General features: G+C 40.6%; 2 protein-coding genes across 3 annotated transcripts in view; one reads left to right on the forward strand and one right to left on the reverse strand.

Moving 5' to 3' along the window:
• Positions 1 to 266, reverse strand: part of CA12 (carbonic anhydrase 12) — a 23,812-nt gene extending 23,546 nt beyond the window's left edge. The window contains exon 1 of the mRNA XM_009897406.2: positions 44 to 266. Coding sequence (XP_009895708.2) covers positions 44 to 233 — 190 coding nt within the window. The 5' untranslated portion in view covers positions 234 to 266. The remainder of the gene's footprint in view (positions 1 to 43) is intronic.
• Positions 267 to 19,184: 18,918 nt separating this feature from the next.
• USP3 (ubiquitin specific peptidase 3) lies at positions 19,185 to 60,238 on the forward strand. Of its 2 annotated transcripts, XM_054168751.1 has the most exons (16): positions 19,188 to 19,433; positions 24,573 to 24,669; positions 34,788 to 34,848; positions 37,214 to 37,345; positions 43,912 to 43,995; positions 45,537 to 45,618; positions 48,100 to 48,182; positions 49,007 to 49,120; positions 49,751 to 49,864; positions 53,404 to 53,550; positions 55,494 to 55,600; positions 55,761 to 55,841; positions 56,767 to 56,885; positions 57,015 to 57,128; positions 57,241 to 57,308; positions 58,775 to 60,238. In XM_054168751.1, exons 4-16 carry the CDS (start codon positions 37,263 to 37,265, stop codon positions 58,938 to 58,940), a joined length of 1,362 nt encoding a protein of 453 aa, XP_054024726.1. In that variant the 5' UTR covers positions 19,188 to 19,433; positions 24,573 to 24,669; positions 34,788 to 34,848; positions 37,214 to 37,262; the 3' UTR covers positions 58,941 to 60,238. The 2 variants fall into 2 exon arrangements, with proteins under 2 accessions (XP_009909274.1, XP_054024726.1); XM_009910972.2 differs by lacking the exon at positions 24,573 to 24,669 and having other exon boundaries at positions 19,185 to 19,433.
• Positions 60,239 to 60,948: the final 710 nt, after the last annotated feature.

Here is a 60,948-nt window from a genome sequence, read left to right on the forward strand (position 1 = left end):
CTCAGTTACAGTGAGAATAAAATAGAAAGCTGGAAGACTTTACCATTCAACGGCGCTTGCACTGAGAGTTGTGTCTTTAAGCAGAAAATAAGCACAGCAGTGGCTGTGGCTATACTGAAGCTCTTGGCTGACATCTCAAGGAAAGACTTAAAATATTCCAAGAGTTCACGGGTTTCTCTGCCCTCTGAAGAAGCTCCCTTGTGTGTATGTGGCAAATAGCAGAATGGACACATATAGAGCTTCTGCTAATGAGTTACTGCCCTTCTCTCCCCTTGCCTCTCTCTTTCCTCTTAGGACTCCTTTTTATAAAGCTCCTGAGACTCAACCCAAAACAAATGATGTAATCAGACCTGCCTCTAGGTCACAGCACCCTCAGAAAACTGATCATATCCTCCTTTACCTCAGTTTTAGTGAGCTACTCACAGAGCAGACTGCAGCATGTAGAGAGGGAATTTAAATGTGGAGCTTCAGAAATTGTTTCATAGAGACAAAGATGCTTAAAAAAGCTGCCCTCTTAAAGGCCATGCCACAGTAGAGTTTTTCTAGCCTGTTTCAGAGTTTCTCCCTCAACTCCCTTTTGTGGATTGGTGTGATTTAGCATAATGGTCCACTGTGAGGACTGGAAGGAGGCAGGGGAAGAGAAATGAGTTTATGTGTGAAACTGTCAATAACTTTGCATGGGCATGTCCCAGGCAAACCATCCAACTTGTTAGGAAGGGATTTTTTGTAAGCTGAGAGCTGTTGGAAGTGGGAGAACAATGAAGATTCATGAAGAAACCACTCTAAAAGTCTAATGTTATGTTCAGGGTGTGTAGGGAAAGGGGGCTAAAGAGGAACACAGGTTATGAGTTAAAGTCCTCTTCTGAAGGTGACTAAGGAATAACCTCTTAAACTGAGAGCACCATGGATAACTGAGGAGCAAAAAGTGGAATTGGAGAGGCTATTACTTTAGTTGACTGCATTATTATTTATTATTGCTGTTAACTGCTTACTGCATCTCAGTTACAGCTCTGTAGCATGTATTAGTTTTGACTGGTCAAACTATTTTCAGCATCTTTATCAAGTGTTGTTTAAATGCTCAGTGTTACTAGACTTGCTTATTTTTTCCTGCTGTTATTTATGGGGCTGACAAAAGGAACAGAAAGTTCACTGGAGCATGGCTCACTTGTCTCTAGATCCCAGGTAAGGGCCTATTCTAGGGTATGATTCTGGCCTATTGCTGTTGCTTCTCTCAATCTAGGCAGAGGCAGGCTAGCATTCCTGGCTTGTAGCCTTTCAAAGGGAGCTGTCATTGAGTGTCGTTCTTCTCTCATGCTTTCCCTTAGTATTTTGTAAATCTAGGCTGTAATTCTGCTTGTTTTGGTTCAGCCAGATATAATCTAGAGGGGGAGGGCATGAGCTACAGTGAAAATGTTTTTAACATGGCTTTGTAAGTGTCGTTGTACAAAAAGAGGGACACCGTTTACCGTATCTGCACAGAGGGGCATGCTGAGTGTGTAGAAGCATGTGGGTTATCGTTATCACCACACTGTTGCTGCATGCAGGACCTTCCCTTACTTGCCTGAAATTCAGAGGTATGATCTTATAGGTTTCTGTAGAAGAAACTGTTTTGTCATCAGCCTTCATGTAACTGGCAACCTGTCTGACAAGCTACTAAGCTGGTGTCAATAACAGTTGAAAACTACCTCCTCTACAAAAAGACTGTTGTGTAGGAGAGTGTGGACTGAGCTATCTGACAAACTGTTGTTTATATGTCCTTCCTTCCACTTTTCTGCCAGTGTTCTTGAGAAGTTCACCATGCTGAAGTATGCTCTGACTCCGCTAACTTTTTCATTTTCACATTCTACATATACCTCTTCTTTCCCAGTTTCTGCTATAGTTTGGCTTCACATCCCCAGGAGGAATTCCAGGCAGTGCTTGTGCTTTCAAGGCTAGCTGGATAGAAAGCTCTTTGCTTGCAAGTTACAAACCACAGAAAAAGCAAAAAAGAGTTCTCTTGACACAGGTAGCTGCCTGTATTCTGCACAAACCACACAGGGCTTGCCATTTTATTCTAGCTCTAAGAAATTTATGTTGCTAGCAGTTGATTTTCATTTTGGCCTAAGTCCAAGATGGAGACACAGCAAGGTTTTCATAGTTTGATGTGGCTTATGAGAAGCAGTATATTTGGATCCCCATTGTGAAAGGTTAGGTTGATTTTAGTTGGTGTGTGTTTATTACAGTTTAACTTGCACTGTCTAATAATTGTAGTGGTGTTTGTCAAGGTAGTAGTGACATAAAGACTAATGTCATAGCCCTCCTAGAAAGTGCATAGGATGAGTTTAAAGCAATTCATTATGCTGAAAAATGTCTTCTCTGAATGTGTTTGCCACATTGAAATATATATTTACAATGCAATGTGCAATAAATAGGTAGAGCTAAGAACAGGGAGGATGATAGGGGATATGAATAATGGAGAAAAAAAACCAAAATGCAAACACCCAGCAGGGCCATGGGCTTCAGAGGAGACTCAGCACTGAATTTGCAGTATAGGCTGATTTTTTTGTCCAAGTTACACTGAAACTTTGGCTTCTATGGCATCACAATGTGACAAACACAATCAGGTATTAGATACTACCTCAGTCTCACCATGTACCACAGAGCTACTTTAAAAACAGATAATTCCTTCTGCTGAAGTACATTTCACAGTGCCACATCCAGTCCCTTTTCGAACACCACCAGGGATGGTGTCTCCACCACCTCCCTGGGCAGCCCATTCCAATGGCCAGCAACTCTTTCTGTGAACAACTTTCTCCTCACCTCGAGCCTAAACTTCCCCTGAAGATGCAATGTGAGCAGCATAATTGTTTTCAGTCAAATTCCTCTGTACTGATTTTTCCTCCCAGTATTGCCATGTATAATTTGAAACAGAAAGGGGACATTGCTTCCCAGGGCAGAGTGCTGTAGAAATTAGACAACAACAAAATAAATGGCAATTAAGTAACATGAACTAGAGATTAACATGCATTAATAATTAGACCAGGGCAGTGTCACAGGCAAGTCTGCAACCAAGTCAAGCCTTCTATTACATCAGGATTTCTCCTGTGCCTCAGGGCATATGAATTGATCTCACTTCAGACCATCTTCCTGAGCAACTTAGATTAGCAAAACGGTAATTTGATTTGAAAATTCACTCTCTTGTTATTTTCTATGATGCATCTAAGCATGTGCTGCCCTTCAAGAGATCCATAGGTGAGCTCTGTTGAATGTGGTAGACTGAGACTGCTATGATCACCAGCCAAGATTATTCCTGTTGCTTTCTGCAGAGCTTAGGCTTATGTGTGCTAAAAAGAGCAGCTCCTTGAGGTTCATCAGCAAAGGAAATTTTGCTAACCTGGTTACAAAAGCAAAGACTTCTTGGGTCCCCAATGCTTCTATCCTCAAAACCAGCCCACACCCATGTATTCATTTTGTCCACCCTGTAACACACCACCTGCAGAACAAACTCCAAGTACAGATTGACAGGCACAGCAATGACACTTGGCTCCTGTATTGGGAAACTGCTTTCTATTATCTCATGTTTTCTAATTTGTCCTTCATTTTTAGGATTACTAAATATTCTGTTTGTATTTGTTATTCCAAGAATTACTTCATCATGAGAGTGCCCTTTACTGTGATCACAGCAGGTATGAGAATGAGACACAGGAAAAAGGAATGAAAAATTTAGATAAGAAATGATGCTGTCACTATTTGCAGTGAGTCAAGAGACCTTCAAAGGCTGCACAATCTATGATTGTGTAGGTCTTTTTATGAAATCGTTTTGTGTTATAAATGAGCCAGAATAGGCATTTCCCCAAACTTTATGGGAGAAGTTAAATTAGCTCTGCAGTCGAGATTCAAGGCTGCCAGGAAGAGCCATGTATCTGACGTGCGAATTGCCAGATTTATTTATGAAATCAAACTCTTGCCATTGTCAAGCAGCCACATTTTACAATGGTGGACTCAAGAAGTGGGGAAAAGGAAATGAAACCCATATACTTCCAGCAATTTCAAATTGCAAGACATTAGAAATATTTCTGATACGGTGATGATTGCTTTGGCCTTGCTTCCACAGTTTGGACAGCATCATCCAACATACACCCAGATAAAATTTCTTTTTTTTTTTTTGTCCTGTCTTCACTGTGCTTTGCCCTGTTGGGTTTTAGAATAGAATAGAATAGAATAAACCAGGTTGGAAGAGACCTTCAAGATCATGGTGTCCAACCTGTCATCCAACACCACCTAATCAACTAAACCATGTAACCAAGCACCCTATCAAGTCTCCTCCTGAACACCTCCAGGGATGGTGACTCCACCACCTCCTCAGGCAGCCCGTCCCAATAGGCAATCACTCTCTCTGTGTAGAATTTCTTCCTAACCTCCAGCCTAAACCTCCCCTGGTGCAGCCTGAGACTGTGTCCTCTTGTTCTGGTGCTGGTTGCCTGGGAGAAGAGACCAACATCCGCCTGTCTACAACCTCCCTTAAGGTAGTTGTAGAGAGCAGTAAGGTCACCCCTGAGTCTCCTCTTCTCCAGGCTAAGCAACCCCAGCTCCCTCAGTCTTTCCTCATAGGGCTTGTGTTCCAAACCCCTCACCAACTTTGTTGCCCTTCTCTGGACTCGTTCCAGCAAGTCAACATCCTTCCTAAACTGAGGGGCCCAGAACTGGACACAGTACTCGAGGTGCAGACTAACCAGTGCAGTGTACAGGGGCAGAATGACCTCCCTGCTCCTGCTGGCCACACTGTTCCTGATGCAGGCCAGGATGCCATTTGCCCTCCTGCTTTTCACCATGGAATAAATGTTGTACAGCCATAACTGCATATAACTTGTTGTAAGATGTGGAATTTTTTTTGCAATTTAATTCCTGAAGTGTTTCCCATGCTGGAGCATGGGAAAGGGTCATATCATCCTAGCATGCAAGAACAAGTGAAGAGTCATGTATTTTAGCAGGAAATCAGATTGGAAGTGTGGGCTTTCAGATGTTCTTCAAGGAGTGTCAACACATGAGTTGACAAGCAGATATATGAGAGTTAATTTTTAGTGCCTATTAGTTAATAGAAATGTTTTCTATTTATCTTATTGCAAGCTGGTTAGTCTGGATGTGATGCTACTAAATATTTGATACTCCATGCCCATTAAATGGATGACAGGAGGTCTTCTTGTCAGAGAGTACATTTTGAATTTTCACTTGCAGATTTTATGGTAATTTACTGACCTCCCTCACTCCCTGTTCTTAGTGTGTTTGGCTTCAGAGATGAAGCTGAATTAAAATGGAAAAGGCAGCTTTGAAGTGAGCAGTATCAAAGGTCAGGGGTGCTGCTGATACTGCATGGGTACTTTTCTTAAAAAAGACATTTTATAATACATGTGAGTGGGTGGTCATAACAAACAGACTCTTTATGGAGCACCTTGCATACTGTAAACAGAAAGCAAATGAGAATGTGACTTGTGTCCAAAATAAGAAATTAACTCAATGGTTGCAATAACTGAAATCAGGCTGGCTCATAGTGCCATCTAGTGGGGTCTCACCCAGTCCACCCCCCAGGTTTGTGAGGCTGGGGGGTGGGGTGACTGCTGGCAATGAGGCCCAGTGAGAGTGGGTGGGTGCAAGGTTGATTTACTGGTAACCTGCTGTGCCTGAGTGAAAAGTCTAACTCCAGGACTGTCTGAAGAATCTTGGAAACCAAAGCACAGCATTGACAGACAGATGTTTCAGATACCCTAACAATGCTTGAGGAGTCTCGGGTACCAGACAGTTTGCGTCAGTGACCCAGGATACAATTCTTTAAACTGGGTCCTATTTTCATGTTTGAGCTGTGCTGGAATATAAACCTTGATGTCTGTGTCTTAAATGTTAGTGCACTCTGCCTTTAAGTCCACCCTCTCAGCATCTCTAGTTGTGTAGGTAAAGCAAATTGTTCAGAGCTTCAATATTTGTTGTCTTCTTTTTGACACTGGCTCGCCTAGAAAGGTCACTGTTGTTAAACCAGCTGTTTCTTGGTTATGGGATTTTGAGTGATATTTTTATTTCAGGTTAGTTCCTTGTTTCCTTGACATCATCTTCCTTCAGGCCTTTCAGTCTTTTAAAACTATTTCTAAATCACTATGCAATACAGGAGGTTGTTCAGTATCTTTGCTATGTACCCTACTTAAAGTTCACAAACCCTCAGTTAGTTGTTTGACAGGCAGATGAAGCTGAGAATAGTTCACACTACTAGGTACTACCTGACTGCCTTTCATAGCCAAACCCTAGTGCTAGGACAGCCTTCTTGCAACGTTGTGCAAGGTGAAAATCATAGGACTATCCTGCACCAGCTGGCTTCAGTCACAGAGCTGGTTACAGAAGCTTCCTACAGGTGATCCAAGACTGACAGAAGTAATATATGATAGCCAATTCCTTTTTTTGAAAACACAGACAACTGCTGAACTCCTTGTTACTCTTTAATGATCATTTTAGATGCACAAAATAATATGCTGAGGGTGACCAAAGAGTGAGGGAAGGTGGGAGAGCAGCAGAAATGGTAGATGCAATAGTAAGTGGAAATGCTGGACTGCATATTGTCAATCATCATGTGTGGCCATCGCAGTTCTGCCTTCCATCCTAGTGTGAAGGTCTGAAATTTACTTCTATTTGGCCATTGGATCATATCTAAGAGAGCTGGAGAGGTTCATGATCTGTTAAATTCAGAACTGACTAACCCAAAGCCTTGGATCTGCGTGTCTTCAGGAGCTGAACTCTGGTCTTGGCTGGTAAAGCACAACCAGCCAATCACACAGAAGCTGGAAACAGAGGAGCAGCCATGGGATAGCTCTTGTGGAAACCCACAGCTTACTCTGATTAGATCATAGGGCTTTTCAGCCCTTGAAGCTTAAGTGCTAGAAGTTTCTACTGCTGCACTTTTGTGGTTTGAGTCCTGTGGTGCAGTGTTGCAGATATGCATATGCCTGTATGCACTTCAGCATGACTCTTACAAGCAGTATGCATGAAACCCACAAGCAGTCCCTTGAGGACAAAAAGGAATTTTAGTTGAAGTACCAGAATTTAATTTTAAGTCTTTCATTTGGTTTCCAGTAACAAAACTCTAGCCTGCAGAAACAGAACATATTTTGCTCTGTTTGAAAACTTAGGTTTTGCTGGCATCAGATGACTCTTCTAAGGGTATTTGGACAGTTGGAATTAGGGATAGCTCTAATTTACCCTTGGAAATTAGTGTTTATTCTTTTTGGGTGTGTGTTCACTAGATGAGAATAAAGAGATCCCAGAAAACTTGTACATTAGAGGGAGCCTTTGAGTGTTTCAAAATAAGAATATATAAATAAATATGTAATAAAACCACTAGAAGATTAACATATCCATATATTTTTAAAGGCATATATCAAGATATAATTACTAGGCAGCTAGCTGTTAAATGCATATTAACTTCTTCCTGGCACACAGCAGTCTTTGAAGTGAACCTTACATGATCAGTTAAACTTTGGGGACAGTAGATAACCTTCTCTTCCTTGGCAAAGTCACTGAATGTGGATCCTGAGGCACAATGCATAATGGTAAACTTGTTTTGTCTGTGTTTTCATTTTGTTCTTGCTTCCTTTATATAAGCAAGTTTTAAAGGTAAGGACTACTTCTTGAAAAATGCTTCATATTGAGGATAATGCACAAAACCAAGATACTGATCAGTGGTCCTTACAAGCCACAGACTTAGAGCAGGAATTCATAAATCCTGTGCCCTTCCCTCCAAATTATATTCTACCTGTCTGAAATTCCCTCAAATGATTTTCCCTCTCTCCTTATGGAATAAATTTCTGCTGTGGCAAAATAGTCCAGTGAAGTAAAATTCAAGAGTTCTTGTGTATTCTGAAGTATATGCTAAGTGGGCAGGGAACTGGTGGCCTGAGCAGAGCAGCACTCCAGGACTTCTGGTATGAAAAGGCCAGTTGTGTGTAGCCATTTGGAGTAGGTTATGCAGCACCTGTAAAAGAAGCAGACTGAATGCTGTATTTACAGTGGCTGTAACTATAACCAGTTAGAAATATTTCTAATCTTGGCTTCCATGTGAGTCAAAAGTCCAAACATATTGCCAGCTAATTTCAAGGTATTACATTTGGTTTCTAAGAAAAAGACCTGTCAAATGTCTACTTAGTTGCATGTGGGCAATCTGTAGAATGAACAACAAACTGAGTATTTACAAGCTAAACATTAACCTCTTTGGTACTAACAGATAATATGACTTAAAAGAGGTTCTCAGTCACAGGGATAAGGAGATACACTGCTTTATAATGGACTGTTGTTGTAGGGAGTGGCCATCATTGCTGCCTGCTCTGCTCCGATGTAACTTTCAGCACATGAGGATCACTTCATATGTGAGAAGGGTCCCAGACCCCGTTCAGGGGAGTGACTGACTGGGTTCCCGGGTTCTGCAAGGGGGGCTGTGGAATGCTTTCCAAAGATTGTGGGAGATTGCTCTCTGGCTGTCTTCAGTAAACAATATTTGGTATAATTTATTTGCTTGAGAATAGGAAATAATTACATTAGCCTCTCTAGCCTTTCCAAAAGTATTCCTTTTCAAATTGACTATTGGTTCCTAAACCCTTTCAACCTTCTAGGAACTGTGAACTGCAGAGGAGAGAGCTAGCAGGAGGAAAATGAGCTCTGCAGATAGGATGTTAAGCCTGAGTGATTACTGTTGAAAATCTGTGGTTTAATACTATACTACCGTGCAATGTTGCAATGTTTGCCTTTTCAGGGCATGGCAAGGAGAACAGGAAGATGTGAGATTTGCTGAAGGCTTAGATGTAGATGGGAATACTGAGGACAGAGCTTGTCAGCTTATACCAAATGCAGGTCATGATGAATAGGGCAGTCAGCCTGGTGAAGATGCTAGGCTTTGAAAACATGGCCAGGGAATCAGGACTCTGCACAGCAGAATGCTTCCCTGCTTTTCTGACAGTAGTCCAACAGGAAGCTCCTTTAATGATCATGAGCCAGTTATTACAATGCCAAGTGTTGGTAACTCATGGGCTGGGGCACCATGTGTCCACCTTTGTTTTTCCCATTTTGTGCATCAGTACCTTCTCCAGGCTGCCCTTTCCCCTCTACAGCACACCTCCAGATTCTTTGCTCAATTTTCAGAAAATAATATGAAAATTGTTTCCTTTTTGTAAAAAAAAAAATGGAGATGTTCTTTTTACATTATACATCTCATCCTTGCCTCACAGCTAAGGCAGAAGGGAGGGGAGCTCACTCAGAAATACCTTTCCACTTTTCCAGCCTGATGTGTGGAGCTGCATGAATTTGCAGAGCCCTCTGTAAAGCAGAGGCATCTTGTTTTGGTCTTTGGCTCAGAGCACTGGCTCTTCTGTGGTACTGACTGAGCAATAGTGATGGGGCATGAAGTTGAGAATGTTTCTATGATTGTGTTCTAAGGCATCTTAAAATGGGGTTTGTAAGGCAAATAGAGGAGAAGATATATTCATCTCTTGTGCTTTTCAAAATAAAGGCATTTCCCCTCTAGAGACAGGTCCCTCACATTTTTTCATTGCAGTCCTTGATTTCTCAGCCTGCCCTAGGTTCCACTTGATCAGGGACTGATCTTTCCTTGTTACAGTAGAGCAGAGAACCTAAGTCTTTGAATGGGGGAATGCAGTAGAAGTGATGACCGTGTGAATGATATGCAGCAAGAACTGGTATCTAAAATGGGCTCCAGCAAATTTCCTTTTCACCTGCCAGGTGACACCCCTGCCACCACATGAAAAGCACAAATGGTATCCTATGTTATGAAAGGTTGCCTAGTAAAGCTGTATGAAGTAATAAAGGAATCTCAAGGGCAAAATGTTTTCTGTGGTCACTGCTGTGACTAACAAGGTTTCTCTGTACTCATTTAAAAACATGTTGATGATTTGTTTGTGTGGGGGGATGAGAAAGGATCCCTGCAAGGTGGCAATAGACCAAACCAAATTTCCAGCAGAAGTTTCCAGCAAATATAAAATGTGAATTCATGATGCTCTCAGGTGGGCTTTATATAACAACTAAATAATAGGTATATACTTGTGACTCACTATATTTGTCCCGTCTACACGCTATGGAAAGCCCAAAAGTGGTTAAAAAAAGGCTCAAGCAAACAAGTCAAGAAGCAGAGTACAGCAAAGTGAGGCATTTTACTAAAGATGGAACACAGCTTTCTCCTCATTGCTTTGCACTTGTGGATTCTGCCAGAAATACTACTCAGAATAACAGGATCCTTTTTCTTGCTGTCCTCTGCTCTGTCTGCTTCATTCACCACACATGGTCATGGTGTTGATTCAAGAACTTAAATATGAAACACTGAAGGAGTAGCCAGACAGAAGTCCTGCTATAGGGAAGACAGAGGCATTCAGGTACTTACATCATCAGTTCCACCTTGTCTAGGTTCTAAACTGACATGATAGAAGGGAGAGGTCTAGAAAGGATAGTATGAATTCCTATGCTGGATTTCACTTCCTGACTTTGTGACTATTTTCCATTGGCTTAATTTCTGTCTTTGCACCTTTGTAAATACCTGTAGATGCTGCATGCTTTCCACATTGCAGCCAGCCAGACCCATAATGCAGTATCAACTGGAGAAGTTTGTTTCTTCCTTCCACTGGTGCAATTGTGCTCTTTGCTCTGAGCATAAGATGGTCACTGCAGTTGATGTTGTTGCAAAGATGAATGCGAAGTCCCTTTATCATAACTCCACTAGCATCATCAATGCAGGATAACTGGCTAGAGCCAGACCAGAAGTCCCTCTGAGTGTCTGCATGGCTGAGGGATGTTACATGCTCATTAATTCTGAGTAATTCTAGTTCTATTACAAAACAAAACCAAATAACTAAGCCAAATCTGTGTGTGACTGGAAAAACAAAACAAAACAAAACCCCAAAAACCAAACAAACCCCAAAAAACCCAAACCTAAAAACTAATTTTACAGCTTTTTCCAAAATATCTTTAAGCTGTCTGGAGTGACTCACTGACGTCTGCTACACATCAAGAGATCTAAAGGTATATTTTAAAATAAAACTGGAGGGATGAATATTAACTCTTTTTCAGCCTTGGCTTAGTGTTCTGGGTTGAGACTCTTCTAAATCAACAGGAGAATCTATGCTCAAGAGACTACAGGATGATTAAAATAGCCTTCTCCTCATGCTGGCCTTGCAGAATAAGCTCTGCTCATGCAGAAACTCAAATCAAGATGTGCTCCAAGCAGTATTTTATTAGCTCTGGAGACATAGAAAGCTTGCTTGATTTGTCTTGCTGGTGAACACTGTGCCAATAATATGCTGGCTTTAAAAGCCAATGTGAAAGACATTAGTGTTGTAGTTTTCTGGATATGTAAATCTCTTAATAGTGACTGCAAAAGCCAGGAGTGGGGGAAGAGGGAGAGAGAGATGGGAGCTAGTTCTTTGCATGAGGGCCTGAAAATTTGATATGTTTTAAATTAAATGTATTCTGCTTATATTTTAATAATACAATGCAAAAATCTTTTAAAACATTAACTGTCATCCAGAAATGCAGAGCATCCACATCGTCTGCCCTGTGCTCCCTTTGGGATGGCAGTGCATCAGTGGTGCAGCTTCTGGTTTGAAACCCCATGATGAGGGGATATTTCATGCAGCCCCTGGAACACAGACCTGTTGGAGTTTTCCAATCTGCTTGTCTACTGCAGCAGTCTTGTGTGCAGAAATGCAGCATAACATATGTAGTGGTAACTACATTATCATAACAAAAAGGGTAAAAGGGGATGAGTATAACCTGGCACTGTAGAGTGTAAGCATTTCTGAATAACCTCTCTTAGTACTGCAAACCACTTGCTTATGGAGATGCTGATGGCAAATAGGAAGGATTTCTTCACCAGTAGGCAATGCATGAAGAATTTTTTCCACATTAGCTACACAGATCTGTCCAGGTGATAGTGAATCAAATGGATTTTTAAGTTAACTTTTAATTTCATCACTTAATTTGAGCTCTTAGTGATGCATCTGCACAATCCCTGATGACTTGCGGCCAAGCTAAGTAAACAGAGCCTCAAACTGCTAAAGCTCTGAAATGTTTGTAGGTCTCTGTAAGAGCAGAATAATTTGCAAACAATATAAGCAACACATGCAAACAACACATACAAAAAGCCCATTTGCAGGAAAAGTCTGCAAGTAATCCTAAGTTTTCCTTTCCTTGTGTGTAGATACATTGTGGGTTTGCATTGCCTATGGTTTTACAGCATTAACAATATCTGCTCATTTTCCCACAAGACAAGGTGCCATACCAGTTCTCCCTCTATAGTTAACAGCCATAGTTAACTCTAGGCATCAGCAAAAGAGCTTCCTGGAAGAGCAGCCTGCTGGCAGCAGAAATGCCTATGCCACAACCTTAGACAACCAGTCTGATTGTGGCTGTGGTTGGTGTTCAGGCAGGAGACAGGATGGGTATGGCAAAGTTTGGAGTCAGACCGATCAGCATCTCAGCAACTGAAGTTGCTGTTTACAGGGGGTTTTCTATCTTTCCTGCCTTTTATCCTAGAAATGGCAAAATGTAGTGCAGTCTATGCAGACGAGAAGAGAGGTTTGTTAACCTCTCTTTCCTTAGAGAAGTTTTGCCTTCATGCAGAAATACTGGTAGCAATAGTGTAAACCCTGAATCTGGGAAAAAGATTTATGATTACAGGCCATGCTTAGGAATGCCTAAATGTTCTGGTTATTTAGCTCAGCCTTTTGATCTACTACAGTTGTTACATTTACCCATCAAAAGAAAATTATCCTATGTTCAGCAGGCATATCTTGGTTAACCTGTACTTCAAAGTCTTTGCCCTTATGAACCTGAAACATGCTGAGCCTTTTGTTTTCCCCTAGGCTTGCATGAAGTGGCACTAAATGAGACAAAGTGAACTGGGTGTTCTGAATTAAAAGCTCTTTTTTTAAAACTACACTACACAAGTTTAATAATTTCTTGAGTTTGGATATTCAGTCATGTTTACAAGAGCAAAATCTCGTTATGCTCTAAATGCAGGCCTGGAAATCTGCCTACTTTAAATACCATGCTTAGGACAGAGACAGCACAGCAATGAAGTCTCACATTGCTTAAGTGTTAGTAATTTTTAGGACACAATGGAACCTTCAAAGTGTTCTACAGAAGCAATTATAGTTTAATGAAAAGATCACTATGATGAGTTTTCTGTATAATTTTTTCAGCTGTTTGCTACTTTCCAGAACTGTGCTAACATGCAATAGGGATAGATGATGGTTAGTCGTATGGGTTTTGGCTCTTTTACATTGCTTGTATGCTTGAACCATGGGAAGCAGTTCTCATGAAGTATGGAATGATGATGACAGGAATATGTGAATCAGTGAAGACATCAGGATGTAGTTATGCAGCTGCTGCTTAACTATCTTTAAGTGACTAGTGACAGGGCAAGGAAGGACCACAAAAATGCAGCAGGTCTTACCAAGCTTATTCATTTACTGACTGGAACATCTATTCTGGTCCCTGCTATTAAAGCACACTTTTAACAAAAGGGAATCATACTAATGAAAGGTTTTACTGCAGTTGTGTGTCACCTTAGATTCTTTTAGACACATGGACCTCAGGACATACAGAAATGCATGTTAACGTGGTAGTGTCGTAGTCAGTTAGGGACAGCTGCATTATGGGAATGTCACAAAGCACTTCCTGAGGGAATGCCACTAAATCATTTTTCACAGTGCGCCATAAATTCCTGCCCACTCAGTCATTAAGGAAATCAGTCTGGGTAGGTTCTAGGGTCTAGCAGGTAAAGAAGTGGTAATGTAGACGTGTAGATATCTTTTAATAGTTGCCTCAGTTATATTGAGTCTGATGGTAGAAGGATCTGAGTGAAAGAAATTATATGAACTATCTTCAGATAGTTTTCTTGAATGTGAATTGTGTCATGCTATTGTACTAATTTCCTGAGCCTCCCTGGGGTAGTTAGCTACCCACCACACTCCCCACCTACAAAATGCCATGTATTTACGTGATTAAAACCACATTTGAGCATTTATCTTTATTTTGAAGCAAGTCAGAATGCAAAAAACCTCATCTACATCTCTGTTCTTCAAAATTCAGAGCTATCTGTGAGAGCAGGAGGTCATAGAAGCTCTTTGATTATGGCACCAAATAGCTGTTGGCACATTTGGCTGTAATGAGTTATTCAGTTTGGAGCTTAGCAAGACTGCTTTGAAAGGTCTAATACTTCTCATAGGGTGTCCCAGTGATTTCTTATTTCAGAACAAGCTGAATATCTCTTCACTTTATTTTACCATCTCAGTTTCAAGTTCCAGGTAGAGAAGAAAAATTTCAGAAGGTCTTATTCAGTCCATGAATTAGATCTTAAGCCAAGGAACCAAGGAAAGAAAATCTGAACCAATGGACTCCTTTATTGACAACTCAGCTACTCAACTTTGTGAATAACTGAGTCTGACAGTTACATAAACCAAAGAATATAATACTAGTGCTGTGGCAAGAAGATCCCTATTTCCCTGGTAATGAGCTGATCTCCAAACAGGATAAACTGCTGCTATTAGTGACCTAAGATAAGCCTTATTCAACTCAGCTATGGGTGAAGTGTATGTACTGTCTTGCTGTACTATGGCAAGGTTTTTCCCAGGGATACTTTGCTTTGGAGTAAAAAAATGTCAGAATCAAAATGCTCTGATACATTGTCAGCTTTTGTGTTAATATTTACAGTTCTTTGTGGTCAGTAAAGTAGAACCAGGATCTAGTATGTGCAGTACAGTACAAAGTTCTTTGTACAAAACTAGAAGTAAGTACGTGCAGCGAAGAGACAGCTGGCATGCCTTTGTAGCTTACAGCAAACAAAGAAGGAAAAACAGCTTTGTAGAGTATTTTGGCTATCAACATTCTTGTTTAATGTAGAAAGAAAAGTTATATTGTTTGTGTGCAGTTACAGTTCATAGATACATATGATACTTTTACTGTAGTAATATTCTACAGATAAAATACATATACATAGACAGAGACAATAACAGATATTAGAGGTGAAAAAAGTGTCCTTCGGCACTACCTGGTGTCCTTGCCCTTGTGTCACACTGCCCCCTCAAGGCACGTGTACAGAAGTGTCGTGGCCGTGCTTTGAAGAAAGCCATACCTACTTACACTCTTCAATCTTCTGTCCTAAATATTGTCACAGATGCTTGCTCTAGACATTTGTCTAGTTTAAAAGTTTTGTCCTTCATCTTGGGCCTCTTGCCTTTTAGAGAAGATTCTTGAACCTGGTAAAGGGTGTTTTGATCACACTGAAAACATGTGTGACCTTTATTTTCCGATGACATGCAGGAAATGAAAACAGATTGTTAATGAGACAACATGCTGCCAGAAATGTGCTTGTGGCAATTAAAGTGCTGTCGTGGACTTCCATACACAGATGCATGCAGCTAAGCTGTCTGCTGTAGAGGTGGCATATAACTCACAGAGTTGCTATGCCAACCTCTAGTAAAGGTTTTATTAAGCCTTTATTCTTGCCTATATTCTTATGCTTTCTGTTGATATTTTCCATGTCAGTTGTTTGCCTCAGAGCTGTATCCATACTGAGTTAAGAATTCATTTCCTCGTGGTGTATTTCTGTGTAGCCTCTCTTAATATCACAGTCATATCTGAATGTTTTACATTTCCACTTTTGTGAAATAGGCAGTGGAAGCCAAATCTATCAAGTTTATACTAGGTCTGGATTGGAACATAGTGTTTTCAGAATGTTTACTTCTTTATGTGTTTAAAGCAAAGGGCTTGCTAATATCCTTTTCAGTTAAGTGCTCAGGGCCTCTGCCAATCTCATTCCACACATTCTGAGTTTACCGCTTAGGAAAGAAGAAACATGCCATCCTATCTTTATTAATTTAATCAAAAAATGGAGGATGACTGTTTAGCCATAGACTGCAACATGTGAGCTCTGAACAGAGCTGTCCCCTTTTCCTGAGCTGTAGTTGAGAAGGTTAGCCTTCTACTTAAGCAAACAGGTCTACTTAGTGTAAAAGAAAAAAAAAAAGAAAAAAAGTTCTTCAGGTTAGCATTCAACATAGATGGATGACTACATGTATCCCACAAGAGGATATTGTGTGGAATATCTCTGTTGTAGTAGAGATAGTGATGTGCTAAATAGAAATTTCTAATTTATAATGGTAATTCACAGGCTTCTGTTCTGCAGTGGTTGAACCCATTATGAGCATTCCTGAAGGGTTTGTCTTAGTCAACATCTAAATTACTCTGATCTGAGAAAGGATGGGAGCAAGAGATGGGACTCTAGTTCCAAATCAAGTGATTTGTACTCAAGAAGCCTTACTGAAAAAGCAAACTGAAAAATAAAATTATACCTGGAGCTCTTGCTCCAGTTTTCCTCCACATTCAACACATGTGCCTCACTGAAAGCCACTTTAAACTACCCTTGTTGTAGTAGTGCTTTAAAGATCTGAGTGATCATAGAATTGCTTTATTGATCAATTGTTTTTCAGTAGGCAAAAAGGCTGCATTACAAATATATTTATTGCTCTTCTAAATTGCCCTTATGCATCCTCACATAAGTGATAACTGCTATGCATCATGACTCCCTAACAGATTGAGTCACCTTTACTTAAGTATTTATCTTGGCAACCAAAGATAAAAGATTTAAAGGCTACCATATTTGCTGTGGACATGGCAACTAAAGCAAAGAAACATACAAACATTTGGGTAAAATTACACTGTTTAAACAGTTTCTCTGAATGAATGTCAGTCCACAAATGAAAAGAGGAAGGAAACTCCATTATTATCTTGCAAGGGAATGAGGTGTCACGGTGTGGATGGGTTTGGCTCCTAAACATGAAACATCAGGGATGGAAGATGCAGGGCCTGTCTCGGTAAACTGACACTTTTTGTTTAGCAGTTTTTCAAGGATAAATGCTGTGCCACTCCCAGCCTCCTTACAATTCCAAGCACCTTTTGGTGTGGTTTTCTTTTGTTTGTTATTGTTGTGCAAAACTGAGGAGAAAGATTATTTTTCTTTGTGTATAATATTGCAAGTTGAATAGATCTTAAAATAAAGGTACTAGATGGTGATTAAAGGCTTCTTAAATGAAAAGAGTCATGTGGGAGAAGTCCACATGTTTGCAGCCTTCTGGACTAGGAATAGGAACCTAAAAGAAAGCAGTACATAGGCCATATATCTCTAGTTATATCTTACGTCTTTGCTGCAATGGATCATGCCTTTTCATCTTCTCTTAAAGAAACTTCTAGCCTTCACCCCTGCTCCCAATTGTAACACTTCCTATCTGTGACCCCATTCAGACTGTTACTAAGTTCATGAGGCGTTTAGGGGAAACAAGGTCCTTATCTCCGATTGATTCTTACCTCATAGTTGGATCTATTAGTATCTTGCCAGAAGATACTCTTCCAACATGGCTGTGTATCACAGCTCTGCAATTGGTTTATACTGGTAGGGGTTCAACTCCAGTGCAAGGCCGTACTGTTCTTTTGAGACAGACCTTGCTTATGCTTACTTAGGAAACAAATTGGTTCTCCTTTCTAGGCATATCAACTGTAAAGCCAAGAATGGCAGTGTTAAAATGAAAGTAGATTATTGAAAGTATTTAAGCATGTTTGTTTTGCCATATTAAATCCTTGTTAATCAGTTCTTTGCTTCTCAAAGGCTGGCTATACTGCTAACAAAATCCACACTGGGAGATAAGAACTGACTGTTTTGGTTAAACTCTGATTGCAAAATACTACGGAAATGAGAAAGGCAGATTAAACTGTGGTTTCTTTTTCATGGGTGGAGCATGACAGGATAATTAAACATATGAATTTGTTATAAAAGACAGAAAGCAACCACAGTAAAACTGCTGCTTTATTTCAACGTGCATACATTATACATTATGGCAGAGTGGAGAGGAAACAAAAGGACCACTTTCTCTGATTCCCCCCGCCTCGTGTAAACAGGGTGAAAACAAAGGAGGTAAAGAACAATGTTCTGCTAAGGAGATTTGTGACCAAGACGTATTTGATATAAATATTTTTTTAAAAGCATCTCGATCTGAAAATGGAGCTGTCAGTTTCTAAAATCTTCTATGCTATATTGATGTGCCAAACACATAGAGATAAATGCAGGTCACACAACGGGCAAAACCAGTAGCAAAACTGCATTTCTCACATTAGTTATGGTAAGAGGGCTAAAACTCCTAATATGCAGGGGCCACAGTTGCTTAGATAAAAACAAAACCCACCACTTTTTCAGGTATTACAGTGGTGGACTTTACTTGCAACATTTGAAAAGGAACCGAGTAGTTTCATCAGAACATTTGTATTGATTCAAGCATGTTAACTGCTAAGCCATAAAATCGTTATTCTGCATTTGTCTGGAGAAGCTGTCGTTCAACAGCTCTACTTTCATTGCCACTAACTTAAGAGGTTATAGTCACTGAGTGGGAAATTCAGTAACGAGATAACGAGTCCAGGTCACTCTGTAACACAAGAGTGAGGCAAAGATATTTGTAAATAGTCAGCAGAAACACAAGGTGACTACTTCTTCAGTCCAGAAAGCTGCAAACTCCTGTCGCTAGGAAGGTTAAAGTAGGCTGCTTTAGAAGACAGCTCCGGCCGTAAGCGCACGCCGCGAACTTAAGGAACAGTTCGCTGCAAAATGGCATCTGCCTTAACACACCAGTCTCCTGTGGCTTCCCTTCTAATGCCTACAGCTGCAGGGGCTGTGTGCACGGAGCGCAGGGGCAGTCTGGTGGTCCGCAGTGAGACGGGATGTGCGTGTCGCAGGCAGGTCCGGCAGCGCCCACACGGCTGCTCCTCCGGCGGCCGCTTTCTGCCTGCACTTCGCCTCAGCGGCTGCACTCCGACCATGGCCAGAGCAGGGCCTCCCTCCGTCCCTCTCCCGGCGCTGCAGTAGGGAACCGAATGCCACGCCACCGGCCGCAGAGCCTAGTAGAGGCGGGACACAAAGCAGCCTTGCCTGCCTGCCCGCCCGCCAGGCGCGGTCTACTGCTACCGCTCCGCCTCGCACGGATGAGACGCCGCGGCGGCAGCAGCACGTAAAGCCCGGCGGGCCGAGCGCCGGACGGGAAGCCGGTTCCTCGGAAAGCCCGGTGGGCGTAGTACCGGACGGGAAGCCGGTTCCTCGGAAAGCCCGGCGTGCAGCGAGGAGGCGGGGTGAAGGAGCCGGTGGGAGCGGACGGGAGGGCGGCTGCCCGCAAAGCCCGGCGCGCGGATCACGAGCTTGGCCCTAAGATGGCTGTTGTGCGCGGGGCACCATTGCTGTAGCGCCGCGAGGAGCCGCCTGCCGCGCCCTGCCGCCTTGCCCGCCATGGAGTGCCCGCACCTCAGCTCCAGCGTCTGCATCGCGCCCGACTCGGCTAAGTTCCCCCAGGGCTCGCCCTCCTCCTGGTGCTGCAGCGGTGAGTGCTCCCAGCGCGGCCTAGGCTGTGCCGGCCTGAGATAGCCCGGCCGCCCCGCGGCCCTTGCAGAGCGGGCGGGCGCCTCTCGCCGCCGCCTGGCCGCTCCTTTGTTCCCTGCGGGCCTCATGGGGCGTCTCTGCCCCTCGGCAGGAGGGCGCTCCGCGGCCAGGGCAGGGCCGAGGTGCATGGAGGAGGAACGGACGGCGGCTGCCTCAGCTCCCCTACCCTGCTGAGCGGGGCTCCGCGAGACCCCTCGCACCGGGGGTTGAGGAGCAGCGAGTGGAATGCCGTGGTGCTGTGCCTTCCACCCGTTCTGCTCCCTGCGGAGGACCAGCGGAGCGGCCGCCACATGTCTCAGTGGGGTGGGCGAGGAGGGGGGGCGTTCAGCCCCCGGTTCTGCCCCGGCCTTTCCTGCGCAGTTTAGTCCGGCGCACGAGCGCTGCCGGTTGGCCCGGGATGGCCAACAGACTTTGTCTGCGACGGGCGCGGAGGAATGCGAGATCGCAGCTCCTCGCTCCTTTTGTCTGCCGGAGAAACTGCGTGCTTAGCCCTGCCCAGGGGAAGCTGGGCCGCGAGCATCGGGACTGAGAGGAAAGGAGCCGGTGGCTGCTGCAGGGTCAGTGCGTTCTTAACATCACCCTGAGAGTACTTTTTTTCCTGAAAAACATTTTTGAAAGGACTTTAGAGAGCGTAGTTTGGACAGCTGAGGCGGAAGGCGACGCTTGGGGCCCCCTTTCAGGGAGCAAGTGAGTGAAGGTGGTCGTGCACACCTACTCAGATATGTGGATCGGCAGGCGTAGAGAGGTCATCTTTTTCTTGTAGGTTGCTCGCTGGTTTAATAATGCAAATTGCTATCTTTAAAATGTTTCCCATCTTCAGTACTGCCCCTGCCTCATCTTGTTCAGGGACTTTTCCTTTAAAGGTGCTGTGCCCAAGTTGTTTTAAATTCAGCATTCTAATAGATCGTCACACGCATCTACAGATAACCTCCAATTATTGCTGTCTTTTTTTATCCATGTTTTTGTTTGCCATAACTAATGTGTTTCGTTCTGCTCGGTATGGAAGTAGACACAACCAAGTAGGAAGTAGGCCCCACTTAGAGCAATGCGTTGTGCCCATGGGCACCAGGGAGGAAGCCTCTCCGGAATGATCGACGGGGGAACACTGAAACGCTAGATGTAGTTCAAGGTGGTCCTTTTCTAAAAGGGAAGGTGGTTGCTCTTTGTCTCACAGTGTGGGTGCTTTCCTGTGGGAAGGCTGTTGCTTACTTGAGTTCTTCCCTAATTGCAGTTTCCTGGAGCCAAGGTGTGGTAGTGCTGCTGCTTCCTTTGGCAAAACCAGTTATTTTACTCTGTAATGCTTTTGTTTGTAGAGTGAGTTCTCTTTACAGTGGTATAATGTGGAGAATGATTAGAAGGAAAGGAGGAGTATAGGAAAATTTGTTGTGTCTAATGTTTCTTTACTGGAAAAAAATTAATGACAAGAAGTCTTAACTCTGTAGCTCCATCTGCTATCTTCAGAGTATCAAGGGTAAACGAAGTTGTCAACCACAAGCATATGGCAGTAGGGAGTCACCCTTCAGATAGCTTAAAAAAGATAAAATTGCCAAAAGTAAAAACATGTGCTCTAATATAACATTCCAACTTCAAAAATTAACCAGTTTAGGCATGCTGCTTCCCAACAAAAAAGTTCAGCAATTACAACACATTTTCCTTTGCTGTTCAAAGGGTTTTTTCCCAAACTAGCCCTTATAGGGAGGACCAATTGCTGGGCAGTCAACTGATTTATGACAGCTGGGAGGCAGGAAGAAAGTGCTGGACACTTTGAGGAACTGAATAGACTGATGAGGATACCATGTCCAGGGAATGTCTCCGTTTACTCTGCTTTTAAAGAAAGTTAAGTCACACAATACTTGCAGAGATAATTTGAATTCTTAACAAGTGGCAAGAGAAAAATGTTGGTATGTTGAATTTAAAGCATTCCAATGAACAAACTGCAATTTAAAGCAAATAAAAATTGTTCTTTCAGAAAATGAATGTTGCATTCCTACTCGTACAGTAAAACGCAGTGCCTCTCTTTTCAGTTCCAGCCTAATGATATGTGATTATTGTTCCATTAACAGTACATGGAGTACTGTTTCTTCTTTCAGCTCATTTAAGTGTGATTAAGTTTTAAAGGTAAATAATACCGGTTTCTGACAATTGACAATAAATACCATTTCTAATGTGCTGGGTTTGCTGCAAGTTGGTTATGTAAGGTTAAACAGAGAAAATGGCAAGTATAAATTAATATCTTGTCAAAATTGAATGCATTTTCTGTTGCATTTGAAGCTGATGTGGGCTTAGTTATTTTTGTTGTTGATGTTGCCTCAGTTGGTGAAAAACATTTAGAAAGTAATTTTCTGCAGTCTGTAACAATAATGCATCTCTCATCAAGCAAATGGTCTTAAATTGACTCAGAACTTGTCTTCAGTCCTGTTCTGAGTTGCTGAACCTTTCCAGAAAAGGAGAGTAGGTGAAGATACTGATACATGAAGCTTTCTGGCAGCCAGGTGACATGCCAAGTGATAGCAAAACATTGCAGAATAGGTTGGAGAGCAAGCTCTTAGTTGAGGCTGCCAGTAGCCATTTTTGTTAATACCTTTAATTTCTGCGATTTGAGGAGCTGGGTGATGAGTGCTGGTTAAGTACCTTTCCTTCACATCTCCAAAAAAAGAAGAAAAATGTCCTAATTGTAACAGTAACTTCACAGGTAACATGGAGGTCCTTGTGTAATGGAAGGGTGTTGCATTTGATACTAGTATTTGGAAATTTGCTTTACTGAAGTTAGGGAATTGATTAGAAGAGGACTACCAGCCTGAATTGCTTTTTTGGCTTAAATCAGTTCCCCTTGAAGCTACTTGATAGAGTTATTATGGACCTCTTGTGATGAAGAAAGATTCATATTTGTATCAACACACTTGCTGTCAATGCCTCCTCTTACTGCTCTTTGAAAAGTCTTTCTTCTGGTGTATGTTGATTTTTAAGTGTCTCTAGAATGTCTGTTATGTTACGGCTGTGTAGTTTGGAAGTCTGAGAGTTTAAGCACTCCTGTTAAGAAAATGGCATGCTTTCCCTTGAGTATTTAATCCAATCAAGTGTGCTCTGTAAAGTAAGTGATGCAGAAAGCAACACACATTTGCTTTGAGGAGCTTAAAGACTATCAAAAGAGAGCCCAGAATGCCTTTTTGCAGATCCAGAGGCAGTTTGTTGTTGTTGTGTCCTGGTTTTGCTGGGACAGAATCCTAGGGCAGCCATGGCAAGCAGGCTGTTAGCCGATTCCAGGCAGGGTTAAGCTAGGAGAGGTAAAAGCCAGGGCAGCTGACCCGAGCAGGCTAAGGGCTGTATCTCATGCCATAAATATCAAGCTCATTGTAAAGGGGAAAGTTTGCTGAAGATGGAGGAGGCTCCTCCTCTTCTTTCTTTCTCCTCCTCTCAAGAGTCGCTGCCCCTGCAGAGGTTCACTGTCGTTCTGCTCCTAAGGACTACTTTTTTTGTTTATTGTGACCACTGTACATTCACTGGGCTGAGTATAACTTTGTATACTTTATATTGGCATTAGTGTTAATACCTGTTTTGCTGTTTCGTGGAATCTGTTCTCATTTCAACTCACGGATCTTCTCAACTTTCCCTGATTCCCCTTCCCTCCTGGGGAGAGCTCACCTAGCAATAGAGAATGGCTATAGAGTGGCCCTAGATACAGACTAAAGGGAGGCATGTTCTTACTGTAATTGGACATTTTAAAGAGAAGAAGTAGAAGCTGCACATAAACTGGAAATGGCTTTTAGTCAGTGCTGTCATGTGAAATACTGTGTGCAGATGTCTGCTTGTGACAATTAGAGTGCAGTCTTCCCATGCACTTTGATTTATGAAACTTCTACTGCAGTTGGAAGCAGATTAGCTGACGGCAAGTTGGCAAGACTGCAAAGTGTCACAGACTGAATCAGTTGAATTTGTATGATGTGCCACACCTTCAACACTCTTCTGCAAATCATGTAATTAGGGAAAGTACTGTGGAACAGCTCAGATGTGGTATTTCTCAACAGCTTTTCATAGACTGATGAAATCACAGGGAGCCATGGCTTGCTTACTTGAGATTGCAATCTTTTAAGCACACCTGCACAAATCTGAAGAGTTATTCCAACTTTTTCCTGTAGTTGAAGATTTATTAATACTCACTGGTTGTTCAATGCATAATTTGAAGTTTGTTCTTTAGAAGAATAACTTCAGACAAATGGGATTGTGTCTGCCAAAATGGAGATTCAGTGACTTTTTAATTTATTTATTTTTAAAGGGCAATTGTACTTCTGAAGTATGCTTAAAACCATAGCTGTTCAGATCACTGTCACTTGAATAACTTTTTGTTTGTTTGTTTTCTTACAATTTTGTTAAGTTACTGAAGAACAATTCTGAATGTAGACTGATATTTCCTGCAGGAAGTATTTGCTTGGCCTCTGTTTCTTATGTTCTGTTGAATAAGATTAGTAATTTCATAGCTGGTCAGAAACCTACATTGTGGCATTTGTGAATGATGTTGGGGTGATAAAAAGACCCAGGAGAGATAGCGAGAGGAAGGTGTTTGAGGCCTAGTGAATGGTGATTATGGCAGAAATCTACATGCTTAATTAATGACATTCTTTCTGTGTTTGAAATAATTTATTAATTTACCTAGTAAATTTGTTCAAAATAACCTCAAATATCACTGAATGCTTTATATATATATATGTGAGAGCAAATGTTTTTGTCCAAGTAGGGGAAATTTCAAGAACATGACTGTACTGGGTCAGATAGGTTTTCCTATTTTGTTGTTGGTTCCCTCCCCCGCAGTTAAATCAGTTACACAGTTCTCTTTTCACTGGGGTAGGTAACACTGTGCGTTTTGGCATCACACTGTTGCAATCAGTGCCAAAAGCAATACGCTGTAGAAGCTCAGGTCCACAGTTTTGGCTTTCCTTTTAATCTCGGCTCTTTGTTGTTGTTTCTTCTCCATTTCCATGAGTATGCTTCATCTGCTTTTACAACAGTATGAGTCTCTCCATTTGCATTTTTCCTTTTTGTTGGTAGAGGTCCTCACATCCTTTTTTTCTTCCATTTTAACTAGAATACAGGAGGAGAAAACTCACTGAAGCTGGAGGGGGAGTAGGTAGGACCTTCTTCCTGTGAAAAATTCTGTTCAGTCAGCGGCATGTAGACTCAGGGTAAGCTTATGAACAGTGTGTGGATGTAATGGTCTGTGTGTGTGTGAAGGCAATTTGTCACTCTACATCTGGAAAATTAATTTGGTCTTGAAGTTAGCAGATTTAGTCTGAAATGTAAATGACAAAAAATGAATGTAAAAAACCCCAAAACCAAAAATTAACCTTTTGTTATTTGGACACTTTAATTTCAAAGTTCATTAGTCTGTGGGTCACTGTAATGCAGGAATGCTATAGACTTTAGAGGTTGGTTTATCTCCTTAAAATCATTCCCCATCTCTTTAAATACAGCTTGTTAGATTTGTTTTGGGGTTTGTTGGTTGGGGTTTTTTGGAGTTTTTTTTTTAGCTTCAATGTTGTTTTCCTTAAAACTGGTACTTTTTTTTCTTTCTCTATTTAAATTGGTTACTGATGTATGAGCTATGTGCAATATAGTTACCTTTGCCTGTGTGAATATAGTGTTTTGGAACTCATAGAGGGAGTATGTTTACTGAGAAGAGGTAAGGGTCTTGATTTTGGTCTTGTACTCTAGACCTAATTTTCATTTTAATTACTAAAAAAGGGAGCCTTTGTTTTCAAATACTTGGTGTCTTTTAAATGTCAATAAACTGAAATGGATGTAAGTAATATTTTCTAGATTTTCTTTTGAAATCACAATCCATCACAAAATTTGCATGTTAGTTGAGGAAAGAGACTGTTTCCAAGAAAAGAAGTAATCAGACATCTAATACAATGCATTTGATAGAAACTAGATCTAATTGTTGTAACAATTTTGAAGATAAACTTTGAAGGACAAATTTTACAATTTGCTGTTCCAAAGTATTTCATGATTAACTATAATTTGTTTTGAAATTACTCTTCACAGTGTTTGAGGTGGTGTGGGAGTGGGATATATAAGGTGCACACAAGTGTGTGGGAGAGAGACTCCTGAGCATGGCAGGCTCTTGATTTATCCACAGATTAGCATAAATCTCATTACAGCTGGTTTAAATGTAAGCAGGATAATAATTTTCACCTGCCTTTTCACCAAGCCCTTCAAAATGTACAGGTGTACTTGTTTTAGTGATTGTTGCAAGTGCCACGGCCAACAGAATTAGTTAATTTTTTGGGGTGAGTTGGTGTCTGAGGTTCATAGAATAGAAGTTCAGATGCAGTGTTTAGAATGAAATTGAGCTTTGAGCCGTTTCTCATGAGATTGGTGCCACTCATTTCATTTAGTACCCTCCTCATGCTTGCCTTTCTGTTTTAGCAGACATTCGTACCTAGGTAAAAAGTGGTTAAAAGCCTGTAATTGAAGTAATCCATGGTGACTGCAAAGTGCAACTGAATCAAATTTATATCTCAAAACTAAGTTAAGGCTTTTCTGATTTTTATTGGAGGAAACAGTTTTTGTTGTAGAGTGAATTATATCTGCTAAAATATTAATTACTTTATGATGCCCTTTTTATGGGAGCTGTGTAGGATTTTCTATCCTTGATTCATTTCCCTGAATACAATAGAGTGTTATAAACTGTACATGTCACAATTAATACACTGATCATTGAGCAAGCCTAACTGGTATGTCAAGGCAGTCCTCTATTAATGTTTTGGTTTCTTCCCCTCCCCACCCCCTTTTGTTTTTTTTTTCCTTTCCTTTTTTTTTTCCTGCTCTTTGGAATATTTTGTGTAATTTTGGATCTGGTAAATACAGTTACAAAATTTCCTTGCAGATTTTATTATTTATGTGAATCTAATCACAATACCCACAGGCAGCCTGGGCAAATAAAGTGATTTTTCTTGAAGTTACTCACCTGCTCCAGCATTGCAAATAGATTTTTAACTCTGAAATGACAGGCTTGGTAGTGGGTTTGGAAGTGCTTATCAATATCAAATGGGCAGATACTGATTTTTCAGGGTAGTCCATAGGTACATTATTTGGGACTCCCAGTAGTTTCTTTTTTGTTCACAGGGATGGCTAGTAGTGTGTTTTTTGCCAGTACTGGGGAAGCAGGAATGAAATATTTGGGCTACAAATAAGTAGATTATTTACTATGTTATATAAAGAAAGCAAAAAGCCTTTTTGACGTATTTCCCCTCAAGAAGATTCATTTCCTTAAGGGTTTAAAAATGACATTACACTGTTGGCTTTGCTGTGTTATCTGGCTGCTCTCTGAAAATGAATATTTGTGTGTCTTGCTCTGGCACAAAGGTTGAACACCCATTTTTTTCCCCCCTCTCCTTTTCTCCCTTGGCATGCTACTTCCATAATAAGGAACAGTATCTTGTTGTCCTGGGAAGGCTAGACAGCACTTAATTTAAAAACATGTAAACATGTATGTGTATGTATGTATTTAAATTTGGATACTAACTAGTTGTCAAAAGTAGCCAAACCACTGGAAATTTTATTTAGAAGGTAAAGAAGAAAGGCAGGTAGTAAGGGAGAGAGCTAAGCATCTGAGATGTGAGTGGTAGTGCTTAAGTGGCCTTATTTCTTCACTATAGCAAGAGAAGCAGCATAGCATGCTCTCTGTGTCTTAGTATACTGCTGCTATAGGTGATCTGACTTCGGTTTTGGGAACTGGGTTTGTTGGTGTTTTTTTTTTTTCTCGCCCTGCAGTTCATTGAACCACTTCCTCAGGAACTGACATGTCTGTTTACATTGACTGAAGAAAAGTTTTCCAAACCATCTTGCTTTTACACTACTGGACTAAGAGGCACATAAAAAATCACGCATCTTTTAACTTCCATGTCTTACAATGTGGAATTCTGGTAGCCCAATCAGAATATCCAGATGTAAACCAGTGTGTTTGAGCATAACCAGGGAGGTGATGTAACTGCAGATGAAGCTAATCACATTGTTCTCTGGCAAACATTCTTCAATATTAGAAATGTGTCGAGGACTTCAATGACCTATTTATTCTATGACCAATTGTTCATCTGCCCATGTTTTATATTCTTAGTTGTTGTTTAGTATATCTGTGTTAGGATTTTCCATTGTAATAGAGTGGTTCACTGTAACTGCCTGTGAAATGTCTTGTTTGAGACTGAGCAACGCTTTGATTTAAGTGACAAAAAGGAGGGAACCACACGTACCATTATGCCTGAGTGCAAATATTAGTTAATTTTGTAAGTTTACTTGTTATCACAAAACTTACTTGTTTTGTCACTAAAAGCTTAATCTTTCTGGTTTTGGCTGAAAGATCATAGCGGAAGAAATACTTTCTTTTTCCATAGCTGTAAGCTGAGAGTAGTTTGCTTGGGTTTTTTTTATTTCTTTCTTTAAATATTCTTCAGACTCTTATTTGAATTCTCGTACATTTGAGTGGGATTTGTGTCAGGCTAACACTTGACACTGTTGATATTTCTGTTCATTGCACATCCCTTTCTTACGAGGGTATGAAATACTGAAGCAGCATTTAACATTTTTGTATTTTTAGTAATGCTTATCAGGAAACCTGCTTCCTTGTAAATTCTCTTGCTTTGATTTAAATGTAGTTTAAATTCGGTATTTTCTGATCTTTTTCTCTAGTATGTGGGTGTTAGCTGATTTAAAACAAAAACATTTTAAATAGTGTAATTAAAAACCATCTCCCCTCCTGTCTGGTTTCATTTTGACCAGAATGCCGAAATGGCAATAAAGATGTCTAACAAATGAAACTTATGTAAAATATTGTTAAGTAGAATGTTTATTTCTCTAATATTAAAGAGTTTAGGAGAAAGTTCTGTCCATTTATGAGCTTCTTGTAGTGTGGCTGAGAGTAGGGTAGAAAGAGCTTTATGTGAAATGAAGCTTGAAAACAAATGGGAATACTCTTTAAAACCCAAACAATAAAACAGTTGGCTTGTAAGAAAGATGTAGAACATGTCTTTAATTTTCAAAGTAAATTTTGTTGTCTAGAATGTTGGATTTTGTTGTCTACAATGGGGCTTTAGCCTACTAAAAGGTTTAAAAAATACTCTTGTAACATTTACTTCCTTTTTTAGTCACCGGGTTTTCATTGCAGTTACTCATCTGGAATTGCTTGGCCTTTAAGCTCTTAAAATGCAGGGCAGATACTTTCATCAGATGTGTATACAACTTAAACATATGACACCTCACTCCAAAAAAGCCTAACACCACCCCCCCACCCCCAAGAAAAAAACAGCCAACCAACCAACCTTAAACAGTCAACAACCACAGACATTTAACTCTGTGTTTAAGTTCTGGAGCCTACTCCTAGGTTATAAAATAATGTTAGTGTTCTGCTTGGACTTGGTGCACTTCTGTGTGTGTTAATGCCTGCCCTGTCTGATGATTTTACCAGCACATTTAGTTGAGATCCTCATTTCTGTATTTTTGATTTTCTCCTGAATGTAAGTGGAAGTAGGGTCAGATAATAAAGCTTACACCTGTACTTGTAGCCACTCCCTTTTTAAATACACAACAGAATGCAATGTCAAAAAAAATGGGAACATGATCAGTTGTATATTAGTAATAAAAGTTACTTTGTACTAGTACTCTGTAAGGACGGCCTTACAAGGGTAGGATGTGTGCAGTATGCCTGAGGCATTCACATCTTGAATAAATGGGGGCTGCATGGAGAAAATTCTTGAGCTGATAATTATTCTGTCTTTGAAAAGATACTTTGCCTGCATCCAGAGGGATTTCCAGAGCTGTAAATTCCAGTGGTGGGCCAATCCTTTTTGTAATCCCAGCATTTAAGCCCAAAGGAAGGGACCACATCCAATGTGTTTGTCTTGATACTTCTTGTGGGCTAATAACTGCTTAGAATGACTGATTTTTATAGATGACTTGCTCACATGCCCAATACCTCCTGTGTATTACATATGGCAAGGTATAGGTGTTTAATTCAGAGCCATTTTGGCAAGTCTCCTTCAAAGTTTTATATGGAGTGCTGAATTTTGGGATGTCTTACCCTCGTCTGCAAGTAAAACAACATAAAGGACTAAAGTGTAGACTCAGTTTTGATCTGCATTGATAAACTTGTTTTAGTAAATTATCTGATCTCTTCCTCCCCATTTTTCAGTCTGTAAAATGGAAATGAGTCCTGTGACTTAAAAACTTTGGTTTTGAGATGTTTTTAAGGGGAGTTGTGTAATTTTAGTTCAATATTTGTGTCGCGTTGTGCATTCTCACCACTTGTGATAGTTGCCCCAGGATTTTGGCTTGCAAGTTTCTCTCACGTTGACTTCAGATCTTTGGAGGAGTCCTGATGTCACAAACAGATGGTGTTTCACAAACCAGGGTTTCATATTTTGATATGCAGATTGTTGCTGCTTCTTTCTTCACACATTCTTAATGGAAACTGCCCAGCTCTCTTCTGCTGCATTTGTTGGGTTCGTTTAGGATCAAAATGTAGAGTAACAGTGTCCTGTGACCAAATCTTAATTAAACAGGGCACTGAGAGATTGTTAGACAAAATGATGTTGAAGGTATGGTAAAGGAAAAGTCTATTTCTCTAGTATGCTTGTAAGTATTCTTGCCTTTTTTTTTTTTTTTAGATATGCACATGTGCCTGTGTATAGATACATGCATATGTACAGCATTTGTATACATGCTATGTATATGTAGCATTTATGGGTTTGTTGCCAAGTGCCTTGTGTTAGTGGCACAGTTTTATTTGCACCAGTATACCAGGGCAGCCACCAGCACGTAAATACTCCTCCTGGTACAGATGCTGAGTGGAGCTGGCATTTTTCAGCTCAGCTTGTATCAGTATAGCTGACCTACTATGTCAACAAAGACTGGACTGGAAACAGGCCACTTAGTCCAAAGATGTTTCTGTTCAGGTCATGATGTTATTGTAGCTTAACTGTGTAATTATACAAGTAATGTAGTAGGGTTGGTACAGCTCCTTCTGAGAGCAAAGTCCAGGCCGTTTTGTAAAGGCTGTGGTGACACTTGGGAACAGTTTATGACTCTAATCTTCTTGCCATTCAGCGTGCTCCTAACAGAAAGACCAAAGTATTGCTCTTACTGTGCTTATATTTTGTAGCCTTTTATTTAGTGATGTAATAAAGAACTATTTTAAAACGAGGACATAAGCCCAGTTCGGTAGAAGGTATAGCCTGAGGTCACTTGAGCTCCTGTGACTGGTGAAGTACCCAGTTTCCATTGATCACACGGCTGCACTACTGACAGATCTCTGCTGGACGCTATCCTGCAGGTTTCTTAACTTAGCTGCTTTACAGAAACTGCTTCCTGTTTGTCTCCTCCTCTTCCTGCTACTTTTTTTCTTCTGCCTGTTTGCTATTGCAGTGTGCTATTTAAACAAAACTATTAGTTTCACAGGTTGGTTGTATTCTTTTACATAGTTAACTTCCCTACAGTGGAAATCTGCAGCTTTATTCTGTGAAGAATACAGTGTGTGCCAGGAGAGAGCATTCATGCTTCACAAGACTGTGGTTGGAGTCAGTTTTCTATAAGGAAAATAAAAGGTTGAGATTCAGATGTAGATATTTGTGTCATTATGGGGTGGTGGCCTTATGATGAGAGTGCCAAACTGATTAGCTGTATCTTGCTCATTCTACTTGGCATAACCTGATGAATATTATCAGGATGAATAACAGAAAGTGGAAGCCTGAGGGACATCTCTGCATGTCTGAGGCTGTACGTAGTGTTGTTTGATTGGTTGTTCTCTTGGGGACGGACTAATACTCCTCTTCATTTATAGATGGCTTTGTAGGCTGTATAACAGATGACTATTCAAATTTCACTTAGAGAAATCATTCTGTAAGAGATAGTATTACCCCTTCCTATTACATATTGAAAAAACTATGATTCTAAGCTTCTGACTAAGTATTGATGTAAAACGACTTGCTGCTTCAGATAGCATTGTGGCATTGCGTATTTACTTTCCATTTTCTGCAGACATGTTGGTATCATCTTTGCTAACTGCTTGAAGCTGTTCTAAAAATACAGCAAAATGAGACAGTAACCATTGCAGTAGCCACTTTTCAGTTCAAGCTGTGAAAACAGCCAGTGTTCCTTAGCCTATATACCACTAAATAAGGTGTGACAAGCACAGATAACTTTTCTTTTTTTAAAATCTGATTAGTAGAGTTACCTGCTGAGCCAACCTCCGAGAAATGCAGAGTGCAATCTTTAGCAACCTTTGAAAAAATCAGTTGTGTAATCCTCTCAGTACAGAGCAACTTTAGGTCAGAAATTTAATACTGGCTTTTGTGTTTAATCATAGTGGGAGTAATTTCCATGTTATTTGAGTTCTTTGTGGGAGGACATGTTTGTGCAGAAGATAAACTACACATTTCTAATGTGATGCAATTGGAGCAAAGTTCTTACTCGAAGTTAAAGCAAACAAATGACCCATCTTTTCCTATTCCCTGGTAGGAAAGACGGAAAATGTTAGTGGACACTTTGGCATTGTGCAGAGTTGGTGCCTGTCTTTGTGCAGAATGGTTAGACGTGGTGTGAACTCTGCAGATTGAGCACTGCTTCAGTATAATTTAACATTTGACAAGCAAGCAGTGCAGGTATTTAAATTACCTGGATATGAAATTGTAGTTGTCTGGTACACAGTGGAAAGTATGAATCATACTTTGCATTATAATGTTTTGGCCTGCTGGTTGAGAACCAGTTCTGTCCAGAAATGATAACACAAGGCAAGCAAAAATGTTATTGCAAAGCGTGAGATATGTGTTGGGATTTTAATGTGAAGAAGGATGTTCTGTGTTTCTGGCAAAGCATAGGGTAGTGGTTTGTTCGTGCAGTACTTGGATTAAGTGCTTGAATGGCTTTTGGCTTCTGTTTCCTTCTGACTAATTTTTTACCTCTGGGTTTCTGTAATTTAGGAAAAGAAAATTCTGTCAGGTTAGACTGGTGATCCATGTAGCCTGTTTTTAACTGATGATGACTATTTAAGGTCTTCCTTTTCTTTTCTGTTTGCCAGTGCCAAATACTGGGGCTCTTAAATACATTTGGTCAGGTCACCCAAACTTCTACTTTTCTAACCTGAAATGTACCTGGCTCTACCTGGCTGTCTTCCATCTATTGCAAGATTGTAGGAACCCATCAACTTTAAAAATAGAAAAAATTTGCTTTTGGAAAACCTGAACCAGAAAACTGGGGCATGGAAAAAATGTTTCTCAAGTAAAAATTGCAGTTGTTCAAGAAAAGAATTCTGGACTCTTACTTCAGTGAAGAGTTTAAACTAGTTACTTCAAGTAATAGTTCTGTGGAATGTACTTTGTTTGAAGTGAACCTAGTAAAACTCTTAGTTTTAAACATTCTTTGGATTGGGCCTGTGAATTGAAATACAGCAGTTCTCTGTAATAATGGATTCAAATCCAGGAAAAACCAAGCAGTGTTACTAGTTTGGTTTTCTGACTGATTTAAATTTTAAAAAGCAAAAGCTAATAGTGGAAATGTATATTAGCTCTTTCAAACAGCTAAGCTGCTCACTTCTCTCCTGATCAAAAATTGACCCTATGCTTTTAAAAAAGATACACTTTGTCTTTTTAATAATAATTTGATTTGATAGTTATACTACCTTTCTTTTTTTGAAAAACAAACAAACAACAACTTTGTTTTTCTCTGGTAGGCTTTCATTTTAACACTTTGATCTGTAGCTTCATGAACCTATTTTTGAGTTTTGCTATGAGTCCTGATTTAACCTCTGTAGGTGGTTCTGCCTTGGAGCAGCTTTCTCAGCATGCTTCAGTTTCCCCAGTTCCTTTTTCTAAGGTGTGACTCCAGCCAGGAATGTTGTTCTCAAGCTTTTCTACAACAAATAACAACATAAATAAGTTTTGTGTATGCTAGGGTTTAATCCTATTTGTCCTTTCTTCCCCCTGGTCTTACAGACCCTCATATTTCTGATGCCTTGTTTTTCCTTTGGGACTATTTTGACTGCTTCAAGAAGCTGTTATTTATAGAGTGTAGAAGAATAAGGTGGCATCATATGCCTTTTTATTTTGGGGATAATTGAACTTGTCTTTTTGTTGTTGTTTTCTGCTGTTACAGAATTGCACTTAGCATTTCACTTTTTTTGTATCAGTTGGGTATTTGAAAGTGTAATCCTTTTTCTGTAAAGTCTGTGGTAACTGTCATTAACAATTTTACTTCATTCAAATCTAAGTGCTGTATATCAGAGCATGGAATTTCTCTCAAAATTTTAGGGTTCAATATCGATTTAGTTGTAGTTCCAAAATTGCTGCTGTTTATCAAGATGCATATACCTGTTCCTTGACTAATGGAATTTTAGCTTTCCTTGCTGGTTTTACTGTGTCCTGCCTGCATCAGTTATTTATGGAGTTTTTGTTTCTCATCTGAATTTGCAGGTTTTTGCTGCTGGGCTAGAGTAGGAGGTTGGAATCTCTTGTTTCTATGGTTCTACGCTGGAACAGTGTTTCATCATTTTCTATTATCTGCTTTTTTTCCCCTTTAAGGCCTTTAGCTTAAAAACATTCATGTGTGTTTAATTTAAATTTTATGGACTTAGATGAAAAACTTGAATAACATCTTCTGATTAATTGAATGGATTGCAAAGCACTGTGTTATGTTTTAACCTTTCAGCTTCTTGGGTGTAACTGAAAGGGCAAAGTCTATGGATAAGGCCTTTACCAGCACTGCAGCATAGGAATATGTATTGTATGAATGGGGTATATTATGCATTGCACAGTATTTTATTCAGATTGTCAGTTTTACTTGCCATATCTTCTTTAAAATGCTATTTTGATAACAAGTTCTATGAAGCAGAAGTGAAGTGTGGTGTCTCTTTTTATGCCTTGTGTTTGGTGGACTGCATTATTAAAAGCCAGAAGAAAGGTTTTTTTAACTTTACCAGTGGTTTTGCTACTTGTGCTTCTGATATTTCTGTGTTGTGTTTCAAAATCAAGCAGAGCTCATGTGGATGCAGTACAAACAAAACAAAAATTAGTTCTTTCATGGGAAGTAATAGGTAAAAGTGTAGCCTGCAACTAAAACCCAAGCCAGAAGGCGGCTAACATGCTTTAGTGTCAAAATCCCTTCAGTCTGTTACTTTACTCCCTGATATTTTATATAACTGTGCTGCTAAGGTGGAGTCAGCAGAGCTGTTGCTGGCACTCTGGATGTGTTACACAACTTAATCTCAGAGCCAATTAATTTGCCCTTTTTTTTTTCTCTTTTACATCTTTTATAGTGTGTCGGTCAAATAAAAGTCCATGGGTCTGTCTGACGTGCTCAAGTGTACACTGTGGACGGTGAGTATGAAGTGTTAGTGTACAAATCTTTTAATCAGACCTTTGTCTTTTTCCTTTCTTGCTTGACTAAGAGGCAGTTCATTTGAAATTTTCCTGAATCCATTGTAATTCCCTGAAGTAAACTTCTTACGTTCTCAGTTAATGTTGTATGTTTATGCTAAACACACTTCTTTGCTACCTTATGAGAGTCCAGAGATTATATTATTTTTTTTCCCTCCCTCCCCCCCCAAAAAAGAGAACTGTATAGTGGATGTGATTGCTTGGCTCAAAAAGTGCCTGGAGATGAGCTAATTCAGTGGATTATTGCAACATTCCATCATCTAAAAGATCATTTCTATTCTAATAAGATGAAACCAATAATAATTCTTGGAAACCCACAAATCCAAAACCAAATTAAGTTGCTGGCACAACCTATTTCAAGAAAAACAGCAACCATCCATCTTAGAAAGAGAATACCCTTAAATGTACTGTAGTGTAGTTCTGGAACAAAGTAATTGCCATAACATAAAAGGACTAGCTGTGATCAGAATTCCTTCAGAGTATGTCTGGATTTTGTTTGTATTTGTTGATGTATACCGGAAGAATTTGCAGAGGTGTGATAACAGTGCTGTTATTTCTGTGTCAGGATAATGGTAGAAAACTTGGTAGAAAACATATTTGATATGTACATGTTGAAGAGAATGTAGTAGCATCTGTGCTGGTGTGCTTTTATTCTGGAAAAGCATCATTAAATTTAGGGTCTTTGTTTTAAAGCGGTTTCCATAAACTCCAGCTTTTGTTCCTTTGATCTGGATAGCAGTTAAGTGGCACAGTTTCAATAATGTCTCTTACTCAGAGCTTTCAGCACAAGAGCCTTTAAAAAAAAGTTATTTTAGAAATTGATGCTAGGAGAGGGGGAACTACTTCATGTTATGGGATTGTGTGAAATAAATAGTTTGAAATATTTCACTTGTTCCTGGTTTAAAAAAAAAAATACTATTACTGGCCACTTAGGACCTTTCATGTGTGCAATTAGTATACATTGAGTCTGTTATTTATACAGTTTGTTTTGACTTTCCAAACTGCTCCTATCCTTAGAATGGAGAATAATGGAAGGAGAAGAATGCAATATACTTTGTAACAGGAGCAGTTTTGTTCATGAAAGTGCACAACGTATTCTTCTGTTCAGATAATGTTTGAGATCAAAGGGCAAGAAATAGAGCTCTTAAGACCTTCACTTTGAAGTACATCCTGCAGGTTAGAGCATTTGGACCACAACTGACTGTGTCAGAGCAGCAGAGCATTTCTGGTGAGAGCATAGCTTTATAAACCTGTCATTTGCACTGTTGGGCAGAAAACTGACTCCTGCAAGTACAAGAGTCTCCCTTGGGTTATGGTATAATTGCTGCAGGATTCTGCCAGCAGCAAAGCCACTAATATTATGGCTTGAGTGCCCTGGCCAGCACAGCTGCCTTATCAGAACTGGATACACCTGCACAGGAGAGCAAGGGTGGAATACAAAGCCCTTCATGTGGAGCATGTGCAGAGCTCCTGGGTAGCATTACTGTGGAGCATGTGCAGAGCTCCTGGGTAGCATTACTGAGTTCAACAAGCAACAGATGGGGAGGAGGGAATTCACCTGAGGTCTGGCCCTTGCCCTTGTAAGTGTTAATGATTTTCAGTTGATACTTACAGCTCTTACGTTTGTAGTGACACTTCTTTTTTCTTTCTTCTTTTTTTTTAAAATTAAGGATGCCTGCTTCTCTAGATCTCAAAATTTGAGTGTGAAAAATGCTCGTTGTGTCAGCCAAAGAACCTGTAGGGTTTTTAGAATCCTTTTTTGGTTATATGGATCCCAAGCCTTAGCCTTTCAAATTCATCAGCGTTAAAAAGTGTAGAATGCTCCAGTATTAAATTGTGCTGCAGAATGGAAAAGCTTGAAACAGACATGCTTTTATGTGGGGGTCAGCACACTGAAAGTGATCACAAACCTGGCGAGTGCTGGGTGGAGAAGAAAAATAGAGCTTTAAGAAACATATGGGAAAGCAGTATGGAGAGCTAACCACATCACAGATATGGAAGAAGAGAGCTAATAATTTTCTCAGCTGTGAAGGTACATCAATCTGTTAAGGGCTCAGATACTGGGGTTTGGTACAGGGATGCCAGTTTGTGGTCACTGTGAAGGAGATAGATTAATTCAGACAATGTGGAAAGGGGTAAAGAGTTAGAAAATATAACCAATGTTTCCACACAGGTGAGCTGCCTATTTTAATGCTGGTATAAATTTTGGATGCTTATTAGTCTGCCCTTTTTTTCTTGTTTTCAATGAATTTTGGTTAAGTAACTCTTTAAAAGTATGAGACAGTTTTGTTTTGTTTTGTTTTAGATACGTGAATGGCCATGCAAAAAAGCATTATGAAGATGCACAGATTCCTATGACCAATCATAAGAAAACAGAAAAACAAGAAAAAGTTCAGCATACTGTGTGTATGGATTGCAGTAGTTACAGTACATACTGGTAAGGATTTAAACCTGTAATTTTACAGCTTTTTATGTATTAGAATGTGAAAGCTTTAGACTCCTGTGAAGCATTGTATTACACACAGTTTTGAACACTTCCTCTCTTGATTTTCAGACCTAACTGCTTAAAAACAGTTACGAAATAACCCTCTGCTTCTGCATGTGTGCTGTAGCACTCCTGTGTTTCACAAAATCACAGAATCACCAAGGTTGGAAGAGATCTCAAAGATCATCGAGTCCAACCTGTCACCACAGACCCTGTGATGAAACCATGGCACCAAGTGCCACATCCAATCCCCTTCTGAACACCTACAGGGACGGTGACTCCACCACCTCCCTGGGTAGCACATTCCAATGGCGAATGACACTCTCAGTGAAGAATTTTCTCCTCACCTCGAGCCTAAACTTCCCCTGGTGCAGCTTGAGACTGTGTCCTCTTGTTCTGGTACTGGTTGCTAGAGAGAAGAGACCAACCTCTTCCTGGCTACAGCCACCCTTCAGGTAGTTGTAGAGAGCAATAAGGTCTCCCCTGAGCCTCCTCTTCTCCAGGCTAACCAATCCCAGCTCCCTCAGCCTCTCCTCATAGGGCTTGTGCTCATGGCCTCTCCCCAGCCTTGTTGCCCTTCTCTGGACACGTTCCAGTGTCTCAATGTCCAATGAGGGCCCCAGAACAGGACACAGTACTCAAGTGCAGAGTATAGGGGCACAATGACTTCCCTGCTCCTGCTGGCCACACTATTCTTGGTGCAGGCTTATGCGGTTTGAAGTTGCTTCTGTTTGCTTTGGGATATATTGAGAACCTAACCCTTTAACTGAAAACTGCTGTTTGGTTGCAGTTACTCCTTCCATCAAATCGATGCATCTTTCATGTGTCCTTTATTTGTCAGAATATCAGAAGTTAGCATAATACACTATAGTTTGTGCCCAGGAGGTGGGAACTTGAGGTGTGTACCTGTGCGTTTTGTTTGGGTTTTTTTCCAATGTTAATTTTTTTTTCATTCTGGAAAAAAAGCTTTTTTCTTTTGGAGATTTGTTGAAACCTGTATGTGTTTGGGAAAGTGATGGATCATGTTGGGATGCAGCATCACTCTGGCAAGATTAAGTATCAGGTCACAGAAGTGATTCATGTAACAGAAGAATGCTCTAGGCTGATCTATTCTGTTAGTTTCTTAGCATGAGATATCACTCTTCAGGGACACTTAATAGGTGCAGTGGTAATGTCGGGTTCCCTATCTTTCTTGTTCATCAGAGAGCAAAGTCTGGAAGCCTATTGAAGGCAAGGATTTTGTGAGTTTGACATCTTCCATCTTCTTTGCTCCTAGACAAAACTGCTTTTCCCCATTTAGTGGTAGCCTCATGGTCATTACCTCTGCGGTGTGGCACTGCGTGTTTGAGTATTGCATATCTTGGGGAAATCCACATTATGATCTTGTAAAATTACTGAGTTGTAGCTCTACTGATGGGTATTTTGTCCAAATACTTGGGGTGTACTTCTTCAGGGAATAACTGTTTGCTGAAGTTTAGGTATCCAGTTTAAGGAGGGATACTTCTATTACAAGTGTTTTTATCCCCTGCAAGTCAAAGCACAGTCCAGTGGTCTCACCTGAAGAGCAACTCAAAATTTACTCAGGAATGGTGTATGCAGCTGTACAGATGTTAAGCACAGAAGAAAGGTTTGAGTAGCTTTGTGATGTATGAGGATTTTGCTTCTGTCTATTTAAATTACCAACAATTTTATCTGCTCCTATATGAAAACACAACATTTTTCCAAGTGATACATATGCACAAGTTACCGGCAGTGGAAGAGTGTGGGAAGCAAATGCCACTTAATGCTGTTATCAGCTCAGTTCTGTGTTGTGGCTTTTTGTTTGAAGTATCATTTTGTAGTCAGTCTGAAGATAATAACATGGAGGAATTTTACCAAGGCATTTGAAGTCTTGATTATATCTCCATTTACTGTGACAATTAATGTGCCCAATTTGCTGAGGCTTGATGAGTTACCCTAGCAAGTCAGAGCACCCTGCTGACCTTATCCCAAAGCCAGTATGGGCATTGCAAAATGGCAGCAGCCAAACTGAGGACTGAAACAGACTGCTTGTGAGGTGCAGGTAGGCACATACTCAGAAGGCTCACTGGTGTTTCACAGCAAGTTTGTGGTAAGACAGATGAGAAGCAGTTCAGCAGGTGATGTCTTCTGCTTTAGTCATGGTAGGACTTAAGTTGTCTATGGATAACGGCAACTAAATGCAGTGAACTGCCTTGGGAAGTTCCTGTTGCATATAACTCACTAGCAAAATCTAATTCTCCTTCACTAAAGCGAAGCTGAATGTGTTCTGCCCTTTCATATCAGACTGCTGTGGGATCTGCTGTCAAATAGTGCTTGCCAGTTAAAGCAAGTAATTGGGTGAATTTGAGTCATGGTTTGCAAGTGTGGAGAGTGAATTTTGAAATGGTATCTGCAAGCTTCTTTAGCGTAGACATGAATCTAACAGAACTGTATTTATGCAATGATGTTTTTTTAAAGTGAACTTTTATTTAAAGAGTAATATTTTATGCTAGTCCTGTGGCCAAACTCAATAATTTGAAAGTCAAGGCTTAAGTGAATTGTGCTTCTACTGTAACAATAATGGATATTTTTATGCAGTCCTGGTTTTTTATTTGCAGTTCTTTTTACTGTGCAGAGTCGAGTAGAATACTTTTGTTCCATTTGTATCCTATGAATCCCACTTCACTGTGTTCCTTAGCATGTGAATGGGCCTGTGTGGGCTCTTTTCAAACAGAAGGGATTTAATCCTTTCCTTATGCCATGTCATAAACTTTTATGCAGTCATGAAAGCACATCTCAGGGTTTGCCTTAGCTACTCGTGTCAGTCCAAGGGGAAGAAATACTATGTGACTGTTTTCAGCATGCATGGGTTATTGAATTTGGTTTCTAGTCCACATGCTGTCTTGCTGTAAACCAGAACCAGATCAAACAGTCTCCTGTAATTGCATTCCAGTGTGGAAATCTAGGTATGCATGTTTTCCTTTATGCGATCACAAGCTTTCAACATAGCTTTGAAAGGCAAATGTTCCACTTCTGGTGGGAAGGTGGTTAGGTTTTTATTTTTTTTAATCTGAGATGAGGTGGGTTTTTTTATTTATGAGTTCAGTAATATTTTGGTAAATATATGCTTGAGAGATCGAGTATTGAGCAACTGGGGCTTTTCTTTCCAGAGAGTTTTGATCTTACTTTTGTGTCCTCCTCTTCACCGGTACAGTTCACAGTGGAAAAGTTGAGAGAATGTTTATCTTTTTGTTTACTGTGAGTGGACAACTCCTTTCTCGATTCTTTGGTCACTTTTGAGACAGGAGACGCAATACTAGATCTTCAGACTGATCTAGGTTTCAGACCTTAAGGACTGAAAAAACCAGACTCCTGAATTCCACTTCTTGGAGGTAATCAGCCTTTTGGGTAGTTGCAAAGTACTAAGCACAGAGTTCACAAGAAGGACAGATTTTTTTTTTTTTAATTATTTTTTTTTCCCCTCAAGCTATTGTAGGATACTTTAACCTGCTGTGTTAGAGGTGGGCTTTCTGTGCATGAGAAGAAAATTGATAGGTGTAAGAAGCCTGCTTTCAGAAATCCATTCCCTGAAAGAGGGCTTGTGTAAAGTTGTTAGAATAGAACTAACCAGGTTGGAAAAGACCTTCGAGATCATCAAGTCCAACCTATCACCCAACACCATCTAATCAACTAAACCATGGCACCAAGTGCCCCATCCAGTCTCTGCCTAAACACCTCATTTACCTAATTTATCCAAAATAGATTGGTAATGGTTCTGTTATGGCTAGTAATAGTGCTGAATCCTCACTGTTGCAAGGGAGGGTTAAAAAAAAAAGTCCTTTAAAAAGAGAGCTAGAAGAAGTTAGTCTTGGGTGTATGTTAAAATTGTGTTTCTACTATTGCAGGGGTTCTGACCTTGAATGCTGGGTATTTGGTTTTGTTCCTTCATCTTAGGGAGAGGGCTAGCTTACAATTGTAGGTAAAGATGTAACTGATATGTGACATCAGACTGAAAATAAGGTTAACACAATCTTTAGGGCATGGGAGCAAGTACTGAACCGTCTTTCAGCAACAAGTTGTCCTAGAGGCTTGCAATGAGCTTGCGGCTGCTTTCGTTCTCGGTTTATAAATGTTAATAGCTGCACAACTAGAGTAGCACAGCAGTTGTCCTAGTACTTCTGGGGGTGTGGACACAATTGTGTTAAGGAGGAGTTGGACTGCTCTATATTTATCTCAGCAAAGCTGGCCTGGGTAGTTTGCTCTGATGGTTGTCCTTGAGGTGTGGTGTCCCATGAGAGTGGCAAATGCAGGAACACTACATTAGGTAATTAGGCGTGTGCCAAGGATGAGTAGGACTACTTAAAACGTGGATGAGAACTAAGCACATTTACAGACTTCTTCCCCCTCCCAAACAAATAAGGTGTGTGGCAATCTTTAAAACAAAAGAAAACAAGAAAAAGTATATTACTGGTAATAGAAATCTTAATGATTTCTGTATGTCATGTAAGTACACCTAACAGCTCTGTTCGGTGCTTGGTAATCTTTTCTTTCTGGAGGTAACAACCATCAGAGATCCTTGGACAGATCAGTCTTACAGACCCCTTTCAGTGGCAAGGGCCTTTACTTTCTCAGCTCTGTAGTCGCCTCTGCAGTTCAGTGTTTGAAGGCAACTGAGCTGCTAGTCTTAACTCAAAGTTTGATGCAGAGGTAGGCAAGAGACAATGCTGGACATTGCAGTTGTGCCTGAAGTCCATAGCTTAACTAACTTACAAAGCATAGATCTGTTCCAGCAGAGGAGTGACCTGAGATGAAGAGGATGTATTTTACATTTGAATCAGTCCTGTGCCAGTGGAAAAGAAGAGAAATAGCCATGGTGTTCTCATACATATCCAAAGTAATCTGGTTTTCTTCATAAGGGAGTGTTCAGTTGCCTGCCAGAATTTGAAGCTACAATTTGATGCTTCACGTAAGCACAGGGCTGACAAACATGGCTCAGAGCTGAGCTACGATTGTGGGATGTCAGGGAAGTGGTGACAAGTCTCTGCTCCCTTTTCCTCAGTGCTCTCCAAAGAGGAGGTGCAGGTGGTGTCTTACTTTCCTGTTTCTCATGCCAGAATATAGGCTATCTCATTCTTGAGCTAGCCCCTGACTAACCCTGCAAAAGTACTGCGGGGTGTTCTGCAGCTCCTGTGCACAGGTTGTGCTGCTCCACTGACTGCCTCCTTTGACAGAGACTTGAGGAGGCTGCACAGAATGCTGGGTTTGCTGCTGTGCAGGTGTGGATTCTGCAGCGTTTGCTGACTGCAGCATTTCTGTTTCTGGCTTTTAAGGGGTTTACTTCTCCCCTTTTTACTACCCCACCACTGCATACAAGTGTTGTCTTTCTATGGCAAACAGACGAAAAGGCATGTATTAGAGGGTTCACATTACTCTGGGACCTCTCTTCACTCTTTCTGTGAGGGCAGGAATGCAAGGGATTTGAAATCTAGACAAAAGCAGAAGTTAGTGGCATCTTGCAACAGTATCCTCCTTGTGACAGTTTTCTTTGCTATTTTTTAATGTCACCATAGATGTGAACTGTGGTTTTAGTTACACTCAGGAAATAATGAAATAAGATGTGGGATTTTTTTTCAGCATTCCCTGAAAGATCCTTCTCCCTCCTCTTCAGATATGATCTATAACTGCTGCCTTTGTGCACTATAATGAGGTATTACAAGTCCACAGTTTAAATATTAAATTATAATGAAGGCCTTTGCTCCTTGAGAAATGTGAGATCTGTGTATTACACTATAGGACTGTAGACTGGTGAAACCCTTCTTTCTGCCGAGAGGCCATTTTGATTTGGCTTCATGTTACATTAGCTTGGAAGCAGGGGGGGATCAGCTTCCCTTTTTTGTCTCAGTTACTTTTGCACAGTTACCCTGAAAAAGCTCACAATACTAGCTTAAGTTTGTGAGGGTTTCTGTATATATAAAAACTGTATGAGTGATTTGAGTGGTATTTGTTGTTAAAGCACCAGGTGTGAGTTGCCAGACTTACATGGCTTTGCACAAATCATATAATGTCTTTTTTCCATCGTAGAAGCTTCTCCATGTTTGTCTGATCAGCACCTCAGGTTTTAATGATAGCTTTCCAGTATTAAAATAGCTTGATCTGTGCTATACATTAATAAAACCTTTGTATTCTGTTTCCCTGATGTCAGCTGATCTTCTCTGATCTCCTATGGATTGTCTATTAATGCTGCTTTTGATTAGAATGGATGTTTGGTTTTTGCTTGAACTATTTCCGCACTGGGACAAACATCACGCTTCTATTTTCCAATAAAGAACTGAGGTAGAAGAAAAATCATAGTGCCTGTACCTCCCCTTGCTATAGGAAACCAAGCTCAGTATGTACGTGATGTGTTTCCCTCAATCTTCCACTGAACCACTTCAGTGCTTCCTGCACCCAGGCTGGCATGACAGTTGGAGTACTTCATTGGAATCCTTTACACATTCTGATAAATGTTTCTCTTGCAGTTATCGCTGTGATGATTTTGTAGTCAATGATACCAAGCTAGGCCTCGTACAGAAGGTCAGAGAGCACCTACAGAACTTGGAAAAGTAAGTGATTTGCTTACATCCAGACTGCTTTGAAAGTGGACGTACAATAGTGCATCATTTAAGTGGTATTTCTATTTTATGTGCATATTTAATGTATTGATCCTTCTGTCTCTCTGATCCTGATATCCTTTTCATCACTGAGAAGCAGAGATGGAGAATGAATGGATTTGGATTTGTCCTATGATTTGACACTTCTGCAGTGTAGAAGCACCATGTGGTGAATACAGGAATTTTTGGTAGAGATTTAACTTTCTTGCTACCTAGTCTGTCTTTTTCCCTATAAACGTGAGAGAATTTCCACATGGAATCATAGTTCTGTCAAAACCAGAGTAAGATTTTGGAGCAGAGACGTTTAAGTGAATGCAGATTAAGTAGTCCTCACATTAATTGCATCATTTCATTTCCAAACAGAAAGATTAAGAAGGGTAATGAACTTGGAATTGTACAGAAGAGACACATTTTGCCTCTGCCTTTATCTGGCACTGTTCCACTGAAAAGGAGATACTGCAATCTTCGTGATGCAGACGCTGTGGCTGGTGCTAGATAGCAAGGAGTCTTCTGAGCTTGCTTGGAAGACTTGCGTAATACTGAGTAGCTAAGTTCGTGTGCATGCAGGGCTTCCAAAGACATCTGAATACCCCAGAGTTCAAAGGGAGACTCCTGCTAAGAAACTGCTGTGATTTTGGGGAGGTCTGGATTCTCCCTATTTGTGTCACGTACTCTGTGGGTAATATTAGCATTTTCATTATTCTCTATTGTCTTTGATGAGCTTCTTGAGTGAAGATGTTTAAGTGTAATGAGAAGTGCACATTAGTACTTTGGAAATGTCCAGGAGAAAGTCTTTGGAAGGTCAGTGATACCCTGGAGGCTTCTGTTGCCTGTAATGACAGGTGTTGGGTGTTAATTGAAAAAAAAAGGGAAAAACCTCACACTAAATCTAAAACACATTACTGGTTTGCTATAAGGTTATGGAGTGTAGCCATCAATTGGTAGAATTGAGGGTCCAGAAATTTCCAGTGATGTGAAAAAGAATAATTGATTTTTCTTGTTGCTTTGTCTTAGTATTACAGAAATGTTCCAGCCTCACATATTTTTACTGAAGTAAGAGAAGTCAGCTATAATACCAAAGTGCTAGTACTAGAGATATTTTTGAGTTTTGGTTACTTTACTTTGTCCTGATGCTTTTTGAAGCTGTTTTATCAAAGGCTTGGGTGATTCTGCTGACAGAAGTATTTCTGGAAAATTCCATATTAAGTGGTCTGTTGATGAAGAGAAAAGATCAACATTGTAGATGAAAAGTTGCATGGTAGTAAGGCACACACTACAGCGTGCAATTAACTCAGACATGAGTGGTGAAAATAGGATGTGGTCTGTGCTCTGAGGGAGATGCAAGCTATTTTGAGACCTTGAAAAGTGTACGTTGCAATAAGGAAGGTCTTTGCTGTCCTAATGGCAGATGTAATTACCACATGAAATAATTACCTGTTGTCCATTTCACACAGTAGTTTTTGTAATAAGTAACCTCTTTTACTTTCCAACAGTTCAGCCTTTAGATCAGACAGACATAGGAAAAGAAAACTATTGGAAAATTCATCTCTGAACAGCAAGTTATTAAAAGTAAATGTAAGTACTACAGATCTGGTACAGTGAGTTTAAGGGGTTTTCTAAACCTGTTGAGGGTTATAATTGGCCTAGACTTGAAATACAGAGAATCAGTTACTCAAATTCTGCGTGGTGCTTCTCATCTCCTGAGCACACACCTGGAAGAGTCTCTTCTCACAAAACAATGTTTGCTATTTCTCCACATTTCTATTGACTTAGACTTTGAGCTTCCCTGTGCTTAAGAAGGGTTTCATGTCAAGATGGAACTTCAGGGCCATTTGGACTTGATGGAACTGGCAAAACTGGAAGGAGCTAGTAGCTATTGGGATTAAAAAAGGGGCAGGCATTAAGACTTTTCTTTCGGAGCAGACAAAGGGGTTTTGTCTTTTCTTTGGGTGGTTGTTTTGCTTTGGGTTTTTTCACAGTGCAGAAGGCAAAGAAGCAGGTGTGCTTTCTTTATCTAGGTGGGTAATAGAGTAATTATTAGGAAAAAGTAAACAATTTAAACATTTCTTTAAAAAGCTTACTAAACCCTGCTTTTCAAAGGAACTGAGGAGTATTCAGAAAGCTTTTCTTACTCTAATTTCTCATCTTCCTTCTATTTTAACTTCACATCTACAGAATAGCACCTGGGAGAGGACAGTCCAGCCCTTGCTAGATAGCTGAAGGGCTGCATAGTTTCTTCCAGGCAAAGAATGCCCCAATCCAACTGGTTTTGCTTTCCACAGTTGTTTGGTTGAGGGAGTTCATAGTTTTCATAATTTCTCCCAGGTTTTAGGGAGGGAGAGGGAAGATACTGACCCAGTTGTGTCTTTCTCACTTTGTTTTCACAAGAGTGTGGTAGAGCAGAGCTATTCTTCCTTGGCCCTTGGGACTGCAGAACAGCAATGTAGTCAAAGTGAAATGAAGTAATAGCTGTCTTCAGCTGTGAGGAACTTGATCAGGAGGAAAAGTTCTTGAGGAGTATGAATGGAAATAAGAGGGTGGGAGCGGAGCAAAGCAGTTAGCTGCTGGCTTGCAAAGTCTGTAGGGGTTTGTTTACTTTAAAAGTACAGTACCTACAGTTGACATAGGGTCCTATGAATGTGCTGTGTATGCTCCCCCTGCTATCCCAATCTGGGGGGTGATAGAGGAAGCCTGGGAGAAACAGTGGGCTGTTTTTTCTTGATATGGCAACACACAGCATTGTTATCTGGGAAACTCAAAGCCGTAAAAGCCAGAAGCAAAATTCTAGGCAACATTTAGATATGGAGAAGAAGGAATCCGAAAGCATGAACTTAATGCTGCTTTTATTCATCTTGGTCTGTGCTGTTTTCTCGGTTTCATTAATCCTTGAATGTTGCCTGTGGTATATTGAATTCTTATCTAGAACAAACAGGCCCCTGCTCTTTGCTTTAATACTGTGCTGTCTCATCCTGAGCAAGAATGAGGAAAGAACATGTGCTAAGAGCAATGTGGTATCTGTACCTCAAAGATTTCTTCCTTTATTGGAAAATAGATCTCCCTTTAAACGTTTTTTACTGAACTGGTAAATTGCTTATGGAAATAATTCTTCATTTGCTGGGCTGTGTTTTGGGGTTTTTATGTGTGTGTTTTCCCCAACATACACACAAACACTCTCTTGTCTTTAGTTCACCACCAGAGATGTTGTTTGTGGTAAATATGAGAAGGCAAAAGTTTTATTGGAACACTTTTAATTGTATTTGATGTCAAGTAGTATGTTGATTTTGAGATGTGACTACCAGAAGATAGTCTAGCTTCTAAATCTGTTAGAACATTGAAAAATGCTCAACATTTTGGTGGACTTCCAAAGCGACGTTTTTAGGCAGTGGAACATGTCCAAGTGTTGCAGATTCTAGAAACCATAAATGCAACACTGCCTGCATTGCTCCTCCTCCTTCTCCTCCCAGACCACCGTGAAGATCAAAGAGCAAGCTCATCTATGGTAACATTGCTCTAACCTGTTGAAACTCCTCAAGTGTAAATCACATCTATTGTGCTTCCTTCAGTACATTGCTTTTACTTGACTGCTTCTTTCCAAAATAAATGCTGTTGTCTGTCTTTCAAAAACCCTCCTGGCCACCACAAAACACCAAGACACCAGGCTAGTGCTCATGACTTAAAACCAATCTGCAGGCTGTCACACTGCATATTGGACATGGTATTGGGTGGATATGGATTGGCATTTTCGTTTTTCAGAGGCCTTTAAGGAAATTATTTTCTAGTTCTCATTGAACATTACTGGAGTGTGACTATTTAACATATATACCACACAAATCCTTTCTAATAAAGGCCTGAGATTAACTGTGCCCTATTCTAGAAATGATGTAGAATAGTTTTCTGCTGACTGAAATGAGTAAGAAACAGGTTTCATATCAAGGCAGCTTGAGCTAGTGAGGTGGTTGCTTTTGCGTTGAAACTGCTGCTGTAACAGTAACAGCTCTGTGGGAAGAAAGCAGGAGAGCGATGCTAAGCCTTTAACTTAACTGTTCTCCTTTCCAGGGAAGCACCACTGCCCTTTGTGCCACTGGCCTTCGGAACTTGGGCAATACGTGTTTCATGAATGCAATCCTTCAGTCGCTCAGGTACCTCTGAAACTTTCCCCCTGCCTCTGAGAGTGGTTCTGTACAGTAGCATTAGACAAGTGAATTTGAGAAGTTACCACTGTACAAAACTGTACCTGGATTTGCAGGAACAGGTCTGTGCAGGTACCACAATGTTGTTTGGCTGTGTGAGGGACTTCTACGGTGCAGTGTTTCATGGGAAGTCAGTGGTGTCCTCAGTGGAAGAGGAGACTGCCCTTTCATTGCTGAGGCTGTTTAGACATGCTGATGCTTACAGTCACTGTGAAAGCAGAGACAACACATTGAGGGATGGGGTCTTAGGGCAGTGGGTAGGAGAACAGTTTCTGCAGTGCTGAGATGTCAGACTTTATTTCCTTACTGCCAAGACCACCACTGCTCAGTAATTGTCCTTTTGCATTTGAGTTTGCCTACTGGGAGACCTGCTGAATTGGACTGTAGCAGGACTAACTGGGTGCCCTTTTTTCCATCATTCAGGGTTCACTGGCGGGAGCTGAGGCACATGCTTCCTGTGTTTGGTTACTGGGACTGGTTAGAATTGATAGGTGGGAGCAGACATGGAGTTAACCTCTTCAGCAGATGCACCTCAGCCTGTAATGGCATCTCCCAGTCAAAGCAGAGCCAAAATGCAGTTATTTCAGGCAGATGGGATGAAGGTGATGGTATTTACATACCTGCTCATTGATTAATAGCAGATGAGTATTTCTTGTCTCTGGAGTTGCCATCCGCTATCAGTGCGTGAAGCTGAAGAACAGGGTCTAGCATACAAAATGTTCTCTTTATTCTCTGCTCTTCAAAGATTTAACTAGTTTTCCCTTTTTCCCTAGTAACATTCAGCAGTTTTGCTGTTACTTCAAAGAGTTGCCTGCTGTGGAACTGAGGAATGGGAAGACAGCAGGCAGGCGAACTTACCATACCAGGAGCCAGGGGGATAACAACGTGTAAGCTGCACTTTCCATGTTAGCACTGAACTTCATAGGAAACGGCAGATGCCTGGGTAGCAGAGCCACTGCAGGATTTCAGTGCTGCACAGTCATACAAGAATCATCCACAGGGGCCAGCTATGGAAATGTATTTGGCTGTTCACTTATTATATAAGCTGGTGCTGCAGGGCTGAGCAGTCGGACACATCAGAAAGCACTGGAGCGTAACTGCATTCAAAGTAAAGTTAAGGAGGGCTAGTTATGTGTGCTCCAGACTTAATTCCATCTGAAACACAATCGTAGAGACTCCTGCAAGTGAACATACTAAAATAAAATAAATCGGAGGAGGTGGTTCACAAGCTGCAGCTTGTTTGGGCAGTGTTAAAGGGATGATGTTAGCAGGCTCTACAGTAAAGATGGAGAGGTTTACAGCTCAGTCCTCAACATATGGAATGTAAGTTTCCTACCCTGTGGTTCTCTCCCAGTGTTGTGGGTAGGATTTTGGACATAGAATCTCTGCAGTACTAGAAAGGATATTTACCTTATCATTACAGTCTTTAACCAAAGTATTTTTGCCACTGAGATAGTAAACCAATAAAGCTTATAACACAAACCAATATTAATCACCAGCTTTTACTTCTTTTCCAGTTCATTGGTGGAAGAATTCAGAAAGACACTCTGTGCTTTATGGCAGGGGAGCCAAACTGCATTTAGTCCAGAGTCTCTATTTTACGTTGTTTGGAAAATCATGCCAAATTTTAGGTAAGTTGTGTAAAATCAGAACAGTATTTGTGATTGCAGCTTTGTATTGCTGGTGTCCTACTCTAAAATTTGCTGAATCTGTGGGGTGCAATCCATGCAGATTCCCATATGCCCACAAGTATGCTTTGAGAAGGATCATCACTTTGATCAGCAGCTTTCTGTTCATCAGTAGTGCTTTTCCCCCCTGCTTCTACCTTGGCTGCAATAAGAAAGTGACATAGTCAAGACTGAATAAGGTACAGCACCTTCAGGCCTAAAGGCAAACATGCTGACTGAAACTTCCTTGATTCTCTCAGAATATTGTAGTCACCAAACCAAATCAAGGACATCAAACAAAGGCTATAGGAAAGAAATCTTGTGCATAATAGGTGTTTTGTGCCTACAGTGACAAAAAAAGACAATAAAAAGAAAGGGAAGAAGCAGGTTACTCAAGTAAATCAAAGTATCATTCCTCTCCAAGGTCTCTATGTCCTGGCCCCTGATCCTCTTTCAAAGGAGCACTGAAACCTGTTAGGATATAGTGTGATGAAGGTAAGTTGCTCCATGTTTGCAGGTAGTAAAGATGTTCCAATATCTGTTACATCTCCAGCAGTGCTGAAAAGATGCTGTGAACACAACTGCTCAACAAGTAACGCTAGTAACCCAAATCTTTTTATTCTGTTCTTCCCACTGCCAAATATGTTTCACTTGGTTTATGAGAATCAAGGAAGTTTAATACCAGTAGTTGCAAGCAGCAACCAAAACAGAGAGAAATGAACATCATCCGTAAGGCCCTTGACCAGTTTCCCTACTAGTGTTCACCATAGTTCTTGTTAGAAAACAGTTCATTTGAGTTCCTCAAGCAAATTTTCAGCACTGTGGGTTCTAGCATAAGTTAAAAAAAGAAAAAAAGTGCTGTTTGGGTTCTTCCCCTTCCATTTTTATTCCCAGTTGGCTGGGAGCATGTCCCTCATTAATTGATGAGAACTCATTAAATCACATGGAGAATGGTGTCAGCTGCTTGGTAGATACTTACTCCCACATGGTCCAGGGAGAAGATCTGACTTTGTTCCATGCTTAATTATACCTTGTCAAAGCTAATGATGCTACAGTTCTCATTCTACCTCGTGCAGTTCTTGTGAGATTGGGAGAAAAAGATGGATGGACATGGATGTGGAAGAAGGCTGGAGCTAGTAGCATGTTAACAGCAAAACAGCCACTTTAGCTTGTGCTTGTGAAGTCTGAAGTGATGGGGCAGGGGGAGGAAATGTGTTTGGAAACATGGTATGATTGTTTTAGCCCAAAGAATTCAGTTGTTAAAGCACCTTGTGCCTGCTTCCAAGGACTGCAAGTCGTCTTATGGGAGTTAATTAAGCTGCTGGTGGTGCACCCTGTGGCCCTCTGTCTCACACTACGCACAGGGAGTAGAGAACATCATTTGTAGGTGCTTCAGGCACAGCTGGAGTGCTTCTGGACTCTGGTGCTGCTCTGGAAGTCCTGCTCAGTGACTGCTGGGCAAAGCTGCTGCTGTCATTCTGCATTCTGAAATAGTTCTGTAGTCTCATGCCGAGTTGCAGGGCTTGTACTTTGCTGCTGTAGTGCTGTATAAATAGCATGTTCTCTTTTCCTAGTACCTGTTCCTGTGTTCATCCATATCTTGTTGCCAGTAGGAAAAGGAACATAAAGGTGGGCCTAGTGTGAATTGCTTTGGGTGGATGGCCATGGGTTTTATTATACAAGCTGCCTGTCAGAGGAACCCAGCTTTTTGCTGAAGGGCAAAATGATCAGTGTTTACTTTAAACAGTGCATCACCTCATCATGTTATTTTAAACATCCCTGTCTCTGTTTCTTCTTTTCACAAATTCAAATAATTTAAATCTGTAATTAACAGTTCCCAAGTACATGCACCAGGAGCACAAGTACCAATGTGGAATGATTCCAAAAGTTATTTCACCAAATTTGTTGCAGAGCAAGTGTGCCATATACTTCAGAGCTCTTTTATGAGGAAAATAACATTGAACAGGTGTCTGAAGCAAAGACATGCCATAAATTTCATCTTTAGCTGTTTATTATGATTGTTTTATGTTTATTAAAGTGAAGATCTCTCTATTCAGTAAACAAAGCAAATCCTGTTATCTCAGCAACTTCAGAATGATCCTATGGTGTCTACAGTTAACATGCAGCACTTTAGTTGAGGTCTGTGTTACCTCTCTGTATCACAACAACGTGTAATTATCATGCAGCTTCAGGAGAATGGGTTCTAGTTTTGGTTGTATAGGACTCTGGCCTGTTGAAGCACAGCAGTGTTTGTGTGCCAGCTGTGCTCTTGTAAAAGGTAGTTGAAGCTGGTGAGTTTTTCAGCGTGCTGTAAGATACAAATGTGGTGATTTCTTTTAAAGCTGCTAGTTTGGAAGAAACCATTACTGCAGTTCTGCAAGGTTAAAAGACTATTTAATTTTTTGTTACTTCCTAGCAATACTTTCATAGGACAAACCTGTGTTCTTTACTAAGCACATCAGCCTCACATTGCACACTTAAATGGCACTGTTCTCATTTCTCTCCAGCTCCACATACTATGCCATGAGCCTTGGGGATGTTCTCCCTCCCTTGAGCAGTAGCAAAAGGCGGTTCTGTGGTGTTCTTTCCCAGCCATCCTGGCACGAGAGTTAGTGCCCATACTTACTGTGGAGCGGGGAGGAGGAACAGGGGCAGGGAGGCATGATAAAGCAGTTTAGAAGAATGGACAAGAGGAACCAGCTCTACTTTAGACATTTCTGTAACTAGGCCTACAAAGACTTGCACATAATGATGTCAATGTTGCACAAAGCGTTCACTGTTTTGCTGTGTATGCTTTCCTGCTTCATTTCAGTATACATCTTACAGCAAATGAGTAGCACTTGTGTGTTACGTTTGCTGCATGATTTAGCCTAAGTAACTTTAAAGGCATATTTCACCCTGAGGGCTTCTCTGTTCTCTTCAATGAGGTTTATTAGGGTGAAATAATGACTCTTTAAGCAGCACTGCTGCTGGTAGTGTGATGCATCTGAAACTGGAGCCCTACCCAACCAAATCCAAATGCTCAAGAGATGCTCTGGATAACTGCTGCTACCTCCTTTTCCCAACAAACAGTGTGTGGGTTACGCAGACAAAGTGTGCAGTTCTGAGCATGGCTAGAGAGCGCAGTAGCAGACTGAGGCTGGTGAGGCAAGTTACCTGAACAGGTGAGCAAATGTTTGTGATGCTTTCTAGTGTTTGGTAAAAGGCCTCTTCCCAGGTAAAAATGTCTTTTCTTTCGTGTTTCTCCATCCTCAAAAAGAGAACATAGAGAGGGCACAAGCTGCAAAGAGCCCAAAGTGCTTTGTTTGTCTAGATGTCACTGTGCCTTTCCAAAGGCTACTTGTAAAATCTTTTTGGCTGAAAACATACGTGCCTCTGTGAAGCCTGCTCAGGATCATGAAACAAGCAAAAATTCTGTCCTGTGACCCTGTTCCTCTCTGAGTGTTGGCACAAAAGCAACCTGTATATTTGGTAATCCTATTGCTGTTTCCTTTTCTCTTAAGGGGATACCAACAACAGGATGCCCACGAGTTCATGCGTTACCTCTTGGACCATCTACACCTGGAACTCCAGGGTGGCTTCAATGGTGTTTCACGTTCAGTAATTTTGCAAGAAAACTCTAGCCTGTCTGCAAGCAACAAATGTTGCATGTAAGAAATGTTTTTTAATTTCTTCAAAACATTAATTCCTTTGTATGGATCTGTGTGGTGGATCTGAAATTTCAGCTTCGTGGTTCCTTGTTATGTTCTCTTCAATGCCTCCATTCAACCTGCAGTTCAATAATCCCATATAACCTGCATTTCAGTAATTTGTAACATTTCTAAGCTGCAGGCTATATAAGGTTAGCATCCTGTAGGATGTGCTTCCTTTCAAAAGGAAGTGTCTAAGGTCAAAGTTTTCACTGGTGTGAGTGACAATAGAGGCTAAGCTGTAAAGAGATTTTTAGTTCACTAGTATTTCAGAAATAAAAAGAACTTTGTATTTTCTGTTCTGTACCTTTAAGAGATTTCTTCCCCCTTCTGTTTGGACCATCTCATTGTCTTAGCAAGATAGATGGCCTGAATGGCACAGGAGAAAAAAAGTAACCAAGTATTGGTAGGTTTAAACTGTCAGCAGACCTCCTGGATTAATGACTGAGCAATGCAGTTACAGCTTGAAGTCAGTTTTCCTGATGATCTTGCTATGTTTGCATATCACCTGACACAGCTGATACATTTGTTTGTTTGGGTTTTTTTCCTGGTAATTCTGATTTTCATGCTACTGTTTTTCTTGAAACAGGAAATCCATGTGTTTCACTCCTCTTTCTGTACTCAAAATACTGAGTTCTGTCCCAGGTGTGGCTCCTCTCAGACTGAAACTGTCACAGAGAGGAAGCAGTTTCATTTGCTTCAGTAAAGAATGTTAAGTCAGCTCAGCCTGAACATATGGTCCCTAAGTCCTCGAATTCCCTATGTAAGAGTTGTGTGAGCTTTCCCTTCCAATCCTGATGAGGACATAACTAAGTAGGTCTGAGAGATGCAGGAATTTAGAGATGCTTTGTCAGGGAAAGCCTAGAGTTCAGGCTGTGCTCTACCACAGTTACATTGCTTCATTGATGCTTAAAAATCACACAAAAGAATCTTAAAATGTTCTTGGCATCGGAGTGTATTTGAAAACTAAACCAATTTTATTTTGTCAACATCTTCAATGTTGAAACCCAAGGAGAATGTAAACTTTGTTCATGCAGCTACTCTAAACTTGTCTGGAGAACGGCTGTTCGAATGCATGGTAAGGTGGAGTAAGCTGTTTTCTGTCAAGAGCAAATTAAGGTCATATACACTCAAATGCCTACAGTAAAGTAATAAATATTCTGTGAATGTTCTCTTCCAGAGAACCAGTTTATTTGGGTAATGATTTCCCTCTGCTCAACAAGAAGTGGTCAGATTAACTGTAAAGATACAGGTGGAGTGCAGATAAGGAACAGGTTTCTGCAGACCAGTAGCGTCAGACCTGCAAGCACAAACGAGCAAGTTTAGAAGTTGTGTAATAATGGTAACATCCTCTCTTTGGTTTTGTAAATGGCCTAGGAGATGTGAGTGCATCATGTAATTTGCTAAAAAGATTGAGAGTAGTGACAGCATAGAGAACAGTGATGATGATGGATAGTTTGTCATCATGCAACTTAAGCTGTCTTTGGAAGAGTCAAAATTATTTGCAACAGTGTAGAAAACAGAAAATATGCTCTACCTACCTAAGAAGACAAAATGTTTGTTGCAGAAACAGCCCTAACTGTAGTGTTAGAATACCGCGGACCTGGGAGCGTGAACTCTCCACTCTAGAAATGCAGTTATCCACGATACTTGCAAGGTTGAAACTTTGAGCATCTGCTTAGAGTATGTGTAGCTCAACCTCTCTTTAGGTACAGGATAAAGCAGACATATTACAGCAGCCAAATACTGCATTGTATAATTCTTGTGTGAGTGAAATTCCTGGAGGATGAACTCAGTCACTGCTCTGCATAGCAGCAGTGAGTTGTTAGCAGTAAACTGTAGCGTGATGAAAATTAAGTTCAGACATTCTGACTGACTTTACCTCTCTGATATGGTTTACCTAGAAATGGAGCATCTACTGTTGTCACAGCCATTTTTGGAGGCATTCTTCAAAATGAAGTCAACTGCCTAATATGTGGGACTGAATCCAGAAAGTTTGACCCATTCCTAGGTAAGATGCCGCTTGCTTTCAAAATACCAGGTGACTTAAAGCAGAAAAACTCATCTGAAACTGGGTATGTTTAGATGTCAGAAAACTAAATCATAGTAGTAGCCTGAAATGATTCAGCATTGACTTATTCAGCCCTAATTTTCATTTTTTTGTCTTGCAGACCTGTCACTAGATATTCCAAGTCAGTTCAGAAATAAACGTACTAAAAACCAAGAAAGTGGACCAATGTGCACACTACGGGGTAAGAGCAGTTGAACATTGAAATCAGTAAGCATATATTCTTCAGAGCATGTTTCAGAGGAGCCAGCCTTTCTGCTGGGTTAGGACTTGGTGCTTGCTATGTGCCATCTAACTTTGTAAGATTTTGTGGTAGAAGGTGCCAGAATAATTTTCTCTGTGTGTTTTACCCCAGTCACTGGTTATTGGCATACTGCTATTATAAATGGGCTGAGAATTGCCTCAAGGGATCAGTTTCATATCAAGAAGCATTTCAACAGAGATTTTTCTCTGTGGTCAGAGTATTTATAATGCATTCCAGTCTTTCCAACCAACACGTACCTGTGCTGTTGCCTGTTGGCATTTCCTGAAGCTCTGTGCCCCTTGGATCTTGGGTGTTTTGCCTTTTCCACAACAGAAATGCTATCCTGCCTAGCTGGGCAGTAGTGCTTCTTGCTGACCTTGGTTTAAACAATGTTAATTTTTACAGAACTGTGAGTATACTTGCTGCAGACAGGGAAATATTAATTCCCTATTATTTTCTCTGTTCCCTTTTATACCTAAAACCAAATCACCTTTGAAAGCTGAATATTCTTTTAGAAAGTAATTTAGTTTAGTTGGAAAACACTTTGTTCTGAATGTTGGACACAATCTTGTTTGAAATATGGGAATTTCACAAATGACGTTTTTACCCTGGAACTGCTCATAGCTGTGTTCTCAGGAAAAGGGAATGCTGCATGTTACAGCAGGTTCTTGTATTAAAACACATAATAACCCAGCTTTTTTCTGCACAGATGTATATAATAACTAAAAAACAGCAGAAGATACAGAAACCTTTTCTATGGTGCTGTATTTGTTGTATTTTATGTTGCAAAAGTCACTTGATGGCATCTTGAATCAGGTTTCTTCGTGTGGCTGTTCTACTATTTTTGTATCTTGTTCTTTTTTAGATTGTCTTCGCAGTTTTACAGACCTGGAAGAACTTGATGAGACAGAGCTGTATATGTGCCACAAATGCAAGAAGAAACAGAAGTCCACCAAAAAATTCTGGATTCAGAAACTACCAAAGGTTTGTGTAAGCTTGAAAAGTAACCGTGACACAATAGAGCAAAGAACAGCACAGCCCTCCTATAGGCTACTGCAGATGTCTAGCACCTCTTCCTCTAAAGCATCCTTTGTTCTTGTTTCCATCCTGTAGGTGCTATGCTTACACTTGAAACGATTTCACTGGACAGCATATCTGAGAAACAAGGTGGATACGTATGTCGAGTTTCCCTTACGAGGTCTAGACATGAAATGCTACTTGTTAGAGGTATGGAGACTCAGGGTATTGTCTGTAGAAAGTTGTTCTATGATTTGTGTCTTTATTACAAACTATAGTAGGTGCAATTGAGATCTGAAGAGTTCTGTGTTTTGAACCACAGCCTGAAAACAGTGGCCCAGAAAGCTGCCTGTATGACCTCGCCGCTGTTGTTGTGCATCATGGCTCAGGGTGAGTACCTGCTTCTTGGCAGAGACCTTCTCCCCATTGAAGTACATGCAGAGTTTATCTATGCTTTTCTTGCCCTAGTGAATGTTTTTACTGGTAGAGATAAACATGGAACTAAGTTGAATTAACTTCAGATAGATCTGTCTAGTTATTGCTGTGAATGCCCACTGGCAATGTTTGGGGATAGTGTAGTTCTTCTAGGAATGCTAAGCCCTAAACCAACAGAGTGAATCAAGGGGCTTTCCAGAAGCTAACACCTCCTTTTAAATCCCTTTGTACAACACAGAAATACTATTTCCCCTTTTGATTCACTTCAAAAGGCAGATGTACATTCATGCCAAGAGTCTGTGTGCGCACACTTGGAACAAGGTGCAGTTGAGACTGGCACAGTGGAAGCAATCATCTGGCATGTACCCTCTCTCTTATGGGAGTAGATGCCAGTCAGCATGCAACAAGGCTGTCTGGTGTTCATATTTGGAAGTGGCTGGATATGCTGTAGTTTGCCCAGCCTTAGACAATCTGTTGAGAGTAACAGCTGGGACAAGAAACCTGCTTATCCTAAGAGAAACATGTTCTTGTTTAAGCAACCATTCTAAGGGTGTAAGGTGTGTAAGGGGTTTTCTTAAAGAAACTAAACCCCACTAATCCAAAGCTTGCTGATACCTGAATTTAGTTCAAAGCTACTAATGCAAAAGTTCTGTGCAGAAAGTAAGTCTCTTCTTCTGCTTGCTCAAGAGGGAAAGGTCTGGACTCTTAGACAATTGCTAAAGGCAGCTCTCATAGCACCACACAGTGCAGCCAACTGGCATTCAAAGCTGTAGGAAGCCTGGTCATGATTACAGTGGAGTGAGCTGGTTGGAAGAATTGCTCCTGTGTTACAATATGTAAGCAAACAAGTAAAAGCAGACATTATCTTGCGGGTAGCAGGGCTATGGAAGTTTGATGGGGTGTAGTTCTGCTACATTAGAAAATACGGCTCAGTTTTTCAGGCTGAACTTGACATTTACTCCTTGGTAATCTTAGTTTTGCTGTGAGTGCTTTTAATCATATTTAGACTGAGCGAGCTGCTCTAGATATAAGTAAGTGGGGAAGATTTCTGGGAACTAGCATTTTTGTATCTAATACTTCAACAACAGGTACTGGCCTATATAAAAACCAAGTCTAACATGAAATTTTACAGTTGTAAGAAGCCCTGCTTGCAAAAAAAATGGGTGGTGCTAATAGATTTGTATCAAATACCATTTAGCTCATCCCAGTGAGTGATTATGTTACTTAAGGTAAAAGTTTAATTTGGAGAACTTGGAGCCCCACAGAGTAAGAAGGGAAACATCCTACCAATGACTGCTGTGGAAGGCTGGCTGTTCCTTTCTTCCTCTGTCCTGGGAATTAGTCCTAACAGAAAATGCATCAGAGAATGAGGTTGTGTGTCTCCTGACTATCCCTTCTTTCCTCACCTTCCCTGCTGACAGCGTGGGCTCTGGACATTACACCGCTTACGCCGCTCACGAGGGCCGGTGGTTCCACTTTAACGACAGTACTGTAACTCTGACCGACGAGGAGACTGTGGTAAAGGCCAAGGCCTACATCCTCTTCTATGTAGAACGGCAAGCCAAATCTGGATCAGACAAACTTTAATACCTCCTTTGAATTCTTTCTTATCAAGTCCATCGGACAAAACATTTCCATTTTTCCATAAATACTTGATCCAAGACTATTAATTTCATTGTGCACTTTTCAATTTCCTCTTGTGGGTTTTAGTTTTGTTGTGTCAATGGTAGCATTTGACTTACTGAACTTGGACACAAACTAACTTTTTTTTTTTAGTTATACCAGAAAACCTCAGCAGATTTTGATTTGCTGCTTTAGTTGTGATAACTCAATTTTTATATATATATAGTTTCATGAAATACTTAGTTATTTGACTTTTTTATATTGTTTTCAGTTCTCACTTTCTAAAGGCACATTTACATCAGAGAAGCTTTCTGTCCTCTTTACAAGCAACATAAATGTGCTTCTGATTATGAAGAGCAATATAACTTGATGCTGTTCTTGCAGCTGTTGCATAGATACAAATTTCATCTGTTTAAATCAAAGGATTGTTTGCACATGCTATTTTTGCTCGTGCAAGAAACTAAACAGTGACTTCTGAACAATCGTTCTTTGTCTGCAGAAGAGGGGAGATGTGGCATCATTAAGTAGACCAGGTAATTGCTGCTATATTGGTGTGTATTCAGGCTGCTGACTTTCAGGAATCATTGTAAATAAAGAGTTGGTTCAGTTGCATCAATCCTGCAGTTTAATTCAAGTATTCCTCATGTATGCTCTGCTCCTCCATTTTTTTTTTTTTTAAATAATCTTAAAATATGTAAATGTCTATTTTATGTTGAGATTTTTTTTTTTAAACCAAACCTGAATTGCCTTAGACATCTCTTGTGTTAGACTTTCATCCTGAAATGTGATCAGGAACACTTTCTCGCTTGAAAACGTGGATGCTTCCTGGCAGTGGGACCCCAGCCTTTCTTCCTGCTGGCAGTTGTGAGTACAGCCCTGAAATGTGTGGTTTGTGGGACGTCTTAGATGTCAATGTAGGTCCTGCGCATGAAGTGCTGGAGGTCACTTAGAGGAGGAAGGAAGCAGATGGTTTTGCAGAGGCTTTGCCTGGCAGTTGAAGGGAAGATGCTCAGTGTCACAGGAGCCTGCTTGATGGAAAGGGATGCGCTGAGACCACTTGTCGACTGGGGTAGCTGCAGCAGCTATGCAAAGGCCCCGTGTGAGGGATCTTTAGCCACAGTCTCTACACGAATGCTAGTTTCTAAAACTTTACTATGTAATGGAGAAACATATTTTTTCTTTTTTGTTAAAGGAACACCCCCACCCCCTTAATTTTACCTGTACTGTTGTTGTGGATACCGAGGTCAGTTAATGAAGTTGTGTGGGTTTTTTTCTTTTTTTTTAAAAGGTAAGCAAGAAAGCCCAGAGTTCCCCCCAAAACCTGAAATGTTAAAACTGCTACATTTCGGGTCTCTTTCCCCAGCCCATCCTTTGTAGCAAGCTCTCATGTGCCTAGTAAGGAACTGGACACTCCTAAAATCTCAAAAGCATGGTAGTTAGAGTCACACCATCAAATGGCACCTGTTCATTGTGATGACTGTAAAATACAGTAGCTGAACACAAAAGCACTCAGGTAAGACGTGATTCTCCTTTTTAGTTAATGCTTCTGAAAGATGTCACGCACAGTGAAGATTTCCCTACAGACCGTACCATGGCTCATCTTGCTGCACAGTGTGCATCAGTTCCTGTGCTGCGGGTTACCTGCTAGCCATACACTGCCAAGGACAAAGTGAAGGCAGTCAGATGGTTTTTAAATTACAGTGTCATACAGTGCCATGAAAAACCTAAACCAGGAAAGAGAAATTGGCTCAACGTGAAACTGCAGAAAGCATTCAGCACTATTAATGCTGTATGAACATGTAAACTGTCCAATAGTTGTAAGCTATTGTGGTTATTATTTGATACATTTAAGTGACATACAATAATAGAATAAGAACAACTATATGTTATTTTAATTAAGAGCTAGTTTGTCACCTACCCTTTTTCTACTTCTTGCTGCCAGAGCCTTTTTCTTGATCACAACAGGTAGCTG

Source organism: Dryobates pubescens, chromosome 17 (genome assembly GCF_014839835.1).
Source record: "Dryobates pubescens isolate bDryPub1 chromosome 17, bDryPub1.pri, whole genome shotgun sequence".
Taxonomy (NCBI): domain Eukaryota; kingdom Metazoa; phylum Chordata; class Aves; order Piciformes; family Picidae; genus Dryobates; species Dryobates pubescens.

What these genes read in the sequence shown, in the direction of transcription:
- USP3 (XM_009910972.2), top strand. Translation starts at nt 19,343, where the DNA reads ATGGAGTGCCCGCACCTCAGCTCCAGCGTCTGCATCGCGCCCGACTCG. An exon ending in GCAAGCAACAAATGTTGCAT is followed by an intron (nt 53,551 to 55,493) that starts GTAAGAAATGTT and finishes TGGTTTACCTAG; the next exon opens with AAATGGAGCATCTACTGTTG. An exon ending in AAAGTTTGACCCATTCCTAG is followed by an intron (nt 55,601 to 55,760) that starts GTAAGATGCCGC and finishes TTTGTCTTGCAG; the next exon opens with ACCTGTCACTAGATATTCCA.